Here is a 72089-nt window from a genome sequence, read left to right on the forward strand (position 1 = left end):
AATAAAAGAGGATAATATTACCACAAACCCTGAGGTATTGGAAGGATATTAAGGGAATAGTACAAACACCTCTACACATAAACATTTAACAGCTTAGATGCAAGGGACCAATTCTTTGCGGGGGGGCGAGGGATCTACCAAAAGTAACTCAAAATGACATAGATAACTTGTATAGATCCATCATTTTTTTAAAAAGTTCTGAAAAAGAAATTTCTAGGCCCAGATGGTGTCACTGGGTTTCACCCAGTGGGTTTCACCCCGTGGGTTTCTTATTTAAATAAAAATGAAAACAAAATTTATACACCTCTCTTCAGAAAAAAAGAAGAATAGTACTTCCCAACTAATTTTATGAGGCCAGCAGTATTTTGATGCCAAAACCAAAGACAGTAGAAGAAAACTGCAGATGGCTGTCTCATGAATGTAGTTGTAAAAATCTTCAGCAAAATAACAGAAAATCTTATCCAGCAACATATGAAAACATCTGTAGCACAACAAAATGGAGTTCATTCCAGGAATACAGTGTTGTTTCAATATTAAAAAAAATCCATCAATGTAATGCACCTTTGTTAACAGACTAAAGGAGAAAACGCTTATGGTTTTAGCAATGCAGAAGAATCATTTGACAAAACCCATATTGATTCCTAATAAGAACTTTCAGCAAATATGGAATGAAAGGAAATTTCTTCAATGTCATAGAAAACCTCTCAAAAAAACTTTTGGTTTACATCATACTTAACAGTGAAAATCTGAATGCTTTCTCCCCTAAAATCAGGAAGAAATGAATGATGTCCATTCTTACCATTTTTATTTAATATAGTAATGGAAATCCAAGGCAGGGTATTAATACAAAAGAAATAAAGAATGATTAGACAGAACGATATTTACGCTATACTTAGAGATAAAGATTTAAATTATGTTGTGATTTTTATTAATGTATTATCACTATATTTTGTTTCAGCAGTTAAGCAGCTTATAATTTAATTAATGAATTTGATTAAACAAATAATAGGTTTATATATTTTCCTTAAATTTGAAGGATGACCTTTAGCTTCCAAAATTTGATGATTGCACATTTATGTCTTTTTCTAGCTGTAGTACCAGACTTGAATTTTTTTTCTTTTTGGAGGCCCCAACAATACCAGACTTGAGTTTTTTAATTTCCCTTCAAGGGTAGGGTGAATATTTTCTTTAAGTTGTACTGTACTGCTGCATCCTTCAGATTGGAGATTTTGGTGGTTCACATCAACTTTGAATATTCACTGTAAATGTCCTTTGGGACTTAAGTGGCTGTTTCTTATTTGACCTAAGCAATTACAACAGTCTCTGTTTTAGAAATTTATGGTTCAATGAGGGAATAAAATGCAAAATAAATATGAAAGTAAGGAAAAAATAGTTATGCACTAGATGCTTTAATGACTCCCTAAAAAAAGATACAAATTTAAGAGGAAGCCTCATTTATCATAGTATATCCAACGGTGACACATGAGGGTAATATAAGAAAACAACTTGGCTGTGTGTGGGTGAAGGTAAACATATAGTTTAAGAAAATGTAAATATGAAAATTCATTATGAGTTACTAAGAATGATCTCAAAACCATATAAATAAAGAGTGGTTTGGGGCTTACTTTGTATCTACTTAATTTTTTGTTTGTTTCTGTTTCTCAGGGAGACAATAAACCAGCATTATAAAGGAAACGGATTTATCTTTAGACATAATTTCAATTTGTTAGGGTCATTACTTGGCAATTAAATAATATACTATTTTATATTCTGAGAACGAGATTGTTTCATTTGATGCATTCAAGCCTACATTTAATAGTAATTTAGTGAAATGGACAAAAAAAACAAACAAGAACAAAATAGATAAACTAGTTTTTGTTTTAGGTGGTAAATTAACTAGTGAACTGAATTGTTCTATATTAATGTGTTTTTACTTTTCACATTTTCTTTTGATGTTGAATAGAAATAAAAGACAACAAAATTACTTATCTTTAGAGTGAACTGTGGTATCATTTCATTTAAATTGCCAAAGTAAATTTTGCTATAGTCCAAACTTCATTTTTTTCCCTTAATGATGCCTGTTTCTATAAAACCAGCCTGATAGAGCTAGTAAATAATTCCCAATACTCTGGTGGGCAGTAGGCACTTTCTCCTGCTAGAGGAATGAATCGTTAAGGCAAATAAGACCTCATTCTTCCCACCTTTTATTCACCCCCTAGCAAACTCACCTCTTTTCTGGGTTGCAGTTTTGCTCAGCATCTTTGGCACTGAATTTGCTTGGCCAATTTTCATTTCATATTGTGTTTGGGACTATTTGAGTTTCTGCCTCTGGGAAGTAACAAAGTCTGAAAATTGAAGCTATTCTCAAATAATGTCTTGAAAAATCTGGAATCATGGTCTTAAAAGTCTCTCACTGAATGTAAGTATAAAGCTATGGATTAGCACAAGAATCTGAAAAAAAAATCCATTGAGCTAAAATAAAATTCTCTCTGATTAAAGCAATGCTTTTTTTTTTTCTTAAAAAGAAATGGAGACTATTAAAGTTGGGTTGAAAAAAATAGAGACCTCTTTACTTGTAGTCATTTTTTTATTATGTCTGTGGCTGATTATGATAAGTACAATGGGTCTGAGTTAATGACCAGAAAATTGGTTACCAGAATGCCTTAAAAACTGATGTTGGCTAATATTCACTTTCCGGATGTTGACTTACCATTCTGTATGAGGGACAACACATAAAAGCAATTATGTCTGATGAGCACTTGTTTTCTATTATTTTCTTTGTGAATACGTATAATTGTGAATACATAGAAATTTTGTATTCCGTTGTAAGTGCAATATCTAAGTGAATTTGAAAATGTTACTTTATTGAGGATGATGACAAGATCACATATTTTAGTTTTCATCATTTTCGTAGATCCCATATTTTAGCTGATGAAAATTATAGGAGAAAGTATCCAGAGTTTTTAAAGCCATATTTGGTTCAGTCCAGGGCAAGGGATTAGCAAATCAAAGGTACTATCAATAGCATATATTTTGTTTTGATTTAATCCTTGTGAACTAAGTGGACTATGAAACTGTGTTTGAAACCATCCTACCTCAAAGGGGCCTTTTCCTTACAGAAAAAGGACACATTAATGAATGAGGAACTTTGAGACAAATTTAGTTTGTGTATATATACATACATACATACATACATACATACAGATCAGTCATGGACTAAATCTTTTTAAATACTTGGTTCCTCTCTTTTGTTCTTACATTCACTATACACCTATAAGTATTCATACACGTGAAAATGAGTATCCACATTTGTTAAATAATTTTTGAAAATATTTTAATGACTATAAAAGGAATGAGGAACATATAGGTGAATCACTCCTATACAGTGAACTTCCAGTGTCTTCATAATGACTCTGCTTCTGTACACTATTGTTTTTCTTTTTTTTTAATTTTTAAAAAGATTTTATTTATTCATTTTGCCAGAGTGGGGGGGAGAGAGAGAGAATGTGCAGGCAGAGGGAGAAGCAGACTCCCCGCTGAGCAAGGAGCCCGATGCGGGACTCAATCCCAGGACCCTGGGATTATGACCTGAGCGGAAGGCAGACGCTTAACTGACTGAGCCACTTAGGCATCCCCACAACTGTTTCTCTTAAAGTAGGAAAAATAAATTGTATAAAATAGACACAGATTTATTTTTCTAAATAATTTTGAGATTTAATTTCCTTATTAGGCTCTATTTTTAGCATGTCACAAATTCTAAGTAGTGCACACTTTTACATATATTAATTTTTTCCTGATTCCACCCATAAACATGGTAAGTTATTTTTTCATCGTTCCATAGGGAAAGTAAATCCTTATCTCTCTGAACCAGTCCTCCTTGGCTTCAGGACAAAAACTTGGTTCTGTTGGCTTTTACTGAACCAGAATAGTCTTTTAGTAGTATAAGGCAGTCAGTGATATGGGCATTGCTGGCAAGTATGTATTCAACCTACAAAACTTCCTTCATTGTTTTTCCCTTAGATTTAGATTTAGAACTCAAATTCCGAGTTTATCTGTAACATCTTGGATTGCGTTCGCTGCACTCCAGGCATGCACTTCTCACAAATGAGCTTTTTGGTCTTCTCTCTCAAAGACTTTATCTTTTCCTGCCTCTATTGCTCTATTTTCCCCCTTGCCTTTCTAATTTCCTAAAAATTTTTTTTGACTCATCATTTAAAACCCCTGCCTTTTCTCCTTTCCAAGAACCAACCAGAATGTTTGTAGATTTCATAAAGGTTTGCCACCCCCTTCCCGCAAGTGTCTTTTATAATCCTCATCGATGCCATATATTCCTTTGTTTTCTCCCTAATACCACTGTTATGCATAACCAAGATAATCTGAGCTTTACCTATTGTGATAAGAAGAGGTCAGATTTATAGTATTTAAAATCTCAGTATGCCTAGTCTCTACATGCTTATCTATTCTGTAACCTTAGTCACTCTCCAAGATCACTCCCTGCAACTACTCCCTGTGCCACCAAAATTGTAATACGTGGATGTTCTACACTTAGGATGGAAGGGGGTTGTTTGTTTTCATTGTTTTTTTAATGATGGAATTTTTTTTAAGGTCCTTGAGCGTCTTTAAACTTCATTAGGGTAGGAATCATACCATTTTTTCCCTTAACTGCTGTATCACCAGTGCCCACCAGATTTCTGTTCTTAGTAATAATTCGGGAAATTCCTGATGAATATATGAGTATTTGTGTTAATAGAGTCTCGGCTATGTGGGTGGTCCTCATAGCTAGAGAGCAGAACCAGTGTATGTATGGGCATCCCTTGGCTCCCTGAGCTACATTGTCATTTACTGTCATTTGCTCCTCACATTGTGACTTCTCATGATGGCAGACAGCTGATAATCCGTGTGTGGGAGAAATATCTTATTGGCTCTTAACCTACATGTCTTGTTCACTTCCTCTCTACCTCTATGCTTTTCTTTTATTTTTGCCTGAAGAGAGTCATTGTAGCACCACTGCCACTCCATAAATTTCTTCCCCACGGCCTTTGACTCTCGATGATTGTATTGCAAAAATACTAATTTTATTGTGTTTTAGGAAGACTCTTTAAAGCCTATGAAGGGAGATGGGGTGAAATACTGCTTAGAAAATTGGACACCTTTAGACGAAACTGCCAATTGAAAATTAAAAATGACTAGTGTTCTCACTTTTCCTATTTAAATCCATCTCTTCCTCAAATTAAGATGCTTTAAGTTTCTAACAGTTGGTAACACTCTGCTATCAAAAAGAGAAAGGTAAATTAAACTCACTTATGTGCGTCTTCAAAATTTTAACTTGCTTCTGCTTTAAGTTGAGATCTAGGTGACTGACATCTTTCTCTTTCCTAGCTATTAATTTACTGGCTTCAGGTCCTTGTTCCATTGTATTCCCTCTTGTATTTGCCACAACTGTGACCTTTTCAGGTTCTAACAACTATTTGTGTGATAGTTTCCACCTTTGACACTCTTGTCATCCAGAGACATCTTCCACTCTGCTCCCATTATTTATCAGCCACCCAGGCTGAGAAAGTCACTGGAAAAGATAAAGCTCTGAAAGGTCCTTTATTTGAAAAGAGTATCCACATGACTGACTAGGTCCTTTAGTGTTAAGCTTTCAATATTGCCTATTTAGAGGACATAAGTGTAGGTGTGGCTCTCCTTATTTTAAAAACACTACACAATAAAAATATATACTTCATTTGTGATGGTATATAAATACCTACTTTAGAAATAAAGTGAATAATGATAGTCTTCCTGTCTGAATTTCACTTAAAAGATGAAATCACTTACTGTTTTACTATCCCAAATTCATGGATTTGGAAACATACCATTGTTTCATATTGATGATTCTACAGTGAGTTTGTTTCAGTGCACATGTTCTGCTCTTCATTCACTCTTTACTGTCAAAACAGTGTTACTTGTGGAGGTGAGCAGCTGACTGAGGATTTGGAAAAAAACACAATAGCTATATATATATAATAAAACAATTTGAAATATCCTTTGAACAAATGAGACATTTCAGTTTATTTTCTGTCCGGTATGTACGGTTTTAATCACTGCTAAATCTGGGTTACTACCACAAAAAATAACAACAAGCTATATTTTATTTTGAGATTGAATCATAGACTAAAGGAATCTACCTCTAGTAAATTTTGTATTGTAGCGTTAGTCTCATGTTTCTGAAGAATACCCTGAGTGGACCCTATGTTGAATGAACATACGTATTTTATAGTATAGTGTAGTATAGTATAATATAATATAAAATAATGTGTATGCATATATAAATTATTTGTATTATTTCTAATATTGTATTGATTTCTTCTAACTACATTACTTAAACCAGTCAACTCTGGCTATACATTAGAGTAATTTAAGAAGTTTTTCAAAACACCAAAGTTTGACTTCATGCAAGAATAATTGAGCTGAATCCCTTAAGTGTAGGGCTCAGGCATCAGTATTTTAAAAATTCTCCAAAGTGATTCTAATATGGTCAGAGTTGAGAAGCACTAAACAAATAAGTAAGTAGAGAGCCTAGCAAGCTCTGGAATATGTCTTTCTAGATTTCCTTAACTACAGGTTGGCAGTTTTCATATGATGTGAAGAAGCCACAGAGGAAAGGACATTTGAGTAATTAGCAGTCCTAGAATTCATTCTTACCCATCCACCACATATGCATACTCTATAAAATGGACTGTGAATAACTTCATTCCACAAGTGCAGTGAAAGAAGCCATTTAGAAAATCGTTTCTTTTTATCTTCAATATGTGTGTATCTTTGAAAAGTTTTCTATGATGCATTTGAATGTGAGTGTCCTGTGGCCTCATTCCATGAGAAGGCGAGATTTTGCTTGAAGATAAGAGATTATTTTGGAAACCAGAATTTAAATCTTAGATGGACACAAGAGAGGAAAAGATCTGTCTTGAAAAGATCTATCCTGAAGGAGTTGTCATAATTAGGAATGTTAATGAAGAATGTAGATCTAGATATAGATATGGGTATATGTAGATATGTATCTTCTTTATATATAACTACTTCTTGGTTTCCAAATAAATCCGGGAAAGAATCAGTTATATTCTTACCACTATTCCTTGAACCTCTGAAAACAGGAGAATGGCAGAGACAATTAGAATTCATGTGTGACAGAGTAGGGATGTGAGAAGAGGTGATTTGAAAGGCAAAGTAGTCTCATATTTAACCAGATTTTCCTTCTTTAGCTTACTGTGGATGTAGTTTTACTCGCATTATTGGAAAAGTGTATGTTGAAACATCAAAAGTGAATTTTAACTAGAAAGTTTTTAAAATTTTGAGATTACTTAACTCATGGGCTATTGAAATAAGGGACTCCATAGCTGGAGAAGTTCAGAAATTCTGTAATATTTGAATTTTTAAAATTATGTATAAAATATTAATTTCCTTATATATTTCGACTATTGTGTGCTTTTTTTTTGGTCTTTCAGTTTTTGCATTTTTATAATACATTTAAAAAGAAAGAAATGTTTAATTGAGTGCTAACTTTGGTCAGGCATCTGTATGATTACTGTCAGCTATAAGCATGTCTTTAAATCCTACTCCAAGTTAGAAGATATATGCTTTCAAAATTATTGATTTTCAGTTTTGACCTTGGCAAAAAAGAATGAACAAATCATCTCATTCAAAACAGGGCCATAATATCACACAAATGTTTTCTTATGGTTTGATTTATAATTTCAGTTTGAACATGAACTTGCCATCTATATAAACTTAACTCACTTTCAAAGACAGATGGGACTACAATCGGCTTTGAGTGACTTTCATTTTTTTCTCCAAAAATTTATTAGAAGTTCTGCATGACCCTTATGAGTCACATGAACCTATTTGTGAGTAGCATTGTTGGCAGATATGGACTGTAGCATCACTAAAATAGAAAATAGAGGGAAAGGCTTTTGCTATAGTCTCCAAGAAATTAGTTTACCTTCATCAGTAGGTGATTATCATCACGAAGCCTCCAGTAGTGAAAAAGATCTCTAATCACTTGCCCTGTTGAAGTTGGCTTCAAGAGAAAAAGGGTTGTTTTTTTTGCTAGAAAGTACTTAATGATTGTTTGGATAAAATATTTTAAAATGGTTGTGTAAAATGCTGTTTCTTTTAAAAAAAATCTTACTATCAGATTTGTTTTCAATTTAAAGCAGTAAGTAATAGAGTTAGGTAATTTAGGTAAGATGTGTTAGGTTACAATTTTGGCCAAAGGCCATTACAAAACTATTCGTATAAAATAGGTAGAATGCATTCTCAGAAAAACGGTATAAGGTGTAAAACAGAGCAGAATGAGATGACTTTGAGAATATGTAAATACTTGGTTGCATTGCATAGGGGCTGGAGCTTGTTTAACAGTTTATATTTAGGGCATTTGTTTTAAATTTAAAGGTTTTTTGTTTTTGTTTTGTTTCATTTTTTGTCATGGGAGGGCGGCTTTTGCTTTAAGTCAAAAAAGGAAAGAAGTGGTAATGTATTTATTCTATGGTAAAAATAAACAGCTTCCAAAGCAGAGAAGTTGTTGAAATTGGAAATGATAATAATTAGCTTAAACAGTATATTTGAGTATATTTAGCATCAAAAGAGTCATTGAAGCTTTTATAATTTAACTTAAATATTTAGGTTTTGTAGGGGTTGTTTTCTAAGTATCTATCTATCTATTTATGTAGTTGCAATATTTATTCTGTAGCTAAATGTGTCAGTTATCCTGAAGACAAACATTACAGTAATGAGTGGAAGAGAAGGGTTGTTCCTCAGATGAGCCAGGTTAGTTTCAAATATCTTAAGTTAAATGGTTAGTATTAGTATAAAAAAATCATGCTGAATTTTCTTATGAAATTGAAGATTAGTGAGGTATCCATAACTCAAAAAAGGAAATATATTTTTTAAAGTAAAAATGCCTCTAGAGCTTTCTATTTCTACTTCAATATCAAGGCTTTTCTGTAGTCCTTTCCTTTTTTTCTTTTAATTTAAATTCAGTTAGCCAACATATAGTACATAGTACTATACTACATGTAGTGTTCAATTTTATCAGTTGCATATAACACCCAGTGCTCATCACATCACGTGCCCTCCTTAATGCCCATCACACAATGACCCCATCCCTCCACCCCACTCCCCACCAGCAACCCTCAGTTTGTCTCCTATAGTTAAGTCTCATGGTTTGTCTCCCTCTCTGATGACTTCCCATTCAGTTTTCCCTCCTTTTTCCTATGATCTTCTGCTCTGTTTCTTATATTCCACATATGAGTGAAACTATGTGGTAGTTATCTTTCTCTCCTTGACATATTTTGCTCAGCATAATACCCTCCAGTTCTGTCCACGTTGAAGAAAATGGTAAATATTCATCCTTTCTGATGGCTGAGTAATATTCCATTGTATCTACATACACATCTTTATCCATTCATCTGTCGATGGACATCTCGGCTCTTTCCACAGTTTGGCTATCGGTTGGACACTGCTGCTGTAAACATTGGGGTGCGGGTGCCCCTTTGGATCACTACATTTGTATCTTTGGGATAAATACCTAGTAGTGCAATTGCTGTAGTCCTTTCCCTAAATACAGTTTTCTTTCTGGTAAAAAAGAGTGATGGGGTGGGAGGGATGGGGTGGCTGGGTGATAGACATTGGGGAGGGTATGTGCTATGGTGAGCGCTGTGAATTGTGTAAGACTGTTGGATCACAGACCTGTGCCTCTGAAACAAATAATATATGTTAAAAAAAAAAAAGATAGCAGGAAGGGAAAAATGAAGGGGGGAAATCGGACGGGGAGATGAACCATGAGAGAATATGGATTCTGAGAAACAAACTGAGGGTTCTAGAGGGGAGGGGGTGGGGGGATGGGTGAGCCTGGTGATGGGTATTAAAGAGGGCATGTTCTGCATGGAGCACTGGGTGTTATACGCAAACAATGAATCATGGAACACTACATCAAAAACTAATGATATAATGTATGGTGATTAACATAACAAGAATAAAAAAATAAAACAAAAATTAAGAGAAAGAAAGAGATGAGAAAAATATTTCAAGTGGGGGGCAGCACAGAATGTGATGCTTAGTGAGAAATATCTCACACTGAAAGAAAATTCCCTTCAGTAAGCCCTAGTCTTTGGCCAAGGGAACTGCTATTACTCCATCTTTAAATTCCAGTGTCTTAGTCATTTATAAAACATATGAATATTTTGGCCTGTTATGATTTCCTGTTAGAGAAATTTATATATTTTTTTCTCAATTTTAATTCATATGTCTGCTATATTTATTAAGAAAAGAAATATTTAAGATTTCCCATTCTACCAAAGAAAGAGGTAGGCCTCAAATGCCATGTGATCGAAATATAATTTGTTTTAATAATTCTGAGCTGTTCTTAAGAATAAATAACTCCTGCTCTTTGGGATCTATGCAGTTAAGGCTCATCTTTGAATTTCATTGTGGAAGGATTTTCAGATGCCAAGATAAGAAGTAACAGCATAGATGATGGCTGTAGTGAGAAGTGCCCTGGGCCTGTTTGGTAGAAAAATCACATTAAAGATTTGTATCTTATTTTACGTCCTTTACTGTCTACATATCACATCAAAAATTGCCTTATTCTTGTTTTTAATCCGTGGATTGTAACTCTGATACATTCGTAGGTATTATATTTCAAGTTGAAATCTTATAACAAAATCTTAAATATATACCATGTATTTATAGCCTGATCTTATTTTAAAATAAATATTAATTCTATTCTCATAATGTAAAACCTAGTATATTATTGGAATAATATTTATAATTTATAATTTATATTATATATAACATAAATAATCTTATAAGATTATAAATATAAAATATAAATAAGATTATATTATTTTAAAATAATTTACACAAGCTATATAATTTAGATCTTCTAGTGATAATCTCTTATTAGTTTTTTTTTTTTTAAGATTTTTTATTTATTTGACAGAGAGAGACACAGAGAGAGAGGGGGAACATAAGCAGGGGGAGTGGGAGAGGGAGAAGCAGGCTCCCTGCGGAGCAGGGAGCCGGACACGGGGCTCGATCCCAGGACTCCGGGATCATGACCTGAGCCGAAGGCAGACGCTTAACACCTGAGCCACCCAGGCACCCCTCTTACTAAGTTTTTATTGAATATTTACTAAATTAATAATAGAAGTTATTTACTAAACTATAGTAAATACTTATAGGAACATTATTACAATTAAACCTCACAACAAACAAACTACTATGAGTTTTAATCCATATCTTTCAGATAAACTGAATTTTGGAATTAGTTAAATAACTAATTTATTATATGTTATATGTCTAGTAAGGGGCAAAAGTTGAATTTAAACCCACTTTTTTGACTTTAAAATCTGACTTTAATTATTATAGTGTAATGGGCCAGTGCCATGTTGTATGTAGGATACAAAGAAATATAACAATTGCTTTATCCTTTCAAGAAACATTCCATATAGTTAATTTAATTATTGGAAAAAATTCTAAAAATTTTTAACATTTTTAATATTGTCAATTTTCTTAATTACCATTTGGCCTTCTTGCTTACTTGTATAAAATCTTGGGTTTCATTTCAGTGTATCAGATTAAGGAATAGTACTAGATATTTATGGTAAATTACAGTTCTAAAATTTATGATTATTATGAATTGAAAGCAAATAATTCACTTAAGAATAACAACATATTAGGATCTCATTCAGGTCTGTGTTCAAATGAAACCCTCTCAGAGAGACCACCTTTCCTAAAATGGCCACAGGCCAGGCAAGAGATAGTGTTTAGAAAAGTTAGAGAAAGGAATGCATGAAAAAGTGAAGAAGTCACTAATATAATTTTGTATTTGTGTGCCAATAAAAGTATAACAACTTAGTACAAAAAGAACCAAATAACCTGTTGTGAGGAGTATATATAGTTACATATATTTTTGTCACAATTGTAACTTCTTGATTTCTTTTTTTTTTAAAGATTTTATTTATTTATTTGAGAGAGAGAGAATGAGAGAGAGCACGAGAGGGAAGAGGGTCAGAGGGAGAAGCAGACTCCCCGCTGAGCAGGGAGCCCGATGTGGGACTCGATCCTGGGACTCCAGGATCATGACCTGAGCTGAAGGCAGTTGCTTAACCAACTGAGCCACCCAGGAGCCCATAACTTCTTGATTTCTTTTAAGAGGACTATATTTAGAATGGCTAGGATTTTATTTTCAATAATGTTTTCTCTGAAATTCTATACAATAGACCAAATGTGGATAATTTTCAGCTAACTCGGATTTTGAGCAATCTTAAATTTAGGATGCATAGGAACATCAGCACGATGTATTTTTACGTAGATGTGCTGTCACTGTAACTTGATATTAAAGCATTCTTCTCTTTAGAGAATTATTTTTTCCTGCAAGAGGATCATAAAATCTATGATTTAAATTGAAATTAAAGCAGTGCTGTTCATCATCCTTAGTAGAGCAAACTTCTGGATGGCACAAGAGATTAAAACAGTTAACTCTAGTTTTGGATACTATTTAATGTTTATTTACCCTGAGACATGGAGTTGTTTAGGCTTCATTGTAAATATTTACTACATTCATGTTCTTTGGTTTCTTTTATTGTGCACATGTTCTATAAAAACCTGCCTTATCTATAGACCTTACATGACAACAAAGAACCAGAAAGTATTCTACCTAAAGAAAATCAGTGTATTAATTGAAAACAAAAGCTGAAGTATAATGACTTAAAATATATCGTATATCCTATGAGTTTTCACATTACAAACAATTCCTAAATCTCACAGGAAATTTAAAAAGTAGAAAGCAGGAGGAATGTCACATTTTTTCATCACTGATATAAGATTATTATTAACATGTTAATATTGGTATAAGAATGTTGTGACATTTTTCTTTTCAGCTGTTTTATCTATTCAGTATTTTCCTCTGCTATTGTAAAATTTTTATATAGTAATACTTAAATATTTCATATTTCATGTAAATTTTCTAAAAGAATAATTAAAAGTATTTCTGTATATTCTGTAATTATCATTTTTATTATAATATCCCATGGATATTTTGATATATCATGGTTTACTTCTTACTTCTCTATTGAAATTCTTCAAGTATTAATTGAGCACCTATATGTGCCAGGTATTTTTGGGGTCCCAGGAATTCATCAGTAAAGGCCATAACCTTTGTAGGCCCTCACTTTGTGGAGCTTATTATCTATAAAACGAGATAGCCAATGAACTAGTAATGATGCAGTATACATCAGGTGATTATAAGGGGTATAAAGAAAACAGTAAAAATAGGATAAGCGTTGGAGGGGGTGAGAACACAATCCACCTATTCATGGTCCTGGGGTTTCTGTTTTTTGTTTTTTTTTCTTTTGCTTTGCTTTGTTTTTGCTGTTGTAAATACAGAATTGAGAAATAGAACCAGAGAGATAAATGAAGGGCCAAACACATAATAGATACTCAAATATTTGATACATAAATAAAACATAGAGTGAATTTAGTTATTCAAAAAGCTGTAGGTTTTATTTTGAAGGAAATTGAAAGAAACTTCAGTATCTTTGTTGAATAATATCAGTAATAAATATAGAGAGACTAAAGCTGAAAAGTAATAATTATTAATATAAAATTTTTTTCAGGGAAGAAATAAATATAAGTAGCACTGTAACAATGGAGACAAAGAATAAAATAGAAAACCAACAATGTAAAGGAGACAGAATCTAGTTGTTAATTTGAAATAGAAGGTCAGAATTATCTTCAGGGAATAGTTCTCTTTTCCTACTTTTTTTTTTTTATAAAGATATTTATTTATTCGACAGAGAGAGACACAGTGAGAGAAGGAACACAAGCAGGGGGTGTGGGAGAGGGAGAAGGCAGGTTTCCCGCTGAGCAGGGAGCCCGATGTGGGGCTCGATCCCAAGACCCGGGGACCGTGACCTGAGCCGAAGGCAGAGGCTTAACGTCTGAGCCATCCAAGCGCCCCTGACTCTTTTCCTACTTTTTAAAAGAGTGTCTTACAAGAAGTCCCTTATTCCTTTATGGCTTTTATTGATATGTTAATATAAAATGTAAAATATTAATAAACTTCTTAAAATTGATCTAGAATTTCTTGGTATACATTAGATGTGATTATAGATCATTTGTTTCAGAAATATTAATAAGATCCCCTTCTTAGTTTCAAATGTATTAATATGCAATTTTAAAAAATTTTTCTTATAACTTTTACTTGCTATATGTCTTTTCACTACATTTTCTTCTCATTCTAATTATCATTATTTCTATTTTTTCATTTTTAGTAGACTTCTCTCAAGGACCTAATTATTTGGTTTTTTTCCTTAAATGTTGGTATTGATTACTTTATCTTTTTGTAACCTAATTCAGGTGTTTTTGCTCTTACCTTTACTAGGTAATTTTTTTCTGTTCTCCTTTGAATACTATTTTTTTCTGTTTGCCTTTGAATACTATTTTTTTTCTCATTTTACTTCTGGAAATGAATAAATAAGTCATGTCTTTTCTCTCTGTTATATAAGAAAACCGTACTGGGGTATAAATTTATGACTTCACCCTGACTTAAGTCCTATTATTTTTAAATTATTTTTCTAAGTAGTCAAATTGTCTATTTTGTTTCTTTCCTAGCTGAAAGTTGCTCAGGACAGAGGAAAAATGCAATATGGTTTTAACCTTTTTTTTTCTTTACTATTATGGAAAAGGCCAATGATACACATAAGTAGAGAAAATAATATAATATCTTCATGTCCTCAGCTTCAAATATTATGCACTCATGGTCAGTCAATCTTATTTTATTGATACTCTCAGCTCCTACTTCCTCAAAATTACTTTGAGGCAAATTTTGGAAACTATACAATTTCATTCATAAATTAAAAGTGGTTGATATGTTTTTTAAGTTTCTTTAAAAGGTGTTCTTCCACTGTCCCTGTTTTTCTTTTGCATTTACTTATTTTTTATTTTTTTAAAGATTTTATTTATTTATTTGACAGAGAGAGAGAGAGAGCGCGCGCCCAGGACCTTGCGATCATGACCTGAGCTGAAGGCAGACACTTAACCGACTGAGCCACCCAGGCACCCCTGCATTTATTTTTTACTGAAGAAACCAGGTGGTATAACCCTAGGAAGTTTTAATCTGAATTTTGCTGATTACATTCCCATGTCTATTAACATGTTTCTGTCTTTTATCTACTCTTTCCCTTATGAATTGGGAAGTAGACTTAGACGTTTGATCAAAATCAGGTATAAAGTTTCAGCAAAACCACTTCATAGATAGTGTTTCATACTTATATCTAGAAGTAAATAATCTGTCTCTGTGATGTTAGAGCAATTGATGAGTATTGCCAGTATCTTTCACTTTATTAGGGGTTACAAAGAGATGATAGTCTAATAATCCTTTTTAGCTGTGATGCTTCTGCCAAGAGGAAACTTTCTCATGAACAATTGAGTTATCATGGTGAACAGTTTTTATATAAAAGAAAAGGTACTAGATTAATTACTTTTATTTACCATTTTTCAAAATACTTGGTTCACTTACACCCTTCAAAGGTGACAGGATTTTTGTTATGGTTGTTTTTATCATTAAAAACTTGGAAGGTTTTAATATTTTTGATTTGTTAAAAAGGTTCCATTTATTTTTATTTCAGTTAAATTTTTATTCCAGAGTTCTTGTTTAATTTTATTGTGATCAGATCAGGTGACATTATTGTGTTTGTGATTTAAGAATAGTACGTTGTATGAGGAGAATGAGAAATGAACAATAGAAGATAGTAAAATAAAATATATATGGTAAGCAAGACGCTTCTGAAACATGTTAGATACAGATAAAGTAAATAGATCATTTGTGTGCTGACACAGAGAGGAGGAGATAGAATGAACAAGTATTACATATTCAAGAAGCACCAAATTTTATGACAGTTATATCACCTTTAAATCAAGAACCCATTTGTGTCACCCATGTGGCCCTATGTAGCCTCTATCAGAGATATGTAGAAACAAGCCATAGCTGCATAGTAAGTTAAATGAGCTACAGCTCCTGGCCAGGAGTCTGGCCCTTGCATCCTTTCCATAAAATAAGCCTGTATGTTATTTCCAGACATCTTCCTTCTGCTAAGCCACTTTGATTACATTCAACTCTGGTCCTTATAGCCATATTATAGCAGGGAACGCTGATGTAGGAGAGCAAATGGTAGAAAAGGAAGGAGGGACAGAGGGAGGGATTGAGTAGTATGATCTGTCCCACTGGTATCCTGCCACAAATGTGTTAACCTACATTGCTTCCTGTATATTTGAAATTCATTCAATAAACTGTGTCATAGAGTATCTTAGCTTATCTGGAGTCTTTCTGTACTGTGACTTCTAGGATGGAATGCGTGATAGTATATATGACAGGTAACGACATCACAGTCTTTTCCTACTCTAAGAGTAGCCCATACCCAGGGCTGAATTATGACATTTATGGGCCCTTTCTTCCATAAATATATTAAAATTCACATTTTATGAGTGTAGTGGTATAAAGATGAATATATTAATATTATATACTAACCTTTTTTTTTTACCTAAAAGTTTGTTTTTCCTTCTGATTTACAAATGAATGAAGATGTTTTCATGGATTTTAGAAGTATTACAGGCTGTAGGCACTGAGCCTGCTGTACACAATGAAGAAGTTGGTCCTACCATACTCTTCCTTTTTCCTAGTTTTTTAAAAAACACCTTTTATACTTTTGTTTGATTTAAAAAACAAACTTAAAAATATTATAGAGGTATGAAAATAGGAAGTAAAAATCTCTCATTTCTACAGATGACTGTGGTTGACAGAGTGATGCATATACTTACAGGTTATGTTTTGCTCTTCTTATATTGGCCTGTATGCATACACATACACACACGGTATTCTGTGCGATCATACAGTGAGCCCTGTTCTTGATGCTGATCTTTTCATTGATGATATCAGATATAGTGACTATCATGCATTTTTGCTGAATTATTAAAGAATATTTAAATCTGCAATAGGGAAACTGATAAACAGTAATGAGGATAAATGAAATATATAGCAAAAAAGCAATGAACTTGGGAGGCATGTTGTCATGAAGTGCAAATGAGGCGATGTATACTAAGCTACTTACAAGTCAAGGAATGCAATTATATTCATTTCCATTTGATGGTGGTTTAATTTCAACAAGATGAAATTTAGGGGAGGTCCATCCAGGAGAAAGTTCTATAACTGGAACCAAAAACCAGACAGAAAGGAGCAAAATAGAGGAGATGGTTTTATAAGGTGTGAAAAATGTCTAGAGGTTATAGTTGGTAGTATGTTAAAAATATCACCAGTATGTTGTAATCTCCATAGTTAAACACAAAAAGCAAGCAAGCAAACAGATTGCCTTCATAGGTCTCTGTATTCACCATGGGAACCTTGGACTGTACCTGTGGCAATGGCCTGACTCCAGGCACTGGTCTGTTTTTTGTATGTTAAAGCAAATCTCAGTCTCATTCCAGGAAAATTAAATCAGAACTTCTGTGGCTGAGAGCTAGTAGTTTGTTACTTTTGTTTTGTTTAAAAAAAGATCCCAGTCATTGTAATGTGTATCTAGGGTTGAGACCCCCACTTGAATACATTAATTTTGTTACTTCCCAAATGAGTCACACAGAGTATTTAAGAACTGGATATGTAGTCTTTGAAGTCACTTTTTTTTTAAATTTTATTTTATTATGTTATGTTAGTCACCATACATTACATCATTAGTTTTTGATGTACTGTTCCATGATTCATTGTTTTCGTATAACACCCAGTGCTCCATTCAGTACGTGCCCTCTTTAATACCCATCACCAGGCTAACCCATCCCCCCACCCCCCTCCTCTCTAAAACCCTCAGTTTGTTTCTCAGAGTCCATAGTCTCTCATGATTCATCTCCCCCTCCAATTTCCCCCCCTTCATTCTTCCCTTCCTGCTATCTTTTTTTTTTTTTTAACATATAATGTATTATTTGTTTCAGAGGTACAGGTCTGTGATTCATCAGTCTTACACAATTCACAGCGCTCACCATGGCACATACCCTCCCCAATGTCTATCACCCAGCCACCCCATCCCCCCCCACTCCAGGAACCCTCAGTTTGTTTCCTGAGATTAATTGAATCTTTTGAATCTTGTCTCATATAATAGTAAGGCTGACTTTGTGCTATGAAATTATAATTTATCTGACTCTATCAGTAGCAGTTAACACAGTTCTTGAAACACTTCTTTCTACCTGTGTTTCACTTCATTTTTCTCTTGATACTCTTTTTCCATCACTTTTCCATTTTCCATTATTTCAATTTTTCCATTATTTCATTTTTTTCTAACTGGAAATCTAGTTAGATCCTGAAAATAACAAAACTTGGTTTTGTAGTCTGATTGGTCAGTAAACTTTCCTGATGGTGGTCTTAGGAAATGTGTATAATCTTCAAGAACGGGGAAAATAAACTCTACGGTTTATTTTTAAAGCCTAAACTCAAGGAGCTATTGTTCTGCTTACTCTCTTCTGATTATTCTTCCCCAGGATTTCCATATAATCCCTAAAAACTGTTACAACTAAACTTTGAGTACCACTTACAGAAGATATTTTCTTTTTTCCAGTGCACTTCAAAAGTAAATCATTTTTACCTCAGAAAGATAACTGTTTTGAAGATAAGACTAATCACATTAGGTCTTCAACAGTCTCTTTTCTATTCCACAGTTATATTTATCTTCAAAAGGTCTAATCCAGTTCAAGGAAAAGATGTATGAAATCAGTTTGATTCCCTAAGGCAAACCCAGAGAGTCTCATATTTATTTCTTTTGGTAAACTTATGGCTGCTGTCTAAGCCAAAATTAAAAGCATAAATAACAAATAGGAATGGACCACAAAGCTAAATAAATTGACTTTACAACAAGATTTACATGTTGGATCATCAAAACTTTATGTATTGGATCATCAAAACCCAACCATTAATTTATAAATGCTATCTTCAGTTTGAACTTCCCCATCCTTTCCTATTGTTCTCCAGTCGTCTACATTAAAGTACCTTGGCTTTCCCTTGAAATATAAATCCTTCTCTGACAATAATGTAATATATAGGAAGGCACCATTTATTAAATTTCTTCTGCTAAAAATCTTCTCTGGTGTGTATTCCCCTTCTCCCCTCCTTACAGTACATTCTAGGAAAACCCTCCTTAGCGCTAATGAGAAAAAATAAAGAACTATGTATTTAGTTTCATACATATGCTGATAAGATTTTTGACACTGCATTTCTGAAATGGACATGGCCAGTGGGAAATGATACTTAATAGATATATAATGTTAAGAGTAACTTTTTAAATGAAAATTTCCAATTGTATGTCTATATTGGCTCCTCTGAGAGTTAATAATTGTTCATATCTAGCGAAAATCACAGAATAATTGTACATATTAATATTATCATTAATAATCTGGGTTTCTGATACTGAATTTTGATTAGTTTTTTTTAAAGATTTTATTTATTTGACAGAGAGAGACACAGCAAGAGAGGTAACACAAGCAGGGGGAGTGGGAGAGGGAGAAGCAGGCTTCCTGCAGAGCAGGGAGCCTGATGCGGGGCTTGATCCCAAGACTCTGGGCTCATGACCTGAGCCAAAGGCAGATGCTTAATGACTGAGCCACCCAGGCGCCCTGATTAGTTTTGATAGTATCCAGCTGTACTTGCTGTCTTTGATTCTGTGTGATGCCTTTTTATCATCACAATAAATTTAGCTTTTTTCCTTAAAGTGCCTTGAGTAAACTTATAAACTGACAATCAATTTATGCAAAACAATAGACCAGTATGATCAGGAATGAAATGTATCCATTTGTTTAAAACTCAAGCTCTTTCGTGAAAAAAATTATTCAATTTGGAAGGTGAATAGACAAATTATAAAGAAAAAACCAACTACATAGTTAGAGAAATGGGACCCATTGTAACATTGTACCACAGTAAAGAGTGAAGATATAATCACATTCTCTCCCTCTCTCCCTTTCTCTGTCTCTCTCTCTCTATATATATATTCTTTAAAAAAAATCATTGACATGTATTGAGCTCTTACTCTGAGGTAGGGACAATGCTAAGTGCTTTAAATTGATTTGATCTTCACAGGCATCTACTTTAATTATATATACACAATAATGTGAATGATTCAGCGTAAAAATATTTGATATGCACATGTGCTTCTTATAAGGTCCACAAAGACTTTTACAGTCTTGCTAATGTTTAGTTTTTAGCAATCACACTATTCCAGCATTATCCAAGACAATCTATATTCTTTTTATTGTATTTTATTTTTATCACAAGACTGCTGTTTCTTCTACCATGATAATATTGACACCCTATGTCAAAATCCTACTTGTTTCATCTATCAGAATAAAAGAGTATTATCTTTAAATAGGTACTATTGGTAACAAAGAAATACCCAAATTAAATAGGTAGACACTAAGATAAATTTTCCAAGTGATTATTTTTTTTTTAATATCACATATTTATGGTCTCTCTCTCTCTCTCTCTCTCTCTGTTTCTGTCTCTCCTCTTTTTTCCTTCTTTCCCTCCACCTCTCTTGCCTCTCTGGTAGATGTTAGAATACTTGAATTCTAGTCTCTGCTAAATTGATTTAGAGCATTATAACCTTGGGCAAATGACAAAAGGTACTTGGGATTCTAAGTTTCTGTCCTTTAAAATGATAACATAAAAATAGATGATATCTAGCATCACTTGTAGACCTAAAATTCTGTGGTTCAAAGACATAATGAAATACTACCTTAGGTTATATACCATGGACAGTGATAAGTTTCAAATGAAGACTTTTTGGAAGTCCCACATTTGCTTGAAAAGATGCATTTTACTTTGAGCTGAAATGCCACAGTGACCATGTGTCTTCCCTAGATATTTTTGTTTCTGGGAAGAAAGGACCAGAGAAGCTAGGTTTAGCTAAGTGTTATTTATCATGAAGATATAAGTAGAACATAATAGAAATCTACAAAGAAGAGACTTTATGAAGCCAACTCTCATGAAGCTTAGCCTGGATATTAATGCTGAACTCTGAGCTATGCTAAGGATTCAGCCATAGCAGTCTCAACTTGGGTCCCCTACCATGGACATGACCCAGGACATGACTAATATGGCCCATGAACTTTTCCCCTAATTTATTATTTACTTATAGTTTCTGTCTTCTCATGCCTTCTCTGTAAACTTGACTTTGATTTACCCTAACCCTTAATCTACCTTCAAGTCAGTCTTTCATCTCCAACACCCATTGCTAATCTGCTAATTTGTTTTCTGTTCAAATTAATGAGAGAGAGTCTCATAAGTGTAGTTTATTTTTTCAAACCAAGCTTTTTGGAAGGGATAAAACTGGCCCAATTAGCTGTGGTAGGGATTGCACTTAGGTCTTTGTAATAAAAAAAATGAGGGTTTCATACTTTGCCTCGAATCAGGTGTGGCCATACAAGTAACAAGACACATGTTAATTCACACGATGGACTGGGCATAGGATTATGAGCAGCCGCAACTGCTGCATACCTAAGTACTCCTGTTTGAAGCATGTACATACCTGCTTTCAGGGGGAAATGAAAAAAAGTCATTTTGAGTAAGGAATGTTTGAGGAGATTTAATGTGTATCTCCAAAAGAAGGTGGACGTTGACTTTTCTTAATTAAAGCAGCTACTATAAAGGAAATTGAAATAAGAAATGAAAATTCCTGTATCTCTCTGCCGACTATAGTAGCATAAAACCTCAAAAGGTCGTGTGAAAGCAAAGGCTAACTGTTTTACTTAAGTCAAGATTTTTTCAGTGTTACGTTTTTTAAAAACTATTTGTCCACTTAACTACCTCCTTTCCTTATTTACCTTCTTAGTAAAAGTTGAAGTTCAAAAATTGAAAATGATCTATGCGTTTGACAGAGGAAAAAAGACTTACTAGAAGAGAAATAGGAATTTGTTGTACTTGGGTTTATACTCTAGAAGTGATGATTATTTCAAAATTCTCTTATGTGAATAATACAATGAATATGTGAGCATTCTGAAACAGCTACTAACAATAATTATTTTATGTTAATATTTTGTTTATAAATGGGGCCTTTTAACTGGTATGAGACAATAGCCAATTTTTATATCCCATAAAGGGTATACTGTGCCACCAAATGCTAAAAATGAGCTGAAATTTATAACTCATTTATCTGAGGAATTTTTTTTTTTTTAGTCCATACAGCATACAGGAACATGTATTATTCATCTAAGCTGTTAACTCATTTGCATTTTCATTAAACTCTAAAGACTATATCACTGCAATGTGAGCAGAATTTTAATTTGATTCTGTTTTGTACATAACAAACCCAAATTTCTTGTGTTTAAAACTCAATGCATTTACTAATAGGCATCTATTGTATACATACAGACATGTGCATATCTGTAATTAAGGGAAAAAACATGCAAATAAAACATCTAATACCCAATTTAGTTTTTTTATTTGAAATAAGATATTTTCCCACTGAAGTGAATCTTCCAAATAAATGAAACATTCCCTTTAGCACTGAAACTTTAAAAATATTACTGTTGCTTGAAGTATGTTACAACTTCTTTTAAAGCCAAGTATACTGAATGTTATTCTATTACTGATGATCCAAAGACATAAATTTCATAAGCTATTAAAACTTGAAGGTTTTTTCCCTAAAAATAAATGGCTACAAAGGCATGCTTTTCAAGTTTCATATATATTTTTATATATTTATATATAATATAAAATATTTTTATAAATATTTATAAAATATTAACATCTTTATGGCCTCTTACATGCTGCGAAAAAGGAAGCAGAGGAAACAGCTCCCTTTTAATAATGTTTGTCATCTAGTTTGTTTCTTCAAATTTACTTAGTCAATCAGTAAATAAATATTAATTGGTGTTTATGAGAAGGCACTGGAAACAGAAGGAGAAATAGTCAAAGCTTTGTTGAGGAAGGAGACATATAATAAACTGGTGAACATTAAAAAGGAATAAATAAGACTTCTCGTATTGCTCAGGATTGTATTATGCTGTTAGAATATTAACAACACTTAATAATTACCAACAACACTTTCATTGTACCAGGTACTCTTCTTTACATGATTTAATTAATTTGTCTTCCTAAAGGAACTTAGGAGGTGTTATTACTCCTTATTACTCCTACTTTCCTTATATTTCATATGAGGATAGTGGGGCAGAAATGTTAGGTAACTTGCTAGTTCATAGCTAGCAAGTGTTGAGAAAATAATTTGAAACAAAATCTCCTAACCCAGATAACCTCTCTACAAAAGTAGAAGAGAAAGAAAACAGTTTTGTTATTGAATAAGTATTAAACCAAAATGCATCACAGGCAATCTGTTAAGAGATTGCAAAGACAAAAAGAAATCTCACCTTGTATATAGCTAAGCAGAATACGACCCATTACATGACATGTTTTCAAGACAAACAATAAATAGTCCTTGAGTAAGAGACTTGATGGCACCATTTATCATGCATACTTCACTATAGATTCACCTGGTAATTGAGGTGACCATCTGTTTTAGCTTATTAGCTTTATCCAAAGGAAAAATAAATATATCTTTATGACAGGAGTTAGTTTTACATCTTGGGGTGTGGCACCTGTCAAAATTAGGCTCCTAACTTTCCAAAGAAACTGGAAGATAAGAGCACTGTCTTCCTTAATGATTGCCTATCAACGAGATGGTCCCCAGATTCTTGAGAAAGACATACCTAGGTTGTAAAACTGGCAAAGGCTTATGTAGCTTTTTTTTTTTAAATGTACATAGGTTTTAAGAAAGAGAAAGAACTTACAAGTTTAAATTTTCTAAAGTAAATGCGCTGAGAAAAGGGAAAGGTTGCTTCCCCTTTTATTCAACAGGAAGAGTTAAGCTTCTTATTTTTAATTTCTATGTGCCTTTACATAAGTAAATAATAGAATTAAGATTTGAGTCCAGGAAATGTTGGCAAAGCCCAAGCCCTTAAATATATCTCTATATAAAATTCTGCTAAGTGTATGCTTGGCTTGGAGATGACTGTCTTCACTTGCTTTGATACTTATATCATGAGAAGGATGCAGCCATATAAGCTCCAGGGAAGGAACATTCCAAGTGGATGAAACAATAAGTCAAAAGACCTTGAGACCAAAAAAGGTTTGATGTGTCTAAGGGACACAATAAAATCCAGTGTGGCTGGATATAGTGAATGGGGGGGAGGGGGACAGTAAGCTTGGACATTTAGGTAAGGGTTAAATCTTACAGCGCTGTAGGCCATAGTAAGTTTGGATTTTATTTTAGTGGCAATAGAGAGCAATTTGAAGGCTCTCTTAAGCAGAGAAGTATAATGATCTCATTTTTGGTTAAGAAATTATTTTTCTGTTGTATGAAGAAGTTGTGTTATGTGAGGGAGTTGGCAATGGAGGCAGAGTAGCCAATAAAAGGCTATTGCAGTAGTCTCAGTCTGTGATTACAGCAGTAGAGATATGAGTTAAATTTTGCCTATTTTTGGAGGTAAAGCTACAGAACTCCGTTGATGTTTTGGTTGTGAGGTGGGAAGAAAGAGAAGAATCACGGGTGATTCCAAGAATTTAGTTCTAAAATAAATGGTGGTAGTTCTCTACTGGCATAAGAAAGACTTCAAGTCTAGAACAGAATGAAGACGGTGTGGGGAGCCAGTGGTAGTTTTAGCCATCTTAATGTTGTAATGTCTTTTAGACATAGGTCCAAATGGTGATGTCAGGTTAGCAATTGGATTTGGGAGTCTGTGGTTCAGGGTAAATAGTCTAAGCTGCAGATGCAAATTTGAGGGTCATGGGCATATGAAAAGTATGCATATAACTGGGATCAAGAATGAAAGAAATTACCCATCCTGTGAGGGCAGATAGAGAAAAGTGCTGAGGACAGGACATTTCTTGGATATACAGGTAAACCAAAGTAATACCCTCTAAAAGAGTATTCGTCCTAGGGATTATTTGTTGGGAAATTGAAGGGAAAAAAAATCTTTGTAGCTACATAAAGAAATAAGTAGAAATCCAAGAAAGAGTGTTACTATGGAAGTAAACGAAGGGGATAAATCCTACAGAAAAGTCCAGTTTGGTAAGGATGAATGATCTCCAGTGGGATTAAGAACTAAAATAAATTGAGTACCTGCTATGTTTCAGGGACCTGTCAAAGTGCTTTACATATATTAACTCATTTAATCCTCACAATTACTTTCCTCCCCCAGATATAAAGACAAATACTACTGAAATTTCACAAACAAAGGTAGAAGTTAATTAACTTCTTTAAGGGCATACAGCTTGTAAATGATGCAGTTGGGTTCAGACTCAGGAAGTAGGACTCAAGAGCCTATGCTCCTAATAATTACAATTATTGGTGACTTTTTTGGAAGCAATTACAGAGGAATTTACTGTTCTCTCTGCTAGGAAACTCTTCCCCAATATCTAAATATGCCTCTCTCTCACACTTAAGATATCTCTGTACAGTGTCACCTTATCAGAGATCCTTTTCCTAATATTCAACCCAAATGTCTCCTTGCACCACTTAATTTTTCTTCTTAGAACTTGCCAATTCCTGTAATTATTATATATTTGGTATCTCTATCTCCATCTGGCTATCTATTAGTAAGGACTTAAATTTGCTCACTATAGTGTCACCGGTGCCTAGTCAATGGTTGTGGCTAAATAATGATTTATTGGCTAAAGAGTGATGGTAAGTTAATGATGAGTTAATGAATGAATGAATGAATGAATGTAGCTTTAGTTGCAATTTTGACTGTCCAGCTGATTTTTGAGACTGTGCATCTTTAGTTTCACTAATTCTGAGGATCATGTCCTTTTCTCCAACAGGGCCCTGTCACCACGAGGAAACATGATTGTGGGAGTGAGTCAGGATCTGAGTAGCCAGAAAGGAAGAGAATTCAAGAACCTTAAATAGAGGGGAAAGAACAGCAGAGATAGAAGGAAGAGAGTAGTTTTGGTATAGAAAGTGTTAGGGGACAAATAAGGCCTGGGAGGGAAAGGTCAGGGGAAGAATTGAAGGATGCGAGGAACAATTGGAGTAGAGTAAGGGATGTAAAGAACTGAAATGATGGAAAGTTGTAGTCCTCTTGTGGAATTTAGAATTTTAGATTTTTGTAGATTATTATATGCAAAGGAGGTAAGGTGTAAAAATAATGTCTAAAACTCATAAAAATGTTGCTTTAGAATTTTCCACTAGCATTAACATCAATAAAGTTTTATTTAATTATTTGTTTATTAGAGTGTTCATGGAGGTGTGCAGGGGGAGGGGCAAAGGGAGAGGGAGAAGGAGAGAAGCAGACTACCTGCTGAGGGTGGAGTCCGACATGGGGCTTGATCCCAGGGCCCTGAGATCATGACCTGACTGGAAATGAACAGTCAGATGCTTAATCGACTGAGCCACCCACGTGGTCCAAAGTTTTATTTTTTTTAAACTGTATCTTCTTAGGAGCACAATAATAGCTATATTTTTTTAAATAATTATTTTCTCAATTTAATGAAAACATGCATATGCATATACAGTCGTAGACATTTCACAACTTAAATGTTTAGATTTTGTTTTATTTATTTTTTTAAAGATTTTATTTGACAGAGAGAACAAGCAGGGGGAGCAGCAGAGGCAGAAGGAGAAGCTGGCTCCCCACTGAGCGGGGAGCCCGATGTGGGGCTTGATCCCAGGACCCTGGAATCATGACCTGAGCCAAAGGCAGCTGCTTAACCAACTGAGCCACCCAGGCACCTCAAACGTTTAGATTTTAAAATGCCAATAATTAAACATTCTAATTAGAGCCATGTCTATTGTAGTTGTGGGCCGCTAGGTAGGAATATTAGTTTTGAGTTATTCTTTCATAAATGATTATTTGAAAAATCTTTATTCAGTATATTCCCTTCTAATCAACAGAATTATTCTATTAGATAGCTGGCTGGAGCAATGGATAAAATATATGCTCCCTGCTTCTTTCTGCATGAGCCTATATAGGCCTTCATGAAAAGCAGCAACAACTAGCAAAAAACAGAGCAAAACAAACAAATGTCTTGAAATTCATTGTCAGTGTGAACAACTGTCCAATACATCCTTACAAACTACCTCTGAGGTGTACATATGTAATTTCAAAATAGTTAATATAACTACATTTGATGAAGGGTTTGGGGCAATATGATCTTTAAAAAGCCCATTTACTTGTTCTGGAAATGTTCAATTTTTGTATTTGAAAAAAATTTTCAGTTACATTATATTTTTTCAGTTACGTTTTTCTGAGATCATAAAAGGGAGCAAAAGTTACTTTCAATTCCTCAAATTGAGAGGACCGTTTAAAGCAATTTTATAATGTTAATAAATAGGAAAACCCATTAACATCTGATTTACTAGGGTGGTCAGGATTTGTAGCATGGTTTATTGCAGTTCATTTAACAAATAAGGCATACATATTGTTTTCAATTTCCTTATACTCCCAGCTGAGTAGTAAAACTATTCTAAGTAGTATATTAGTAACAATAATAGAGTAAAAGCTGGAGGGGGTTCTGGAATATCTTTAAGAAATTTATTTCCACTTCTGTAACAATCATTGAAGGCATAAAGTTCTTAATGTGGCACTTAACAGACTTCAAGGCTCATTTAAAATAAAATCTAAAACAATAAAACCACATTGTTGTAAAGCAGGAAATCACGTTAAAAATCTCTATTCCTGTATATGTAGACATTTGTATGTATCACCCTCCTTTGCCACAATCATCCCCCTTTTATCTCAAATGGGGATATTTTTATTGAATCAGAGGGAATTCACAGTTAAAATAGTAATTGTGATTTTACATTTCAATTATAGTTTAAAGGTTTTAATTCAATAATATTCAACTTTAAATTAGGTCTTCACAAGAGCATTGATCTGAGAGCTTTGTTGCATGTTGAAAGAGGCTTCACTCAGGAGTTATCCTGACAGTCTGCCCTTTGGACTCTCCAAAGCTTCACATACATGTAGGGAAACAGCTTAACGGGAGTAGGTCATGAGAAGAAGGATTGTATATTCCTTTACTGTCATGGAATAAGGTGGATAATTTACTTGGATCATGTCTGACATAGATTCTTAAATCATTAATTCAGGGCAGAAAAAGGGGGTCTTGAAATAAAATGGTATTGATACACTCTGAAAAGTCAAGATGGATAAGTGATTGCAGATTTTATTTATCCACTTAACTAAGTTTTATAGGTTATCTCTTTAAGCTAAGATTTGTGCTGGGCTCAGAGCAGTCGGTGCTGTACAAGGCAGACTTGGTTCCTGTATTCCTGGTATTTACACTCCAATTTAGAGAATGGACAAACACAGTAGTGGAAACAAATACACACCCATCCTTCTGACCACTGTAAAGAAACCAGTAGGGACTTGAGGTAGTGACTTTTGGTTGTGATACATTTGCTGCTATTGAGATCAGTGGAGGCCTCTTTGAGAAGGATTTAGCCATGATGGTAACAGGGGGAAAAGTAGTAAGGGGGAGAAAAAAAACAGGAACAGCAAAAGAGAAAGTTCTAGGAATAAGAAATGTTTAAGTTGCAGAGTTACAGAAAGGAAGGCAATTTGATGGCAATCTAATTAGAGCAGGGTATATTGAGCTGTGAAGTTGGAGAGAAGACAAGGCAACCTCATGAGGGACATTATAGGTCAAGAATTTTTTAGTTTTAGTATAGTTGTAGTGGGAAGCCAGTTAAGTGTTTGGACCAGAGAAGTGATGTGATTTGATTCATGTTTTTTGGTCCCTAGATTGTGGAGAGATGGCAGGGGATTTAAGACCAGCTAAAGAGCTGCTTGCGATTTTTCAGGAGACTGATAATAGTATCTTGGCCCAGACACTAGTGAAGATGGAAAAAGGGTAAAAATTTAATGTATATTTTGGAGATAAAACCTATCTGAGCAACCGATACATTTATTGGGGGAGATAAGTGAAAAGGAAAGAATTGTGTGATTTCCTCTCTTTGGCATGAACAACAGGCTGGGGAGGGAGGCATTGATGGTGCTATTTGTTTAGATGAGAAAGATACAATCACTTGTTTGTTTGAAGGTACTCTGATATTTGAGAATTATTTCTATAGCAGGATTGAAATTCTTAAGATGTATCTTCAGAAAGTTTGACTCTTTCCTGCAAGCCTGTCAGGAAGAAAGACAATGTTTGCTTGATTATCATTAGTACAATTTTATTTCAGTGATAGGTCAGTGAAGTATTACCAGCCAAATGAATGCCAAGGAACTTAATTTTCTGTTTTCCTTATCTTGATACCATGTTGAGACACGATCTAGTTTGGAAAAACAAGACATTTCCCTCTCCTTTTGCATTTTACTCAGTGGAACTTTTATGAAATTTGGTCACATTTTTTTAAAGATTTTATTTATTTGTCAGAGAGAGAGAGAGAGAGAAAGCACAAGCAGGGGGAGCAGCAGGCAGAGGGAGAAGCAGGCTCCCTGCTGAGCAAGGAGCCCGATGTGGCACTCCATCCCAGGACCCTGGGATCATGACCTGAGCTGAAGGCAGACGCTTAACCAACTGAGCCACCCAGCTGTCCCTACATTTTTATTTTCATTTAGTAAAATATACTCCTTTTCATAAATAGTTCCATGAGATCAGACAAATGAATAAGTTGTATAAATACTATGATAATCAAAATACAAAATAGTACTATCACCCAAAAACTTTCCTCATGCTGCCACTCTCATACCACCAAACGCTGGCAGCGGCTGATATTTTTTGTCTCAGCATTGTGCCTTTTTCTGAATTGTCATGTAAATGGACTCATTCAGTAGCTTTATGATTTTGATTCATACGTGTTATTGCATTAATCAATAGTTCCTGTTTCTTGCCGACTAGAGTTTCATTGTTTGGATATATTAGATAGTCAGATTTGGTGATTATGAATGAAGCTACTGTAAACGTAAGTTTTCATTGCTCTTGGGTAGTACCAAGGAGTGGGATTGCTGGATCATACGGTGAGTGTATATTTAATTCTACTAGGAACCGCCAAAGTGGCTCTAGCATTTTGCCTTCCCACCAGCAATGAAGGACAGTTCCAGTTTCTCCATGTCCTCAGCAGTCCTTGGTATCATCAGGTGTTTTGTTTGTTTGTTTAGGCATTCTAGTAAGTGTGAAGTGGTATCTCTTGTACTTTTAATTTGCATTTAGTTAATGGCCACTGATATTGAGAATCTTTTCATGTTCTTTTGTGCCATCTATGTATCTTCTTTGGTTAAATGGCCAAATATTGCCCATTTTTTTAAATTAGCTTGTTGTTTTCTTACTGAAATGAAAAGTTCTTTATATATTTTCTGGTATGTGATTAGCAAGTATTTTCTCCCAGTCTATGGCTCTTATTTCATTTTATTAACAATGTTATATACATAGCATAAGGTTTCTTTGATGAATTCTAATTTAGCATTTCTTTGCTTTTACGGATTTTGTCTCCAGTGTTACACACAAGAACTCTTTGCTCAACCCGAGATCAAACATTTTTCTATTTTTTCTTGTAGAAGTTTTATACTTTAGGTTTTATATTTAGATCTATGATCTACTTTTTTGCCTATAGATGTCCAAATGTTGTAGCATATTTTCTTGAAAAGATTATCATTGTCCATGGACTTGTCTTTATACTTTTGACAAAAAAAATGACTAATTATATATATGTAAGTCTATTTCTGGCCTCTCTGTTCCATTGATCTACATGTATATCCATTCACCAATACCATGCTGTCTTGACTATTGAGATTTTATTCTTAAGCCTTAATATCAGATACTATTAGTCCTTCAGTTTTGTTCTTTTTTAAATTGCTTGAAGGGAAAGTCCAGGAATCCTTATAAGTGATACGGAGTTTCATATCCAGACCTCATCAAAGTCCTAATCTAAACTCTCATCCTTTCCCACCAGAGTTTTTAATAGCTTCCTGACTTTCTGCGTTCTTTCCTTCTATTTATTCTTTTTTTTAATATATTTTTTTAAGATTTTATTTATTTATCAGAGAGACAGAGGCAGGCAGAGGGAGAAGCAGGCCCCTTGCTGAGCAAGGAGCCCGATGTGGGACTCGATCCCAGGACCCTGGAATCATGACCTGAGCCGAAGGCAGATGCTTAACCGACTGAGCCACCCAGGCGCCCCTCCTTCTATTTATTCTTTATGATGCCGCTGTATTGCTTTTCCAAAAGCCTGCTATCATTGTCCTCTAACTTGAACGTATACCTTACTTCCCTATGAAATAATCAAGTAGAGTTCCTCTCTCCAAGACATTTCTTACCAGCCATAATTAACTTCACAGTATCCCTCATTCTAACCACCTCTTTCACTGTTTTAATTTTCCTAATTATTTTGATACCATATTAAGCATTATATTTATAATATTTAGGTGCAATATTATATATAAAACTATTAAATACATAATTATTATTAAATACTGCTTCACTTCATGTATATTAATTGAATCACAGTTTCATACAATATATATTATTGCCTCCATGTAAAATCTTTTGAGTAACTCGGGGCTCAGAATGGTTAAATAAACTGGTAAAAAAAAAAAAATCAGTATGACAAATATTAGACCTAATTAGATTTTCAGTTTCATTTTGCCTCTATGTTTATTTCACAGTACCTTGTTTGTCTCAGGACTCCCTAACATACACAATCTATAACAGCAGGGATGACTCCAGTTCCTTGGTATACACAGAAATCTTACTGTTCCCCTTATTTTGAATGTGCTTCCTCTTGCTCTGTATCTATTTAAAACCTGGTGATTCTTCAAGCTCATTAATGCTGCTGCTTCTTCCATAAGTCCCTTAGCAATATCTAAAGTTAACTCTGAATTTCTACTTCTCTGGAATTATTTTTCAGCCTTATACAATGTCTTTCATTTTTTAAAATTTGACTTTGTGATGATTTTCTCCATATTATGTTTATATCTTAATCTAAGTTATAAGCTTCTTGAGGACATGACTTTATCTTGTACTACTTCCATGTACTTCATAATATCACATATTCTAAGTGAAATATTCTAGCTTCATTGAGATTTTCTGCTCTACTAAGGGCTTCTTACTTTACCAATATTATTACTTCATTTCATAACTTTAATATTGGGAGCATAATACTCTTTTCAGCTTCTCCTATTACCATATAATACCACATCATGCACACAGACAGACATATACATCTGTATGTGTATGTGAAGTTTTCTGTTTGAATACTGGTTAATATATTTTGCATTAGAGATTATAGTTAACAGCTTAAAGCCTACTACTATAAAAGGTGTAACAATGATACTTAACCCTGGTGATACATTAGAATCATCTAAAGAATTAAATATTAATTCTCATTCAATTGGTCCAAGCTTGGGCCTGGAATTTACATTTAAAAGTTCCTTGTTAAAAAAATTTAAAAGATTCTAAGATGCAGCCAGAGTTGAGAATCCTTGGTCTGTCAGGCATGTGGAAAACACCAGGGGTAGATAATAGAACTAGGGTTGGATTTGATAGTAGTGAATTAAGGATTAGTGAGAAAGACTCCAAAATATACCTAGGTCATTGTGACTCCCATGTTTCTAATGGATTTAGTATGCTATTCCTTTTTTATTACTCTGATTAGAGATTTTATTTATTTTTTTAATTTAATTTTATTTTTAAAGATTTATTTTTTTATTTATTTGACAGAGAGAGAGAGAGAGAGAGAGACACAGCTAGAGAGGGAGTACAAGCAGGGGGCATGGGAGAGGGAGAAGCAGGCCTCCTGCAGAGTAGGGAGCCCAATGCAGGGCTCGATCCTAGGACCCTGGGATCATGACCTGAGCCGAAGGCAGATGCTTAACGACTGTGCCAACCAGGCGCCCCGAGATTTTATTTATTTTTGAATAATGTATATTAAATAAATAATTGTATTTGTGATCTGGATCTTACATAAAGTATATGTACCTTTGTTTTGTACAATGGATTATGTAGCCTTCTGAAAACTAGTTACACAGAGCCAAACATTAAATATTAAAGTACCAAAGCAATGCCATAGCATAAATGACAGTTTTGGAAATATTTGGAGCCTATAAGACAACTTATTTGTGACTGTCCCTTGTATCTGTATTCCTAATGCTAAGAAATAGAATGGACTGATTACAATACTGTGTCTAAATATTTAGTCATGCCAAATGAAATAATTTTTCAAAAACTAATGTAATACGATAGGCATTGGGACTATATTTCTGATGTGACTGAAAATAATGGTGAAACATGTTTTCCTTGACTTTATAATAATAAGGATGTGTTCAGCAGTGATTACAGAGTAAGAGGAGACATAATCAGAGGTAAATGTTAGCAACAAATGGCATTCATTGCTAAAAAAGGCAGCAGGCAAATAAATGGACTAATTATAACTTTCAACATTAGGAAATAATAAAAAAATTAATACATTAATAAAAACTAAAACAGTAATTAATATATTATGAAACATCCCAGCAGTTGAATGGAAATGATTAAAAATTCCTTTTGCTCTTCTTCAAACACAAGAGAATAAAATAGAAATTTCTAGGTAGCCCAACATAGCAAAATAAACACCCCAACACGAAATTATTTATGAGAAGAAGGACATAACCACAGATTCAGGAAAAACATAAGAAAATCATATGTGAATACTATGTACAAGTCTATGTTGCTGGGGGTAGAATAAGAAGGGAAAGCAGATGACAGTATTCAAATGTTTCAAACTAGTATTTAGCTTTCTTACAGTTACTTTTCAAAAATAGCAGAGGAAATTACATGTCTAGAAAACAGAAAAACAATCAAAGGAATAATCTGTGAGATTTTTACAATGAGATTTTTTTCATGAATATAATCGATATTTTCATGAATATAATTTTTCATGAATATAATCTCTTAGTAAGCTAAGTAAACTAAACATACTCATTTGGATTTTTGTTCTGTTTTGCCTAGGTAGAAGCAGAACAATATTGTAGAGACAAAGCAAACCACAAAGCCACTTTTTTCTTTTACGTTAACTCCTAACACAGATAAGATGTATAAGGTGCTTATGTTGTCTTTACAACAGTGGGAAAAGGCCAATGAAAGAACATATCAGACAACAAGAGGAAGCAAGTACAGGAAAATGGATTGTGAGCAAAAACAATTATTTCAGTTTGCAAACAAGAAAAGGAAGTCTAAAGAAAAACAGTTATTTCAATTTTTGGACTTTCTAGGGTCATAAACTCTAGAAAGTTTTACAGTCCTTAAGCCTCTAAGTCTTTCTAGCGTTCTCTGCATTAATTCTGGCTTTTGGCTCCTATTCCACTTAGTTCTTCAACACACACACCCACCCACCCACCCTGACGGCCACTTACTACAGTTTACTTAGATTTCTTTTTTTCTAGTTTGCTTCATCAGTTACCACTTTTCCATCAGCTTCCAAAAATGTGTTGATATCTCCCATGCAAGGAGAATACGGATACACACATATGTTCATTCTGCTAGGTTTAACTAAAATCTGTTTTTTTCTTATGGTTTTGTTAACCAGAGATAGAAATGAGAAAACCACAACAACAACAGGGTAGACATTGCACAGTAAGTGTGACGATGCCAGGGGTGTGTGAGATACCTTCTGAGACATACTGGGAAACATTTGCAGAAAGATGCATGCCTGGCCACTCCAAGAGTGATGGCTTAGCTCCCTGATACATATGGGCAATGAAAATTAAAAATAGAATGAGATTTTGAAGAACTCAAGTTATAGAATAATGTGATTAACTGAAATTTCACCTGTACTATTTGCCAGGTGAGTGAAGTTGGGCAAGATTCTTAACCACTTGAGCTTTGGTTTGCTCAGCATTAAAGTAGGAAATATAATAGTCCCAAATTCATAGGAATGTTGTCGAAATTAAACAACATGGGTGAAAATACTTGGAAGAATGCTTGGGCTATGGAAAAGATTTACTATTTCCTATGATTATCATTATTATTAACAGGTTTTGTGTATTTGCTGGATGGTGATGCCAGTACAAACAGCAAGTAAGGAAGATTCAATAAGAATATGGAAAAACTTTATTCACTTTATATAAACCAAATCCATGTGATTATCTTACTGCTCAAAATATGTGTGGGATAAGGTGAATTTCAGCATCCCTTTTGGTATGTATGAATAAAAGTTAAACATACTATACAAACTAGGCATTAAAGATATGATCATAATATCTATTTCAAAATAAGAATGAGCATCATACTCAACAGTGAAAAATTAGAGTCATCTTAATTAAAATCAGGAGCAAAACAAATATGTTCTTAATTATCATATCTATTAAGCAGTGTTCTGAAGTTTTAATTATTTCAACATCCAGGACAAAGAAATAAGACCTAAGAATTGGAAGAAAGGAGATTATTATTGTTTGCATATTACGTAATTGCTTGCCCAGGAAACTTAAGGAATTCAACAGGAAAACTATTAGAAATAAGAGTTTAGGAAGGGCTAATTATACATTTATTTTATATAGATCAGAAATAACCAGTTTGAAAATGGAATTTTAATAAGTCAGATAATTTTCACAATGGCAACGAAAATCCAGGAACCAAAGTAAAAGATGAAACATAATTGTGAGTGGTTAAATATAAGAATTTGACATTCAGACCTGGATTTGAATCTCCAGTATATCACCAGTAGTTAACATTTATTGATACTTTCTTGAGGCACCTGCTATTATAAGCACTTATGTAAATGATTTAATCTTCTCGAGAACTCTTTGAATTGGGTAATAGAATACCCATTTTACAAATGAGGAAAATGAGGTACTGAAAAATTAAAATAATATGCCTAAGACCATAGCTAATAACTTGCGGAGGATAGATGCAAAGAAAAACATGGTTGCAAAGTCCATGCTTTTAGGCATCTCAGATGTCTGTATTCTTTTAGATTCATCTGTAAAATGGGAATAATTATACATTGTTACATGGATCTCATATATTATCTTTAGCACACTGCCTGATATACCTGGTATATCAAGTACAGAAAATGGCAACTCCATTTTCTATTAAAATATATATGTATATATTTTCCTGGATGGGAAGACTTATTGTGTGATAACTCTTAATTTTATCTCCTAAGTTGAGGTACAATACTTAGTGCAATTTAAGTTAAAAAATATATTTAATATTCATTTTGAAGTATAAATGCCTTTTGCTTCTGGCAATGACAGAGGAATTGCCACCAGACTAGCCATTTCAATGTAAGGAACCATAAAACCGATAAAATGTATGAACCCCCAGTTTTCAGGTTTTGAATGACACCCCGTGAATGCAATCTATGAGAGAAGGGGAACTCATGTAGTAAGCCCCATAGTGACCATAGCTTCTTCCTTGAGGACAGTATCCTGACCATGGATCAGCAGGCTGGAGCCCAAGCAGATCACAGCCACCCCACTGAGCTGAGGACACAGACATGGCAGTCCAGGGCAGTAGAGGCAAGCTGGAATCTGTGGAATGGGGCAGAGTAGAGGAGGAAGCTGTGCATATGGCCATAAGTCTCTGTAGGGGACTTCTGAACAACCTTGGCTCGGGATGAGCTATCTAAGATGCTTAGGATAAAACTATCACATGTTTACAGAGAATAAATGCTTTGAGAGTGAAAGTTGAACTGGACATCAGATAGTGCTGGAAGACATGGAATTCTGGCCCAACAGGCCAGGGACATTAAGAAATTTAGAATTCACAAACTCAGCCAGCCAATGTCTCCATTCCTAGTATCAGTATCACACTCTTTCCCTAACAGGACCTGCCATTGACAGAATAGACCTATTATGCTACTGTATTAGGATATAATACAGGGGCCTGCATATTAACTCTCCCTTGCAGTTTTGCCACCTTTATAATCAGATCCAGGTGCTGTCAGCTGTCAGCCCTGGGATCTCATGTAAACTGTGTATTTTCATCTACAGTAGCTCCCATCCCCCGCCCCCCCATCCGTGGTTTTGCTTTCTGCGGTTTGTTGGAAGCAGGTGATTCTCCTGACAGATCATTAGAAGGTCAGTGGTAGCCTAATGCTACAGCCTAATGCCTACACCGTTCACTTCACTTCATCTCATCGTGTAGACATTATCACAGAAGAAAAAGGGTGACTACAACAAGTACAATAGGATATTTTGAGAGAGAAAGCATATTCTCATAATCCTTATAAAAGTATATTGTTATAATTGTTGTATTTTGTTAGTAGTTATTGTTAATCTCTTACTATACCTAATTTTTAAATTAAACTTTATCATAGGTGTGTATGTATAGGAAAAAAATAGTATGTATTGGGTTCAGTACTATTCACACTTTCAGGTATCCAGTGGCGGTCTTGGAATGTATCCCTCACAGATAAGAGGGGACTACTGTAATTTTGTTTATTTTTCTGTTAAACTAATCTCTGTTGACTAGGGAGGTTAGTACATTAGAATTTATTTCAGTGATAATATACTTTATTTCTGTCCCTTATACTGTCTCTGTCTTATTTTCTGTCTTCCTTTGGATTGAATGAACTATTTTTTTTAAATTCCATTTTTCTCTTATTGTTATCCTTCCCTTCTCTTTTTCCATGGCATTTTGTTCAGCATGTTAATTCAATAGGGATTTATTTTTATTCTGCCACATTTATTATTATTGTTAATTTCATGTACTTATTGGTTCATATTTAGCTACATGCATACCAATATATTTGTTCATAATTTCATATTGTATCTTAATCATTCCTTCTAGTTTCAGTATTCTTCTCAAAATACATCTTTTAGAAATTCTTTAGTGCGATTTAACTGGTGATAGACTCCTTCAGTTTTTATTTGTCTGAAATGGCTTTGATTTTGCTTTTTTAAGACTTGACTGGACATAAAATTCTAGGGTTGCAGTTATTTTCTCTGCATTTTTAAGATATTTTTCAACTATCTTAAGCTTACATCTTGACGGTTGAGAAATCTATTCTCAGTGTATTTCTCAATCCATTAAGCAGTCCATTTTTCTCTCTGGATCCTTTTAAGATTTCCTCTTTATTTTTGTTGTTTCATGGTGATATTGTGTTGTTTCTTTATGTATGTTAATTATTCAAACTTGCTTGATTGCTTGCATTTCAAAAGTGAGGATATTTAGGTATTAATTCTGGAGTTTCTGATTCACTGTATATACAAATAGTGGTTCTGTTTCATTAACTAATTCTATGCATGTTAGACCATCTTACTCTTTTAACTCTCTTATTTTCCACCTGTTCTGCATTCTTTGTAATTTCTTTATGTTTATTTTCTTATTCATTCAGTCTCTGTTCAAGTCTGTACTATTTCTTTTGTCTTTCGTAATAGGTTTGAACAACCTTTGCTCTCTCCATAATCTAGGTTTAATTCATATTTTCTGTTTTAACCATTATTTCTTCTGAAAGTTCTTCTTGATTAGGTATGCCTTCTCTGGTTGCTCATGTGCCTTTGTATATACCTCTATATAAGTTTAGGTACTAACTAATGAAATAATGAAATAAGGAAAGAATGGCTTTCTCCTGTTATCTTCAATTTTTATAATGTCTTAGGTAAAACTTTACCCACTTAGTATTTGATACCTTGCTTGTTTATAAAGGGAAAGAAAGCTTAATATTAATCTTCTATAAATTATGATGTGGTAATACAATGAAATGTTCCGGTTATATATGGTTGTGTAATGAACCAATCCTAAATTTGGTAATTTAAAATAATTCACTATTATATCTCAACGTTCTATGTGTAGCCTGAACTTAATTGGTAAGTTCTCATTTAGCGTCTTTCATGTGCTTGTAGATAGTGGCTGGGGCTGCAGTCATTAGAGGCTTGATTAATCTGGACATCCATGATGGCTCACTTGTATGTCTTACATTTGATGAATAACATCAAATATGCATGTTAACCGAGTACCTACACATTGGCCTCTCTACATGACTTGGGTTCCTCAAAGCATGGGTTGGGTTCTGAGAGAAATCATCCCAAGAGTGAACATTCCAAGAGACCCAAGCAGAAGCTGTAAAACCTCTTATAAAAATCACACAGGCTCACTTCCACCGTACTCTTTTGTTCAAAAAGAGTCACAACCAGGACAGACTCAAGAAGTGTGGACTACACAAAGACACATGTACCAGAAATTGTGGTTTACTGAGGCCATCTTTGGAGAACAGGTGCTACTGATTTCCCCCAGTCCCTGGATCATATCTATTCTATTTGCAATACATTCTCATCCCCCTCCCAAGATACCCAGAGAGTGATACCATTATAGCATTAGTTTCAAGCAGGATATCCTGGATATCACCCAAATAATATTCAGATTGCAATAATGCAATTCCTTAGAGTAGGAGGATTGTTTTCCTATTGCTGCTGTAACAAATTACTACACATTTAGTGGCTTAAAACAATACAAGTTTATTTTCTTAGGGTTATGATGGTCAGAAATTTATAATCAAGGTGTTGGAAGGGCTTCATGCATCCTCGAGGCTTTAAGGGAGAATTTTTTCCTTGTGTTTTCTAGCTTCTAGAGACCATCTGCATTCCTTGGCTTGTGGGTTCCTTGCTCCAGCTTTAAAGTCAGCAGCATAATGTCTTCTCTTTTCTCTGACTTCCAGAATCCTTTTGATTACTTTGGCCTCTATCTGATATCAGGATAGTTTCTCCATCTCATGCTCATTTTTGAAGTTGCTTTTGCCATGTGAGGTAATGTATTCCCAGGTTCTGGGGTTTAGGGCATAGTCATCTTTGAGAGACATTACTCAGCCTAATGCAAATGGTTTCTGGCATGTTATTTCTAGAATAGTATTTCTCTCAATCTGAATTGATCTCAATGAAAAGACGTGCCCCAACAAACAATGGTGATATAGAGATAGGATATTGTTATTCAAGGGTGGTTGGAATTAGAGCACAGAGCAAATAACCTGTGCATAGCAATTCTCAAATTCAGCCAGACATGGTACCATTTCCTTAATTATATCTCACTACTGTTTCCTGGAAGTTATCCTCCATGGCTAGATAATAACCTAGTTAGCTAGTTATTATCTATTTGTAGGCTCTTAATTTTACTGTCTGGACTCTTGACTCCACTTTCTCAATCAACCTTCTTTTTTTACAAGAAATGGTAGCTTCCTCAGCCTGATTCCTTTCTATAAATGGTTCAGGACCCAAAGGATTTATTTCATTTTTAATTATCTCTGTCCATTTTGGTGCAGGCTAACAGTGTTTTCTCAAATACTGTATTCTTAAAACCTTTGTGATTTCCCTGTGAATATCATAGATTTACTCATTAAACAAAAGCCATGGCTAACAATCTCTTTAAGACAGAGCCTTTCCTTGTCAGAATGTATTGGAGCAATTCTTTAAAAATTCTTAGAAGCATTTTTTCCTGTTTTCCTAAAAGAATTAATTTAGTACAAGTACAGAGATGGCTTTTGCTCATGGGTTGTGCCACTGATTAGCAGGCTCAACTTTACAGGGAGATTGGGGAAAATGAAGGCTGTTAGGTTGTTATAGAGGAAGCACATCCAGTCTTTTTTTTTTTTTAAAGCTTTATTAAGATATCATTGACATAAAAATCATATACATTTAAGGTATACAACTTTATGTTTTTATATATGCATGCACTGTGAAATGATCACACTCAGGTTAGTTGACATATCCATTACCTCTCCAGTTACCATTGTGTGTGTGTGTTGAGAAGACTTAATTTAAGATCTATCTTCCTAGTAAATGCAAGAATACAATATACACAATATTGTTAACTTTGTTACCATGCCGTACTTTAAATTTCCAGGACTGTTCCTCTTGTGTAACCAAAATGTTGTACCCTTTGACCAACATCACTCCATTTCCCCCACCCTGCAACCATGGCAACCTACACTCTAGTTATTACTTCTTAATGAATTTGGCTACTTTAGATTACACATATGGGTGAGATCATATAGTATGTCTTTTTCTGTGTCTTGCTTATTTTCCTTATTTCAGTGTCCTCCATATTATTGCAAGTGGCAAGATTTCCTTCTTTTTTAAGGCTGAATAATACTCCATATTGTGTGTGTGTGTGTGTGTGTGTGTGTGTATTAGAAGCATTTATGACTACTTAAGAGGGCCTGTGGGATGGCCCTTAAATCTTTTTAAAGTCTTAATAAATATTTCTACAGCTATGCTGTTAAAATGGTCCATAGCTTAAGGACATTTCTTACTCTGAGAACCTTCCTTTTCCATTTAGAGAGGCTGAGAGAATATAATGCTTTTTAAAAAATATTCAAAAATTCCTTCTTTTTATTTCTTCTAAATTTTTTTTGAAAATGAAACTATTTTTTGCTTATTCCTCTCTTTCCATACCTTATCATATACAGCTACAGAAAACCAGGTGGTACTTGCAACCAAGCGGAAATCTTGGCCAAATGTACCAGTTTATTTAGTACATTTTGTTTTCCTTGTTATCATAGGCAACAGTTTATAGAGGTCATATATACTGTTATATAATAGAGATCGTCTTTCCTCCAGATTCCAAGAAAAATTTTCTTACTGTCCTTGCAGCCTCCATTAATAATCTTCTTAATACTCTTCAGGCCTCTACTAGCCACCCAATCCTAAAGCTAATGTCATTTAGTTTAAGTTTTTTTTCTGTTGTAATACCCCATTCTAGGTACCGATTTCTCTTACCCTTATTTCTGCTTCATAACAAATCATCTGGAACCTTAACTGCTAAAAGTAATATTAAGAAAGTAATTACCTATCATGACTGTGTGGCTTGACTGGGTTCAGCTAAGTAAGCACTTGGGTTCTCTTATGCAGTTGTCATTAAATAACAGTTGGGGACATGATAGGCTTAATTAAGCTGACTGTCCCAAGATGCATCACACACATAGCTACTATTGGTTCTTGGCTCTGATCTCAGCATGTACTATAGACTGAAGTGATTCTGTTGGACTATAGACTGTGATCTTTTACCTGAGCTTTGCACAGAATTATGGTTGGGGTCCTAGAAGCTATATCACAAAAAGTGTTCTAAGAGGTCTAATTAGAAATTGTGAGTCTTCTTATGACCTAGCTTCACTGTGATCTGTTGGTCAAGACTAAGTCATGGGGCCAGCCCAGATTATAGGAAAGAATACTACTCTAGGACATGATCACTAGGAGATGTGGTCAATAGGAAGATCATATTGGGAGACTAGCCACTACATGAAAATTGTTAGTAAGCTTTATTGAGTGATTTAAAATTCTCCAGAGCTAGATGTATAAATTGTGATGTAATTTTATTGGGTTATTTCTAGGTTTCCAGAAAGAAGAGCAGAAATTGTGTGATAATTTTCACCTGAATATTTTTGATATTTTCTTTGTTTAGAAGGTCATGTCAACTTTGCGTTTTTATTTTCAACTATAGCTTTAAAAATTGTAAGAGTTATTATCGGTTTCATAGTATCCTTAGAATAATATTATCAGTTTTCTTAAGTTTTTCTCAGATAATATTTATGGTTATATCTAGTTAAATAAAAAAGTAGGAAATTGAAATAACATATATGAAAACATGTACATGGTTAGGCACATGGTAAGAACCAATAAGTTTTAGCTTAAGTAAATGATTTTTTTCCATTTTTTGAATGTTTTAAACTCTTTTCCAATTTTTCTCCAGCATTCACTATTACCTCATAAATATGTTGTAAAGATTAATAACTTAATTAACAGCATATGGAGGGCATTTTTAAGTTCTCAAAGAAATGTGCTCTAAATGATAATGATAATGGTGTAATGATTATTTTCAAAGTGAATTGACCTTTTTTTGAGGTAACTGAGTACTTGTGCCTAAATTTAGTCAATTAAACTTCTTTCTGAAAAGATAATTCCATTCTTAATAGTATCAAGGTCTATCTTATTTATATCTTCTTAGCAATTTTTACTTTGCTTTTTTTTTTTTGATGAATCTTGGTGATTTGCAAACCTTTCTTTTCTGAGGTCCAAACTAACAGAGAAATTAGAGAAGTATTGTAAGTGGAAAGTAACATATCTGCTTTATTAGGCCACGGTTTCTTTTTTATTCTTCATGTGTAAATTGAAATTACTCCATCCTGCATGCTCTTCACCTTGCAGATGAAGGGTCTCTCACAGATCAAATAGAGGAGCATGGAGTGCCAATGTTCTGTATCCTGAATACTGATTCTCTGAAAGAAAGAGAAAAGGTTAAGCCATACATGCTCAGTTTTTTTCCCTAAAATCAACAGCTAAGTCTTTCCAATATCATAAGTGAATGAGGAAGAGGAGAGAGGTTGAAAGTTATTCTTTCCAGTCCTTCCAAAATGTCCAGATATAATAGAATAGGACTGCTAGAAGAAAATGATTTCCTCTATCAAAATTATGTAAAGGATTTCATTATCTGTTTAGATTTTCTAGATATTTAATTGTAAATAATTTATTAGTAGTTAAAAACCCAGAGAAGGCAAAAACTGTGAAAATAGAATATATATTTACATATACAAATTATTAGGCTAAAGGTTATCCATGAAAAGAAAAATTGTATATAATACATAAATTGGAATGTTTAGTGTTATTCTAAGAAAGTAAACACTTAAAAAATCCCTGATTATTGAAAATTTTTTTATTAGATGCAGATTGTCTTCCTATCTCTGTAGTATAAAGAATCGATAAAATATCCTTGACTATAGAGTTAATTCACAATTAAAAAAAATTAAAGTTCTCTTATGATTGCATTCAAAGTGGTAATTTGGTCTTTCTAAACCTTTTTCCTATACAAGTTGTCATATTATCAGTATAACTTGCTCTTACTGTAAGGATGTCAAAACATAAAATGAATATATGCAGAAGAATTCTCCAGTCATGATCATTCAAATTATTTTATAACCATGTAAAACTGTCTCTTTTACATTATGTTTATTGTGACTAAAAGAAAAAATTCAGCTAATAGACAAAAATTAGGAGGATCAGAGGGAATTTCATCATCCTTGAGTATTCTTTCCTTGTAAATGGATTTTTTCCAAAAATTTTAAGCAGAAAATTAAAATATTCTGAATAAATGGATTTTTTGACTGTAGGCACACCTTATATCAGTTTCATTACATGCATCTCTTACCCCTTTAAATAAAGAAGGTTTATTTAAAAGTCTATGACAGATGAACTTAGGTTAGTCCTGGGTCCAAGTATTCCTATTCTTTTAGCACATTTCTGCCCAAAGCATTTAGGTGCAGTGTATTTCTCTACATGTTTTATCCCGCAAAGTATAGTAAATTTTAGACATCTAAGTCAGATGTTAACTTGGTGAAGATTTACCAATCATTTGGCTTTAGATCTTTGAATGATCTCATTTGACAAGATAAATATAATTATTGGACAGGACAAATAGGGAATTAAATCACAATATCTTTAATATTAAATATATCTAATAAATCATTTAGGAGACTCCTTTTACTTTGTAAAACTTATGTGACTTTTCCAGTATCTACGAGAGAATAAGTTTTCAAAATGTTTCATTCTAGGGTATTTTTCCGACCCTGTAGAATGCTCTTTTGAGGAGGCACCCAGTGTTAAGGGCTTATCAAGTATTTTAAATGTGCATTGCAAGAGAGGAGGTGTGAAAATCAAGCTGAAACACAAAATGTAAGTGTAGAGAAGATGGATTACTCATCTATGATTTAGGAAATGTAGGCTCATTCAGCTTCTCATGAATCATAGATGTTAATCATTTCCAAAAGATTAATGCTGGGTTTTCATTAAGAATTTCAGCATATTCTTGATTATTTGGACTTTGAAATTTAATGACACAGTTGAGAAAGAAGATCAGCTAAATTTCAGCTTAAATGTCTTTTTCTCTAATTTGACCTCCATCACAAGTATAAAGAACTCATGATGCATTGAGGATCTGGAAACCTGTACCTATGAGGGTAGATTTCAATTTATAAGGATTATGCTCCCAAATGCCAGAGCTGCCAGCAGCTATGTATGGGAAGCTGTTTTGGGACATTGTTCCTAAAATTATTGCTTCTAGCAGATGGCTTATCCACAAGTGAGGATGATTCAGTACTTAAAATGATGAAAAAGATGGGACTTTTGGGGGTGCAAGACACTTACAACACCCAGCTTGTTGAACACCTTATATTGATATAAAATCCCAACAGTTAAGACACTAATGGGAAAATACTTCCTCCAACTCTTCTCAATGCATCTTCTTTTTTTTTTTACAAATATGGTATATATTGAAAATCACTGAGGTTATTGTGAACCACCATTGAAATAATTTTCTGATTTTTTCAAACACTAGACTTTCTGTTCTCATATGGGCACTAATTTATTAATTTGAGATTGTAATATATTCCATGACAAATGCTTTTGAGATAATGGTTTGTTCTCTGCTGAATCCTGGGTAGCTTATTGAGACAGTATCATGCTAATTAAAATGCACCTAGGAAAGTATCACTATGGTCAGGACTTCAAAGATGGTTAAGACAAATTAATATTGTTGAACCCCAGAGATATATTATAAATTCCTCTTTATGCTTCCTTTATTTCTTTCAAGGACAATTTACCCCCTACAGACATAACTGATCTTTTAAGTTTTTTATTGTCTCCTCCTGAAGAGTACTTTAATTCTCTGCTTAGCAACTGCAGACTTGTTTTTTGCTGCATTTTAATTTTTTGAACGCAAACCCATACCTCAATTTACAAAATTATGTTAGGAATTAGAAATTAAGACGAATTTAAAAGGTCAGTTGTATTTTAGAAAAATGTGGCAAGCAAACTAAAACTATGACTCGATCATTACATTTACCAAATGAATTTAAAGCATATTACATATAAATATGATTACTTCTGTTAGAAATACTCATCAGAAGAAAATAGTTAACTTACAATTCCTTGATTTTATTCATATTCTTCAGGTTTTTTATGTTTAATATAGGTATAAGCATGGTTATGAAATCATGAATACATATTATTCTTTGGAAAAAATATAGCTGATAACAAATACATGTTCCTCACTCTCAGGATTGGTCATATAGAATAGTTCATAGTCCCTGATTTGAGTAGAGATTGAAGAAAGCATATAAATGGGAAAGAAAAGATAGTAAGAACTGAGTTATAGGAGAATATGGCTCTGTTATTAATTCAAACAAGTGAGGCAGTGTTGTCTAATGGGTATATGCTTAGTCTCTGGAATCGAACTGCCTTGCTTTCTCTGTCCCTTCTAGTCGGTATAGGAGTTAATCCCTTAAGCATCATTTCCCCACTGATAAAATGGAGAAAAGAACAGGAACTGGTTTGCAGGGTTTACTTAATGGCGATTAAGTAAAATCTGTGATATAAAGGGCTTAGCTTAACTTTGGTGACTGGCACAAAGTGAAGGCTTAGTAAATATTTGCTTTATTATAAATACTCATCATTTTTTTATTGAGATATAATTGACATATAACATGTTACTAGTTTCAGGTGTACATCATAACTTTTTCTCCTGTGATATGAGAACTTTTAAGATCTATACTCTCAGCACCTTTTAAATGTACAATATTGTATTGCTAACTATAGTCATGGTGACATATGTTACATACCCAGGACTTTATTTAATAACTTAAAGCTTATACCTTTTGACTGCATTTACCCAGTTCACTCACCCTGCCCCCTACTCCCTGCTTTGGCAACCACCAACATGTTTTCTATATCTGTAAGGAGGTTTTTATGTTTTGTTTTGTTTTTTAATTGTTTTTTGTTCTTTTTGCTTTTTAGAGTATACATATAGTGAGATCATACTGTATTTGTCTTTGTCTGACTGATTTCGCTAGCACAGTGCCCTCAAGATCCATCAATGTTGTCATAAATGTCAGGATTGCCTTTGTTTATGGCTGAATAATATATCCCATTGTATGTATATGCCACATTATTTTATCCATTCATCCATCTATGGACACTTAGGTTGTTTTCATGTCTTGGCTATGTTCAATAATGCTGCAGTGAACATGGGGTACAGATACCTTTTTGAGTTAGTGTTTTCATGGAAATGAACACCCAGATATGGAATTGCTAGATCATAAGGTGCTTCCATTGCTGTTTTCCATAGTGCCTGCCCCATTCTGCATTCTTTGCATGCTGTTTTCCACTGTGACTGCCCCAGTTTGCATTCCCACCAAAAGTGCACAAAGGTTTCCTTTTCTTCATATTCTCAACAACACTTGTTATTTCTTATTTTTTAATAATAACCATCATAACACATATGAGGTGATAATCTCATTTGGATTTGATTTGCATTTCCCTGATGATTAGTGATTTCGAGCACCTTTTCATGTATCTACCTGTTCGCCATCTCTATGTCTTTTTTTGGAAAAATGCCTATTCGGATCCTGTGTCCACTTTGTAATTGGATTATGGGTTGTTGTGTTGCTGTTGAGTTGTATGATCATGAGTTATTTTATATTCTTAAGTTTGTCCATGATAAGTTCTCCTGAAGTATGCATCTGTTTTATTGTTCTCTACAGAACATTAATTTTGAAAGCTTTTCCTTAAAAAATTGGAGGTCAAAATCATGTAAATATTAATAACCTGATGATTTTGTTGTGTTTTCATATCTGATGTACTACAGATCTGTTTGAGTGTAATGCTAAGGGGCAGGGTGTTTTTTGTAACAACTAGTACCTTAGCAGGTGTGCAGGAAAGAGTTAACTTGGAAGCGCTGATTCTTAGAAGAGCCTGCTTGTGGGGGTGACCCTTGGCTGGCTTTTGAAATGGTCTCCAAGCAATAAGTTGTTCTGTGTGCCTAGGACAGTGAATTCTGTTGTCTAGGTTGTCTAGACTGTATACAAACAGTGTGATCAATGGTGAGCTCTTACTTTCCTTTTGAGAGTCTGGGATTTCAGTGATTGTGGCTGATCACAAAGGCAGAGTATATCTGTGTTACCAGTTCACAGTAACAACCTTGGAGTTTTAAGTGGCCTTACTTGGGCAGGAATACTTAACAAGTGCTGTTACATTTTGCTGCTGGAGTAAGGAGAATGTAGGAAGCCTGTGCACGATTTCCTCTGGATTCTACCTAATGTGTCTTTTTCCCTTGCAGACAGCTGTAATAAACTGTAGCTGTGAATGCCATTGAATTTGAGCCCTGCTAATCTTTCTAGAGAATTGCTGAAATTGTGTGTGTTTGTAAGGACCTCAAAATAGAGGTCCTCAGTTACCTTCTATAAAATATCATGCAGCTGGGGATTATGTTAGGAAAGGTTATCAGAATTTATCTAGGACAGGATAATAATTAGTAGTTGGTTTAGAGTGTGAGAAGGTAGCCATTCCTCTGGGCTTAGTTTTAAAGAAGAAGTCAGTGATGAAACGAATTCCAGTAGAGGGACATTTTTTGTTTCCTCCTTCTCTATTGGTAGCCCATATGCATGTGTGGTTAGTGGCTACCTTACTGAACAGTGCAGATCTAGAAGTTTCAGATTTTTCCTGGTAGACACATTAGTAGACAATGCTTGTTAGCTCTTAACTTGGAATGAGATTTTCCTGTTACTCTGGTGGATGACATCATGCCTAAATTTTTGCTCAAGCTGAAAGCATCTCTGCTGTTCTCAAAGGCACCATTCTATAAATTTTTTTGATTAAGAACTTAAATCAGTTAATTTTTTAGCATATCCCCTAATATATGTTTTGTTTGTTCCTTATATGCATGCATCATTGTACTACTAATATATTAAATGTTAGAAAAAATACACCAAAAGTAGAAGTTTTTAAAGAATAGCTGAAATAAATGTAAGGTCAAAATAAATACAAGGTCTAATATTATTCCCCCACATTCTGATGGTTACTTTGAGTACCTCTGAAGTATGTGCACTTGCATTTGGAGACCTCACCTTTGTTTCTAAATTTCATTCTCCCTGAAAGTTACTATAGTTCATTGGAGAAGTGTTTGACTCTTTTCCATGCAGGGGAAATACAATGTAACCTTAGAACATGTTTTGTACCAGAAAGTAAGGAAGTGCTCAAACAATGATGGAGACATATCCAAATGATAACTGGGGCAAATTGAAAATCAAAATAAAACATGTTAGCTCCCAATTTTAAACACTTTAACCACATTAGGAAAACCTGAACCCATATTTATATAAATAAATAATGAATACCTAAATAAATTCAGTAGAAAGGAAGCTCTACCTTATTGTATCTCCACATAAAATAATTACTCACTGATTACTGAATATAAAATACCACTAATTACCTTTCAGTGGAGAAGCTTGGCAGGTATGATCTTAAGCAAGTGATAAAACTTAACAACATCGGTGGGCGCCTGGGTGGCTCAGATGGTTAAGCGTCTGCCTTCAGCTCAGGTCATGATCCCAGGGTCCTGGGATCGAGTCCCGCATCGGACTCCTTGCTCAGCAGGAAGTTGGCTTCTCCCTCTCCCTCTCCCTCTGCCTCTCCCCCTACTTGTGCTCTCTCTGTCTCTCTTGCAAATGAATAAATAAAATCTTTAAAAAAAAAAAACTTACGATGGGTAATGAGAGGGAGCAACATCGTGTACCCTGTGATATGATACATTGGGAAGAAAACAGTGTATCCTTGAATTCCAAAAAAAGGGGAACTGTCTATTCATGAGGAAAATCAGAAGAACCCCAAATGAGCGACGTCGTATAAAATTACCTGTATTCAATAAAAATGTCAAAGTCATGAAATACAAGGAAACAATGAAAAGCTGTTCCAATTTAAGTAGACTAAAGAAACATGACAGCTAAATTCAACATGTGATCCTAGGTGTATAAAAAATCTTACTGGGATCATTAGCAAAATTGAGTGGGTTCTATGACTGAATGATAATTTAGTACATCAGCATTAAGTTTATGATTTTGGTTATAATTTGGTTTTGTAGGAAAAAGTTGTTATTTTTAGTATATGCAAACCAAAGTACTAAGGAATAATGGGATCATCTGTTTTTAATTCATTAAGTGGTAGGTAAAAATGTATTAAATGATATATATGACCACCATATATTTATATAGACAGGTGTATTTTTATATATACAAATACACAAAGAGAGCAAATAATAAAGTGAAAGGTGAATGCAGATGACGTGTATACTGACATTCTTCTCTTTCTTTTTAACTGTATTTTTTAGAGCAGTTTTAGGTTCACAGCTTAGAAGGAAGGAAGATACAGAAATTTTTCATATTCCCTGTATCCACACATGCATAGCCTCTACCCACTTCTGATTGTCAACATCCCCCACCAAAATGGGACTTTTGTTACAATTGATGAACGTACACTGACACATCATAATTGCCAAAAAAGTCCATAATTTACATTATGGTTCACTCCGGTTGATTCTAGAGGTTTGGACAAATGTATAATGACATGTATTCATTACTATTATGAGTTGGGTTTGTTTTACTATTTCCGCAACATCTGAAAATTTTAAATCCTTTCAAAATAAAAATTTTAAAACCCTGAAGATATTATCTTAGAATTTAGGAAATATGATATTTGTGTCACTAGAAAGTCTTATTGCCTTGGCCAGGTGTGATAAACTGGCACTTCCAGTATTGAAAATCATATGGCTATATTTCATTGACAAGTGTGTTTTTTAAATAGTATATGAACGTGAATATCTTTGAGTGGTACATGCATTCTCTAGTTCCAAGCGGATCTAGCTTTCCCTGTTGCATTATAGTCACAGATAAGAATGAAATCTAGTACATAACGCTACTATATCCAGGTACTGTTCTAAGCACTTTACATATACTGTATTGGCTCATTGAATTTCCAACAAGTTCTGTAAGGCAGTGTGATAGGCAATCTCTAAAGTAACCCCCAATCATCTCCACCTCTTGATATATTCTTGTGTAATGCCCAACCTTTGAGTGTTGCTTAGACCTAGGGACTCAGTTACAACAAGTAGAATAAAGCATGAGTGATGGAATATTTGTCCTAAGATAAGGCAACATGAAACTGGGACATCTTTCTTGGTCGCTTGCTCACACTCACCTGTTAGAGAGAAGTCAGCTACATGTTGTGAGCTGCCCTGAGCAGAGCTCTTCCTATGTGGCTGATAACTGAGGGCAGCCTCTGGCCAGCAGGGAGAAACTGAGGCTCTCAGTCCAGTAACCCACAGAAACTGAATTCTACCAACAACCACCTGAGTGACCTCAGAAGCAGATGCTTCTGTAGTCAAATCATAGTCTCAGCCGTTATCTTGATAGAGGCCTTGAGAGAAAAAGACTGTGAGCCAGAGAATAGAGGATCCAGCTAAGCCACACCCAGATTCCCCACCCACAGTAACTGAGCCATAATAAATGGTATAAGAAGTGGCCTTAAGCCACTAAGTTTTGGAGTAATTTGTTACTCCACAAGAGGTAACTCTCATAGGTAGGCACTGTTATGATTCTCACTTCAAAGTTGAGGATGCTGAAATTAAATTTCTGGGCCAATGCTGGGACATTCTTTGATTTAAACACTCAAAGTATACTGGTACTGCCAGTTAAGTTACCTGCCTCACTCATGAAGACATTTGTTTTATTGTTATCCCCAGAAATATCTTTTGCTTATAACAAAGCCCAAGAACAAAGGTTCAGGGATTGTATTCTGAGAATACGCTGACCAAATGCTTTAGCCAAATCTGTGTGGGACCCATTTGACCCGTTTGCATGCTAGTTGAGCATATTATACTTCCAATAAATGTTTCAGACTCAGACTTTCTCGTTGGACTCTGGAACATTTCCCAGATTTCATAGATTTTTAATAATCCCTTGGTGAAACTATACTAGTTTATATTATTTTAAGTGGATCTAGAGTCCTGTGAATTCTTTATATTGTATACTTTAGGGATTCTGATGGGAGTAGCTTTAAGTATTAAAGGTCACAAGGGTGTGCTTAATTCTAATGTATTTACATAAATATCAATAAAAGGACCTCCCTAGAGTTTGTGTGTGTATCTCTAAACTAGATCCTCCTTACAGTTCTCTTTCCAATATTTTCATAGTAAAATCTATTTAAATTTTATATAAGTGTATTTTGTAGAATTTATTTTTCATTATTCAACAAGCAAAAATAAGAGATAGAATAAGGGATAAAATTGCAATAATGTGTCTCAGTTAAATGTTACAGAGGCACTGAGTTATTTATCTTATGTAAAGTGTATGGACTCCCTGGACCTGTCACTGCCAGATATGAGCGGCCTTGCCTCAAGTCCTAGTCTGCAATACAAATTTTAACATTTTCTGGGGTCATGCCAAAAGAAAGAGCAGGAGACAGCTTAGTAAAATCTTTAGTAATGTACTTTTATTCTCATTCCTGCCCTCTTATTCAATCACAAATATATTGGGCAGGGCTCTTAATATTGATAACAGAAATCAACTGTCGCTAATGTGAACAGAAAAGCACTTTAAAGAGAAGTTATAAAAAGAATTCTGTGGATGGTAAGAGGAACCTCTGGGGATTTGGAGAGCTGGAATTTAAGGGTAATTAGCAAGAAACAATTTCCAATTTGATGAGGCCCTAGAACTGATCTTGCAGCTGGATTCAGATACTGCAGCCTATCCCAACAGTGCCTCTAATACCCCCAATGACATTAGCCTCTGGATTCTGGATGCCGTATCAACAACTGCTACACTCTTAACATTGAGCAAAGAGGATGCACCTGCCACTGTCACCTTCTCTCCTAGAATGGATTCTGTGTGACACTCTCTTCTTCACGTCGCTGGCTTCCAATTAAAGCTTAGAAGTAAATGCTTAAATCCAAGCTTCTGGCAAGGTGAGACATTATTTGACTTCTGTATGGGAGGAAGTTTTGTCTCCTAAGTTGAAGGAGTCCTTACACATAGGACTTTCATTTAAATGCAGGTAACGTGAAACAGTGGCAAATGTGCATGCACCAGCCCTCATCACAAATTCATTTGAGAAACAGCTAAAATGAGTGATTTAAGAATGATGGCAGTTTAAATGATTAAAAAACCAGGGAAGTATTTTCAAGGGTTGTTTCTGAAGATGTTAATACACTGCTTAAACATTGAAGAAAATTTTAGTCTGTTTGAAAGCCAACCTGAGCTAAGTTCTTTTGGTTCTAAATTTGGAATGGTAAGTGTGATTATTAATCTAATAATGATCAAGGGTTTCATTTGCTATTGTGGATTACTACTAAGCAATGTTTCAGATTCATTCATGATGATAGGAAAAAATAAAAGTGAATGAAATGCAGTAAATTAATACTTTTTCTCCCCTTACTTTAGACGTTCTTCAGAAATAAACATGTTTGTTAATTGATTTTTTTATTACTCCTGTAAGAACACAGGAATCCTAGTCATTTTGTTACTCATTTAAATACAAATCATCTAAAGGAATGTGATAATGAGATTATGAAGTTTGATATCTAAAAAATGAAATGCTTGTGCTCAAAAAAGTTACCATTCTCAGACTTTCAAAGCAATATATGGTTTAGGTTAAAAATGTTTATTCTGGACCAGCATAAATGATGGGATAGCATTTAAAGAAATTCTCAACCCCTGGGATTAGTGAGCTCTCTAAATTGGATGATTCCGCCAACAAGCCATGGAACTTCCCTATAACATGAACTACAAGGCGTGACTGAATATAACCATGTTCTAATGTATCAGGCTGTCAGAATCTTCTAAAAAAAACTTCTGTCTTATATTCGGTAATTAATTTGCACAATTCAGTTATAAAATATTTTAAATTTAACTTTCTTCTCCTACCTACCTGTACACACACACACACATACACACACACACGCACACGCACACGCACACACACACACACACACACACACACACACACACACACACACACACTTAGACACACATACCTAACTGGGACCCAGAGTAGTCAACCTGTATTTTACTATTAGCTCTCTCATATTTAATTCTTTGAAAAACCAGACTTCAAATAATAATAAGTCCAAATACTGTTTGATATTATAGCTTGATATTATTGTCTTGAGTAGTAGATGGGTGAGCTTGTAATAACCGCTAATCAGTTTTTAAAAAATAGTCAATCTAATTATAAGAAAAGTAATATGTGGCAAGGAGGTAATGGAAGGATAGTGGGAAGTGGTCAGTAAAAGCAATAAACTTGTGAAATGGTATAATTTATTTTTTTTACAGATTTATTTGAGAGAGGGAGAGAGAGCAAAAACATGTGAGCGCAGGGAAGGGCAGAGGGAAGGGGAGAGAGAATCTCATGCAGACTCTGTGCGGAGCCCAGCATGGGGCTGGATCTCATGCCCCTGAGATCATGACCTGAGCCGAAACCAAGAGTTGGATGCTCAACCGACTGAGCCACCCAGGTGCCCCATACTTCTTATATTTGGTTTTAAGAAACCAATTTGAGATCTGTTTTGATAAATAAGTTATTGACTCTGGCCCTGCAATATTGTGATTATAGGAAATAAATATTTGGTCACTCAGATGGCCAAAATATATTTCTCATACATATTTCATCTTTGTTCACAGTTCCTGTCTCACAGCTCCCAAAACCATAGGAAGTTTTAATTTGGAAAGTGATAAAAAGTGTCTTTTGTTACGTTAATAGGAAAGCACCTAAAGACCTAGGCTGGTCGCCAAGGGAGCCAACCATGTGATTAGAAGGTTGGAATATTCGGGGCGCCTGGGTGGCTCAGTCAGTTAAGTGTCTGCCTTCGGCTCAGGTCATGATCTCAGAATCCTGGGATTGAGCCCTGTGTCGGGCTCCCTGCTCAGGGGAGAGCCTGCTTCTCCATCTCCTCCCCACTCCTGCTCTCTCTCTGGCTAGCTCTGTCGCTATCTCTGTCTCTCTCTCTCTCAAATAAATCAATAAAATCTTTAAAAAAAAAAAAAAAAGCTTGGAATTTTCATCCCACCCCTGACCCCTGGGCGGGGGGGCGGGGGGAGAGGAGATGGAGATTGAGTTCATTTGCCAATGGCCAGTGATTTAATCAATGGTGCTTATGTAATGAAGCCTCTGTAAAACCCAAAGAACAGATTTGGAGAGCTTCTAGGTTGGTGCATATGTGGATATTCAGTGAGAGAGGTGCCCTGGAGAGAGCATAGAGCCTTTGTGCCCTTTCTCCACACCTTGTCCTGGTAGCTCTTCCATCTGCCTATTCCTGAGTTATACCCTTTCATAATAAACTGGTAATCTAGTAAGAAAAATGTTTTTCTGAGTTGTGTGAGCCACTCTACCAAGTTAATTGAACCCAAGGAGATCCTGGTCCAGGATTTACAGCCTGTACGTACATCATGAAGTACAGGTGACAAGCAGGCCTTGAAACTGCCATCTGAAGTGTGTGTGTGTGTGTGTGTGTGTGTGTGTGTGTGTGTGTGTGTGTGTGTTGTGTATAGGTCCAGTCATTTACCTGTGGAAATCTGATGCTAGTATAAGGAATGAGTTGAGTTCTCCAACTCAGCCTTGCTGATGTCAGAATTATTTGTTGATGTGAGGGGAGCCCCCTTTCCACATTGGAAATTCTCAGAATACCAAAAAAGGACCCTTTAACATTTATTCTAAACATTTTTATTGTATTTGTATTGGCACTCCTCTTGCCTTTAAGGTACATATAATCTGAAACAATATTTATAATTGTATACTTATACAAAAATAATAGAATAAAAATGGAGTTAATACAAAAGTACCTAGTACACTTTACTCACTAGGGAAAAACAACATTATACTTTCCTAATATAGAATCTTCTTTCTATGGCCTGGATATTATTATAGAGAAATCTAATATTATATAATAGTAATTAGAACTTCTTTAAATTTTAACAAAGAAAATCTAAATTATCAGATAGCAGTTACCAAAGGAAATATTGTCTTTCTACACTCTGAAAAAAATACTTATTTTATAAACCTAATACAATCTTCATAATTTTCAGACTTTTTTGAATCACACTGATAAGGCATGACATTCTCTTATGAATGTGTGTGATGTGGAGTCAGTGGCTGTTAACCACACAGTGACAGGATGGTTAGGGTGATTAATGAGGAATGGGGGTAGGAGGCATTTGCAGAATGTAACATTTTCATAAATTGTATGCTCCCCAAGGAGCTGTTTATTATGACTCCTTCAGTACCAATCCCATCATTTCTTGTGGAACATGCCACATTCCTAATTAGTGCTCCATTCCCAAAACAACCCTCGTCGAAGCCGCCCTTTGCTGTGCTGTGGATTCTTCAAACTATTTCATCAAGTGACAGTTGTCCTCTAATTCCTTCTTCCTCTCATCCTAGTCTGGCATATGAATTTTTAGTTCGTGTTCTCTTACATGTGGGGGGAATTCTAGAGCAGTTAGATCACTGCTAGCTGGACAAGTACTTAATTTCAACTCCGGCCATCAAACAAGCCTTTTTCAGGGTTTTAACATTTTTTCCACTTCTTCCTTTCCTCATATTCTTATACTCAAACCTATGTTATTTCTATGATTTTACCTAAGCACTATGAAAATAGTCATAAAATTGATAAATCTAGTTTCAATACCTTTGTGGAAAGAGGTGGCATATAAATTAACATTGTCTGACCTGTGCTTCCAGGGATGTGGTGTTCCAGGAGTCTGCACTGGGGCAGAGCCGCAGAAAGGGTTTTCGTACGGGCTGTGGTACACGTCAAAGGGACGATAAGAGGGATGTCTTGTGGAGAAACCAGAATTGAATGCCAAACAGAACAAATAACTGAGGAAAAATCCAGATACTGTCAAGGAAATAAATGTATAATTCTGATGAGAGCTCTTGTCCAAGGAAAGGATAATGTGGAGGAATTCTCTGTGTCAAAGGAATTTTATCAGAGATTCTCTTTACAGGCTTCTGTGCCTTCTGCCTTCAGCACAAGTATATTTTTAAGGGCAGTAAACATACTTGAAATGCTACCCCTTCTGCAGGAACCCCTAATCTCAAGTAAGGTGGGGATGGATTTTTTTCAGGTTGTCTTAGTGGGTGGTTTAAATATGCCTTCATATATTCCACTTTGGAGAAGTGAGTTCTGACCAGTGCTCCTGTCGGGATGGACTTTCCAACTAACAAGGAGTGCAGTTGCCAAGGCATTAACAAAAGCCTCTCCACTCACTTCGTTTACCACTTTATTAAAATTTTTAAAAATGATTAAAAATGAGTGTTTATCAAATGCCAAGGGCTGTACTAGATGTTGAGGACAAACCAGAATAGAAACGGTCCATGTCATTCTGGGTTGGACATCTTATAAGCTCACTCCCTTCCAATCCTGGGTCATCAATTTACAACTTGAGGTGCTGAGTGGGCAGTTAGTATCCGTTTGCTGCATAAGCAGAGAGCAGAGTAAGGCAAGGGAGATATTCATTGGTAGAATTTCATGAAGCAGAGGTTTTTCTAGAGATCCTCAGGGGACTTACAAGGATTGTGTTTTTTTCCCCCAAAAGAATGTCAGGAACTGGAAAGGAATCCACTGTTATTATGAAAAAGGATATTTTTGATGAGGGACAGGGAAAAATCATTATAGATGGATATGAGGAGCAGTTGTGTTGTTGGTTAGGCATAACAACAGTTTAGACCAATATGTGTCTATTACCCATTCTCTGAACGGCATTGGAGATACAGCCTGCAGGAAGCAAATATGATTCTTTCTCTCATGAATCTCACATTAATTGGAGAGATGAATTTTAATAACCTAATTACACAATTACAGAGTTTATTATATGAATATAATTTTCAAGATTACTATAAAGAGAATTTTCGGAGTGTAAAAAGAGCACATCGGAAGGGGTATCTAATTTAGTTTAGGGCATTTGGAAATGTATCTTTGAGGAAATTATACAAAGGGTATGTAGAAGTTTCTAGAAAATATATGGGAGAAGGATAGATAAATACTATAGTCAGAAAGAGCTGTCTTTGTGGATATCTCTGGCAGAATGATGAGCATGATGAACGTGAGTAACTGAGTTATGAATGGAAGTCTCTGAGACTGGAAGGCAGAGAGTTGTGTAGACAGGGGTCAATTCCTGTGAATCCTATTTGACCATATTAAAGATTTCATGTTTTATCCTACTAGAATGAACATCCCATTGAAAGTCTTTGATCAGTGAAATGTCACAAATAGATTTATCTTTAAAGAATACCATGAAGAATGTGTTGGGTTGAGAACAAGAATGAGTTTAAAGAAAGTAGTGAGGAAACTACTTCAATATTCAGGAAAGTGGCAGTGTAGATACAGAATATGGTGTTTGAATGGATATAAGGTGTAAGCAAGAGGGAGAAATCAAGTTTCTCTCTTATATAACTGGATAATAATAGTTCCAGTCACTGAAATAGAAGATATAAATTTATTGATCTTTTTTCCTAGGAAGAAATAATGATCTAAGTTTTATAGAGAGAGGGATAGCAGTGCCTCTACGAATAGAGATCTCAAATAGGGAGATGGCTCTAATACTCTGCAACTTGAAGATGTGGTTAAAGCTAAAGGCATCAATGTGTGAGTCATTATATGTCAGAGGGTAATTGAAGTTATGGAAGTGGATGAGTTTGCCTGAGAAAAAGTGTAGAGTGAACAGAGACTAGCACATATGGTCAAACGTAGAAGAACCATTTAAAGATTAGATGAAAAAAAAGAGTCTGCAAAGGAGGCTGAGCTCTGACCAGAGATATACAAGGAAAAGAAAGGGACTATCTTGGGATATCTGTCTTTAAGTATCTCACTGGGCTTTGGGAATCAGGCCTCTAATCAGGAAGCTGCTGCTATGAACCCTCTCTGAACTCATTCTATGAATCCTCTGTATCTCAATTGCCTCATCCATAAAGTAGAGGATAAGAATACTTACCTGCCTATCTCAGGAGCATTTGAAGATCAAATATGATAAAGTCCAAAAATAAATTCAAAATAGATTAAAGACCTACAGGTGAGACCTGAAACCATAAAATTCCTATAAGAAAACATAGGCAGTTATCTCTTTGACATCAGCCATAGAAACATTTTTTTTTTTTTTAGTTCTGTTTCCTATGGCAAGGGAAACAAAAGCAAAATTGAACTATTGAGAGTACATCGAAATAAAAAGCTTTTGCACAGCAGAGGAAACCATCAACAAAACAAAAAGAACATCCTGAATGGGAGAAGTTACTTGCAAATGATATATCCAATAAGGAGCTAATATCCAAAATATATGAAGAACTTACACAACTCAACACCAAAAAAACACAATCCAATTAAAAATGAGACGACATGAATAGACATTTTTCAAAGAATACATACATATGGCTGAAAGACATGAAAAGATGCTCAGCATCACTAATCATCAGGGAATGTAAATCAAAACCACAATGAGATACCACCTTACACCTATCAGAATGACTAAAATCAACAACACACCAAACAACAGGTATTAGCAAGGATGTGGAAGAAAGGAACCCTTGTGTACTGTTGGTGGGAATACAAACTGGTACAGCCACTGTGGAAAACAGTATGGAGGTTTTGCAAAAATTAAAAATGGAATTACCATATGATCCTGTAATTCCACTACTAGGTATTTAAACAAGGAATATGAAAACACTAATTTGAGAAGGTATTTGCACCTCTGTGTTTATTGCAGCATTTTTACAATAGCCAAGATATGGAAGCAATTCAAATGTCCATTCATAAATGAATGAACAAAGAAAGCATACACACACGCACACGCACACATACACACACACACACACACAGGGATATTAGCCATAAAAAAGTCATTTGCAACAACATGGATGGATCTAGAGGGTATAATGGTAAGTGAAATAAGTCAGAGAAAGACAAATACCATATGATTTCACTCCTGTGTGGAATTTAAGAAACAAAACAAACGAGAGAAACAAAAAAACATACTCAACTATAGAGAACAAACTGATGGTTACCAGAGGGGAGGTAGGTGAGTGGGGGATGGGTGAAATAGGTGAAGGGGATTAAGAGTACTTATCTTGATGAGCACTTAGTAGTGTATAGATTGTTGAATCACTATATTGTACATCTTAAACTAATATAACACTACGTTAATTATGCTTGAATTAAAAGGAAAAAATGATAATGTCTGAAAGGTCCCTGGGTTTAAAAAAGCTGTAAAACAGCTTAAATTGTAATTATGCATCATTATTTTCCCTCTGAAGCATTTTATTACCTCCCATTGTGTTTCTGAGGGTAAATGTACACAAAAATATGACCCTGCCACAAAACTTTTTACTCAGCATACCTGTCCCCTCACCTCTTTAGATAGTTTCACTCATCTTTCAGATCTTGTTCAAGACTCGCTTCTTTAGGAATTCTTGGCCTCAACTTCCAATGTAGGCCAGACTCCATTGTTATAGAACTGAGTTTCTTTCCTTTAGAGGACTTAATTTAGATTTTTAATTAAACATGTTTGTGGTTATTTGCCTGATACTGTCTCCCACACTAAGATACATGCTTCATGTCTTTATGGATCTTTGCCTTATTCCAACTGGAATAGTATTTGTGAATGGTAGGTATTTAAAAATATTACTACAATAAACTGAATAAATGGATGAATAAATGTTGTCTTATAAAAGTCAAGAAAGAGGAATTGAAAATAGAAAAATGGTATTTAATTTAGCAGCATGGAACTCGTGTGAAACTAGGAAGAGATAGCTCAGTAAAGCATTGGTGATGGAGAAATGAAGGACATTGAAGAACAAATAGGAGATGAAATGCAGTGATAGAGAACAGACAACTTGTTCAAGATGTTTGGCTCTGAAAGAGATGGGAGGAAGCAGTGGAAGTATTCTTCCAAACCTAGTGAATATACCTTATTTCATGAGCACTAGACAAGCAGAATCAACATTAGAGGACTACAAAGAGCATTCTCCAATACCTGAAAATAATTCAGAGACGGAAGTTAGATATGAGTGACATGGCATCCTATAGAGACAGCATTGTTTATGGATATATGGGCAGTTGCTCATATGGAGAGGGGCCAGCACAGAGGATGAAGTGCATCCATTTTTGGAGGATATCTGTCTTTTTCTTGTTAGGGTATCATTGAAATGGGCACTTGAACATAATTCTGTAGTGCAGAGAGGAAAGTGTCTCTCAGTAAGCCTGCCATGGTAGGAGGACAGCTGATGTGAAATGGTGCAGGGCTCAGAAGAAGGTATATCGGTCCTTCATGCTGATTTAGTACAGTGGAGCAGGTACTCCTATGTCACATAGCCCACATCCTTGAGGATCCTGTGCATAGCTTTGACCAGGCTGCATTAACACACGGAGGCAGTGTAGTACCTCACCAGACTGGATGAACGTTCACATCCTGGTCTTACCAACATCTCAGGGACTCCTGTCAATCAGTCTGAGTTAGTTTCTAACTAGATTGGATCACTGCAAATTTTCCCTTAAATAATTCCCAAAGGTGATGTCCCATTATACTTTAGAATCCAGAAGATTAAAACATCTTCTTTAATATTTTCCCTGTTTGATACATAAGAAGTAGAACTGTCAAAGTCCTCAAAAAAGGGCTGCTTCTCTACCTCCAGCTTGGCTGAAATGAAACTTTAAAGTTTTTCTTTGGACTGCTGTCACCTGTTGCCAGACAGCTGACCTCTTAGATAAAATCTCTAAGGCTTGGAGGACCATTTGATGGTTAGAAACTTCCTTTCCCAAAGAAAAAGATCTTCAACTTTCCGGAGAAGGCCCCAGGGAGGCAGCCATTGAGGATAAAGTCATTTTTAGGCTCAGTGACTTACACTAATTGCCAGAGGCTTTGGTCGTAATATAAAGGAAGGGAGGGGCATTTTAAAATGTGAAGCTCCATCTCAATGCTAGTTAGTCTCCTGTAATCAAAATAAAGTCAGTTTCCACACTGACCCAGTTTTCACCCAGTATGTATTAGTCTAATAAATTTCAATATCTAAAAGTAATCTTACAAACATGTAGATGTTAAGTTGAGAAAACAACAACGCAATACAAAAGTTCCTAATGCAAAGGAAAAGTTCCAAAAAATTCTATTTCCTTAACTACCTCTTTCTCTTGGCGTCTGACAGATACTTCTTTGAAACCTCTCCTTTCTTTTGCTAAAATTCCAGAAAATTCTTCACCCACTTAGGCTGAGTCAAATCTTCTCTTCTCTCCTTCCTGCAGTCCCTTTTTGGACACCAACCCCACCAGTGGCTTTACATACTTTGCAAAAAAACCAAAATGAAGTTGATTGTGTGCCTCTAAAATTTCCCAATCATCACCCTGATTCAAAACAATGAAGAAACAGAAATTGTGCAGGGATTCAGAATTCTCCTTAGTCGACAAAGAGGAGAAGTGTGAATTCTTTATTTTCTTGTCACACAAGCTAACCTCCAGATTTCTCATTTCTTCAGCAAATGAATATATTGTGTACCTGTTCACTCTGAAGTTGCACTAGCCTCATTTGAATTCAAAGCTGCTAATACTGGATATTTGACTTTGGGCAAGTCAGGCAATTTTCTCTTCTCTCCGTGGAGTTATTAGCAGCGGCTACCCAGGGAATTTGAGAGGATTACCTGGAAAATATAGGAAAAGGTTCTGTTGGAAATGGCACACAGTTTGCTTGCAACAAGAGCTGGTTCCCTTGGAACAGGGCTCTCTGCTTGTGACAGTTGGAACTGGCACAGTAATAATTGTTATGAGAATTAATTTTAACACACATTTGTTTGGGCATATAAGGCAAGTCCAAAAATTTGTCCAAAGGGATTATTCAAATTTTACATTTGACCTTGAATTATATAATGTTCATGCTGTAAATAATTTAAAAATGTTTAATATTCATATACCCGAAAAAAAACCATGGAGAGAATAGATTTTAACATAGTTTTTGGCAAATTGCTTACCACATGTGAAGCTGGGTATTTTAATGAGGTGTTTTCTCTTGTTTCATTACAGTTACTTATGTTGACAAGAATCCCTTGAACGTGATCAATGCTAAAATCTCACTTTGAATACTATTTAATATTCTCATGTTCTAACATTAAAAATTACCTCTATCTCTACTGACATTCATTTGCTTTTACTTCTTTTTGCAGTTAATTGTAAAAGAGTGATTCTCATAAATGTGACATTACCATTAAGACTATTTCAAAACATTTGTATTAGTATTTACCTCTGCTTCAAAGATAACAGTCAGCTAATTTTGGTGTCAGCCTAATCCTCAAGTAGAGCAGTTCCAGTGAACTTTGCATTGAGTGTGTTTATGTCTAAAAAACAACAACATGCTGAATCAGTTAAAAAGAAAAGGAATCTTAAGCTTTTGGAAGTCTTTTTACTGAACTGAAGAATTTACTTTCATTGAATCAGTGTTTTACTAGAATAACTAATTGAACATATAACCCAGAAATTCTTTTAAATCAAGATGTTTTTATTTTTCTCAAAGAATCATATAGCTCATGTCATGGTAATTCTAAATTACATTGGATTATCAATTGGGGTTAGATGGATTGAATCAGTTTAGTTTATGTTTCATTCAACAAGAACCAATGGCATTGTTTCATATTCTTTCACTCAGAGATTTAGGGAATAAAGTTGTTTATTGAATCAAAATAGCAAAAATATCTCAGAATAAATACAAGCCAAACTGAAAAGTGGCCTTTGGAATTGAAAATGGAAAGTTACTAATAACTTTTTTCTTTGTTCTTTTTTTTGTTTTTAATAATGTGAGGGACCAGCAGGAGTGATTGGCTATCCATGGGGAGTTGAGGATGCGAAAGTAAGAGGAAAGAGGAAGCATATGCAGGCATCTCTTTGCAAATTGTTCTCAGTGGTGGCTCCAGGAGGGGCAGACAGGAACAAGGAAGGTTGTATTAGAATGTCCTTGAATATGTTTGTAGGCTAAAGGGAAGAAAGAAAAATTTATATTGGTTGATTCACACAGGTTAAACACCTGCCTGACATTTGACATTTAGCTGGAGAGACAAATGAATTTAAACCTATTTCACTTTGACTACAGGCCTACATTGTAATCCGCCCTCCACAAACTCCTGTCTTGCCTGTAGGTGAAGGACTGAGGGGAGAGAGAAAGAGGAAACTAGAGTAGCATCTGCAGAAAAGTCTGGTGCCTGAATCAGATACCATAGTCCTAAAGGGATATACCTTTCTCAGTAATAGGAAAATGTAACAACAACGCCCCCCCCCCAAAAAAAAAACCTTGCTGAATCTATAGATAAGATTGAAGAGGAAAAATTTTTTGGCAGGTGCTAAAATAAACACAATATTTGTAAATTCCTACCACTGGTTTTTCAATTTATTCATTATTTAATTGCTATTCACTCTTTCCTACTTCAAAAGTGGATTTTGGTCAACTTATAATGAAAGGTGCAGTCACAGCATTTGCTTTATTTCTGTGATTCAGCCTCCTGAAATTCAGTGGGGTTAAGTCACACCTCTTCTATCACTTGGCTCCCACAATCCATTAATCTATGCCTATTCTTTTGCAATACTATGCTACCTTGATTACTGTAGCCTTATAGTAACTCTTAAAGTTGGGCATTGCAAGGGGTGACTGGATGGCTCAGTCCGTTAAATGTCTCTTGATTTCGACTCAGGTCATGGTCTCAGGGTGGTGAGATCGAGCCCTGAGTCCAGCCCTGTGCTGTGTGTGGAGTGTGTTTGATTCTCTCCCTCTCCCCTTCCCCGGCCCACCCCCATCTCCACCCTGAGCTCTCTATCTCTAAAAAGAAATTTAAAAAAAAATTGGGCATTGTGAGTCCTCCAACTTTGTACATCTTTTATAGTATTATATTGGCTATTCTAGGAACTTTGTCTTTCTATGTAAGTTTTAGAATTCATTTGTTGGTATCTATAGAATAGCCTCCTTAGATTTTAATGGGATTGTGTTGAATACATAGATCAATTTCAGAAGAATTGACACGTTAAAAATATTGAATCTTCAATCTGTGACCACAAAATATCTTCGTTTATTTATGTCTTTTTTTTTCCAGTGTTTTGAGGTTTTCTGCATATAGATTTTGCATATATTTTATTAGATTTATACCTAAGTATTTTATTTTTTGATGTGCTATAATATATGTACAATAATATACAATATATTATATACTATATTGTATAATATAGTAATATACAATATAATATATAGCCATAACTTGCAGCTTTGATATGCTTGCTTTTTTAAAAAAAAGTTCTGGGAAGATTTTTGTTGTTGTTAAGAGGAACGGATTCTATGGAATTTTCTAAATAGACAATTGTATCCTCTGTATATAGAGAGAGTTTTATTTCTTCTATTTCAGTCTGTTTATCTTTTATTTCTTTTTTGTCTTCTTGTATTATTCTTTTCCTTGTGTTATTGTTTTTTGACTTCCAGTACAATGTTTATTAGGAATGGAGAGAAAAAACATTCTTCTCGTGTTCCTGATCTTAGGAGGAAAGTGTACACATAATTTAGTATGATGTTAGCTGTAGGTTTTATGTAGATGTTCTTTATCAAATTGAAGAATTTCTCTTGATTCCTCGTCTTTATGTAGGTTTTTATCATGAGTGGACATTGGATTTTGTTAAATACTTTTCTGAATTGATTGATATGATTATATGATTTTTCATTTTATGTTGATTATATTGATTAATTCTCAAATGTTGAGCTAGCCTTACACCCTTGGAATAAGTTTCACTTGGTTATGGTGTATGACACTTTTTATACATCCATGCATTCAATTTGATGATTTTTTTTTTGAGAATTTCTGTGTTCATGAGAGACATTGGTTTGTAGTTTTCCTTTCTTGTGAAGTCTTTATTTGTTTTGGTATTGGGGCAATGCTATCCTCAGAGAAATTCTTAGGAAGTGTCCCTTCTACACCTTTTTTTTTTTTTTGGAAGAGATTTTAGAGAATTGGTGCCATTTTTTTCCTTAAATAGACTTACCAGTGAAATAATCTGGATCTGGTGATTTATTGGTTTGGAAGGCTATTGGTTATGATTCAACTTCTTTAATAGATGTAGAATTATTCAGGTAATTTGTTTCTTTTTGTGTGAATTTTGGTAGTTTGTGTCTTACAAGGAATTGGTCCATTTTATTTAAATTTTCACATTTGCAGCCATAGAACTGTTCCTTTATTATCATTTTAATTCATGGAATCAGCAGTGATGATCCCTTTCAATTCTCATATTAATAATTTGTGTCTTCTTTCTTTTTTTTTATTGGTTAGCCTGGATAGAAGTTTATAGATTTTATGGCTATTTTCAAAGAACTACCTTTTAGTTTTATTTATTTTCTCTGTTGTTTTCAATTTTATGCTTAATGCTCTAATTTCATTTTTTTCCCTTTACTTGCTTTAGAGTTAAACTGATAATCTTTTTCTAGTCTTTTAAAGTGGAAGCTTAAGTTATTGATTTTAAATCTTTCTTTTATATCATATGCAGGAAATGTTATACGTTTCCCTTTAGGCACTGCACTGTTTTCACAGCATGAAAGCAATTTTGATAAGCTGTATTTTCATTTTCATTTAGTTGAAAATATATTTTAATTCCTCTTGAGACATCTTATTTGACCTATATGTTATTTAGAAATTTATTATTTAATTTCCAAATACTTAGTGATTTTCCAGCTAAGTTGCTGTTATTGATTTCTAGTTTAATACCATGTAGTTGGAGAACATACTTTGTATTGTTTATGTTCCTTTTAATTTGTTAAAGGTTTTTTATGGCCCAAAATGTGGTCTATTTTGGTGACTATTCCATATGAACTTGAGAAGAATGAATAGTCAGCTGTTATATTTTAGATCAATTAAGAATAAGAAAAATAGGGTTCTTATCTTACAATACTCACAAAAATTAACTCAAAATGGATTAACGATTTAAATGTAAGACCTGAAACTGTTAAACTCCTAGAAGACACTCCTGTCTTCTTGTCAAGCTCCTTGTCATTGGACATCAACAAGTCAGACTATGTCTAACTAAAAAATTTCTGCACAGCAAAAGAAATGATCAACAAGATGAAAAGGAAACCCATAAAATGGGAGAAAATATTTACAAAACATACATGTGATAAGAGGTTAATATACAAAATATATAAGGAACTCAAATAATTCAATAGCGAAAAAACTCCCAAAACAAACCAAATAATACAATTAAAAAATGGGCAAAGGACCTGAATGGACATTTTTCCGGAATAGATATACAAATGGCCAGTGGTACATGAAAAGGTGCTCAGGGTTCTTAATCATCAGGGAAATGCAAATCAGAACCTCAATGAGATATCATCTCACACCTGTTAGAATGGCCAGTCATCAAAAAGACAAAAGGTAACAAGTGCTAACGAGGATGTGGAGAAAAGAGAGCCCTGTGCACTGTTTGTGGGAATGTAAATTGGTACAGCCACTATGGAAAACAGTATGGAGGTTCCTCAAAATATTAAAAATACCATATGACTCAGCAATTCCACTTCTAGGTATTACCTGAAGGAAATGAAATCACTATCTTGAAGAGATATCTATACCCCTAGTTCATTGCAGTATTGTTTTAATAGCTAAGACATAGAAACAACTGAAGTGTTCATCAATGGATGAATGGATGAATGAAATGTGACATACACACACACACACACACACACACACACACACACACACACACACACACACACAATGGATGATTATTCAGCTATTAAAAGGAAGAAAATCTTGCCACTTCTGACAATGTGGATAAATCTTGAAGGCACTAAGTTAATTGAAATAAGTTAGACAGTGAAAGACAAATACTGTATGATGTCACTTATATGTGGAATCTAATAAAACCAAACAGAGAAACAGAGAGTAGTTCAGTACTTGGCAAGACCAGGCAAATGGAGGTAATGTATGAAAGTGGTCAAAGGATACAAACTTTTAGTTGTAGGATAAATAAGTTCTGGGGATACAGTGTACAAAATGATAACTATGGTTAACTGTATGGTATACTTGAAAAGTTGCTAAGAATGTAGATCTTAAAAGTTTTCACCACACACACACACACACAAAGGGTAACAAAGGGTAACTGAGCTGATGGATGTGTTAACTAACTTTATTATGCTAATCCTTTCACAATATTCTAATATCAAATTACCCCATTATACACCTTAAACTAATCCAATGTTCTGTGTCAATTATTTCTCAGTAAAGCTAGAAAAAAGGAAAAATAAAATATTTTATTTTACTTTGATTTATTCCTTTCCCACTATTCTCTTTTTCTTTATGTACATCTCAGCTTCTGACCTAATTTTCCTTCTTTCCGAATAACTTCTTTGAATAGATCTTACAAGGCAAGTCTGCTAATGATGAATTCTCTGCTTTTGTTTGCCTGAGAGTCTATTTTTCCTTCACCTTTGAGGATAATTTTGCCCAATACAGACTTATAAATTAGTTTTTTAAAAACTTTAAATATTTCACTCCACTGTCCTCATGCTTGCATGTTTTCAGAGAAGTCTGCTGTAATTCTTTTTTTTTTTTTTTAAAGATTTTGTTTATTTGAGAGAGAGCGCACATGAGGGGGGGAGGGTCAGAGGAAGAAGCAGACTCCCCACTGAGCAGGGAGCCTGATGTGGGGCTTGATCCCTAGACTCCATGATCATGACCTGAGCTGAAGGCAGTAGCTTAACCAACTGAGCCACCCAAGCGCCCAAGTCTGCTGTAATTCTTAAACTTGTTTTTCTGTAGGTAATCCCTCCACCCCCTACTTTTAAAGTGGTCCCTTTGTCTTTGGTGTTCTGTTGTTTGAATATGATATATCCAGCTTTTTTTTTTTTTTTTCTATTTATCTGCTTGGTGTTCTCTGGTTTTCTGTATTTGTGGTTTGATGTGCTTCATTAATTTTAGAAAGCTCTTAACCATTGCTTCTTCAAATATTTCTTCTGCTTTATACATTTTGTCTTCTCCTTCTGGTTTTCCAAATATTTATATGGTACATCTTTTGAAATTGTCTTCAATGTTCTTGGATTTTTTTTTTTCATTCTTTTTTCCCTCTATTTCCATTTCAGCTTTGGATATTTCTATTGCTGTATTTTTAAACTCACAGGTTCTTTCCTAAGCCATTTCAAGTTTATTGGTGAATCCATTAAAGATTTCTTCATTTCCAGTTGATGTTTTTAAATTTGTTTTCGTTTCAGTATTTTCTTTCGATTCTAAATTCAAATTCCCATACCTCTGCTTACAATATCCATATGTTATTGTATGTTTATCTGTTTTTCATTAGAGCACTTAACATGTTTATCATAGTTATTTTATATTCCTTGTCTGATAATTCCCACATCTATGTCATGCCTGAATCTGATTATGATGTTTGCTTTTTTTTTTTTTTCTACAGTCCATCTTTTTTCTTGTCTTCTGGTGTGTCTTTTAGTTTTTTGTTGAAATTTAGATGTGTTGTTTTAGGTAATAGCTGAGATAAATGGACCCCTAGTATGAAGATTTATGTTAATATGGGTAGGTGTTTGTACTTAAAATTTGTTGTTGTAGTAGTTGCTAGATATTCCAAATTCCTCTAGTGTCCTTGGTTTTGTCTCTTAACTTAGGGCTTTTTTAAGTTCTCCTTTCCAGAGAGCATTTGCTTTTTGCAGCTTTTTCAGCTATAATCCAGTATGACTTTACTGTAGCCTGTTGGTATGGTGAAGAAGGTATGGCGGAGAAGAAGTCTTTAATAATCTTATTCAATCTCAGTCTTTTAGTGAGCGCATGTCTCTGGTCTGTGACCTTCACATGTTTTCTTTATATACAGTTTTCAGACAATGATACCTGGCTTGAGAAGCCCCGCATCATCTTTCTTATACAACACCTATACAAGTAGTTATACTGCCTCCAAACAATCCAGTTCATGTCACATAAGGCAATCAAAAATATTAGGTAGCACTTTTATAACTCTTACTCTGTACCAGGAACTGGTGTTAGCACCTTATATATTTTATTTGTTCCCCATAAATAACCTATGAAGGGGTACTATAATAATCTACATTTTGTAGTTGAGGATACCAAGAGGATACCAGGAGACAGTTAAATAATTTGCTCTGGGTCAGTAGTGAATAAGTGGCAGATAAGGAGTTTGTCATTGAGAAGACTATGTCTTGAGTAATTAGAAATTTGGATGGATGGATGTTGGATAAATGAGCCTTTGTTTTGCCAGATAAAAGCATGATTTTAACTTGTTATTACTTTCTCATGCCCTCATCAAAGGGCATAAATAGCACAGTGTTTTTACAACCACTTAGTATATTGTTTACCAGCTATTTGTGTGATTGCTACCCGACAGCAAGTCAGCACTTGTTACCTGTGAATGTTTTCATTTCTTTAGTGATCCCCAAATTTATATTCCTCCAGTACTAATTATTGAAGTATAATCCAGTCTTCACTATTAAATGAGTTAGCTAGATGAATCTGTAAATGTTTCTGATGAAAGTAGGTTTCATTTTCTGTAGAGTCTGGTAGAGGAAATTAAGCATTTAATTCAATGAATTGTGGGGACATAGTCTGAGCTTCATTGATTTATTTACCACTTTTCCTTTAGTGTGGACTTTGAAAATGTGGTTATAACTATTATATTTCCAATAAAATAGAAAACTGAATTTTCACTATGGAATGGTGGCATATATTTGGACTAGTTTCTTTTTAAATGTTCCTTATATTTCATACTTAAAATTATTTATACTTTGTACCCTGTTTTATGTATTTATTGACATGATCTAATATATACTACACTTCCGGCTAAAAGGTTGACATTTGGCTGCCAGGCATTTCATCTTGCTCGTATTATATTGGCCCACATTATATAAATTTTACCATTTTATGGAATATCAATAAGGAAAAAGAACCAGGATCCAAATGGTGTCTTCTGTAAGCTTAAGCTGTGAATTTACCAGATATCTTTATTTTCTTTAAGTTCCTGAGTAAGGCTTAGATATGAGAATTTGTCCCATTAAAAAATGTCAATTTGGTCAAACAGTTGGGCCCACTGGTCAGCTGACATGAAGAAACTGTAATTTTTAGGTAAATATGATGGTATGTAATATCACAGGGAATCCACTTTATGCTTCAAACATATGGAATATATAGCTGAATAAATGCATAGCTAAGCTTGAAACAAAAAATGAAAGAATCCACAAGCATTTGAAATGAAGCAGAAAAGCAAAGAAAGAACACTGAATAGAAACCAAGCCAAGATGCCCATAGGGAAATTGGAACCAGATATGGGCTTTAACTAAGGGCTCTGTAGTCCTGATTTATGATACTGATTCGAGAAGTATAGGAACCATAAAGGTATATACTGTGAAATGTAACCCACAAAAACTCCACCGCAGCTGCCACAGGGAAATTGCAAAGGAATGTTCTGTCTACCATCTCTCAGAACTCTATCATCTCAATTTCATCCTTGTAAACCTTTGTTCTACTTGAAAGGTGAATAAACTAGGCATTCTCCTGCCTCAGGGCCTTTGAATCTATTGTTCCTTCTGCTTTGGATGTTCTTCCAGAAAGCCATTGGTCTCATCACTTTTCTTTGATCAGGTCATTGGTCAAAGATCATTTTGCCAGAGGCCTTCCTAATCAGTGTGTGTAAAACAGCATCTGTCCTGCTCCAGCCAAGAATACTGTCTGTCCTCTTTACCCTACTTTAGATTATATCATAGCACTCATCATCATCTAAAAGATGACAAATTCATTTGTTTACTATCAGTCTTTCTCTAGTAGAATTAAATGCTCTGCTTACAGGGACAAGTTTAACCTCTTAGTACTTAGAAAATCATCTGGCATGCAGAAGATGCTCAGTGGTAGTTATGATTAAGAATGAGGGAGGGAAAGAAGGAAGGGAAGGAGGAGGGAAGAATGAAAGGAGGGAGGGAGGGAGGGGATAAAGACATGCCTACAGCCAGGTAAAGCAGATAAAAGTTTGCCTCTCTATAGAGGTGACACCATAGTTTGGGTGTTATTGCTTACTGAGTTAACAAGCTGTTCTCATTTAAGTAAAAAGTTGCTGAAATTATGGAGTCATCAGTGATAATGTGTGAGGGAGCAGAGACGTACGTTTGATATTACAAAGACCTAAGACTGAATGTGTTGAAATGCCAATCTAGTAATCATCAGTGTATTACTTCCCTATAATCTGAGATCTGGTCTATGGCAGGAACCATTAATTGTTAATCCTGCTTAGTATAGGACGTTTGTCAAGA

This window comes from Eumetopias jubatus, unplaced genomic scaffold (genome assembly GCF_037043125.1).
Source record: "Eumetopias jubatus isolate StellerSeaLion01/CBP00866 unplaced genomic scaffold, mEumJub1_p1.0 scaffold_14, whole genome shotgun sequence".
Classification (NCBI taxonomy): Eukaryota; Metazoa; Chordata; class Mammalia; order Carnivora; family Otariidae; genus Eumetopias; species Eumetopias jubatus.